The sequence below is a fragment of the Athene noctua genome, unplaced genomic scaffold (genome assembly GCF_965140245.1).
Source record: "Athene noctua unplaced genomic scaffold, bAthNoc1.hap1.1 HAP1_HAP1_scaffold_488, whole genome shotgun sequence".
Classification (NCBI taxonomy): Eukaryota; Metazoa; Chordata; class Aves; order Strigiformes; family Strigidae; genus Athene; species Athene noctua.
In genome coordinates, this window is record NW_027437942.1 from 1 (window position 1) to 64,722 (window position 64,722).

A 64,722-nucleotide genomic window follows, 5' to 3' on the forward strand; every position below is an offset into this window, starting at 1 on the left:
TCCACAGGGCTGCTCTCGTTCCACTCATTGCCCAGCCTGTACTTGTGCTTGGGATTCCCCCTACACTTGTGCAGAACCTTGCACTGGGCCTGACAGAAGTTCGTGAGGTTTGCACAGGCCCACCTGTCCAGCCTGTCCAGGTCCCTCTGCATGGCACATCCCTTCCCTCCAGCGAGTCGACTGCACCACCCAGCTTGGCATCATCAGCAGACTTGCTGATGGTGCACTCAGTCCCCCTGTCCATCTCTCCAGCAAACAGATTATTATATATTGCAATATTTTATGATATTGTAATACACTATAATATTGATTTCATTGTAGTGTTGTAATCTTTATTGTTTGTTTATACTATTGAATTAATTATTATAACATGCAAGTTAGAAAATAATTCAGTCAGGAGACGCACAAACCCACTGATGTCAGGAAGGTGTCCCTCTAGCTCAGCGATTCATCTTGGAACTGAATTGCCGTGCTGAGAGCACAGGAAGGCTCAGTGCTCCTAGGCTGTTTGCTGGCAGCTGGGAAAATCCGTTAGCTCCAGGCAGTGTCCTGCTAGCCTTGGGCTGTATGCGGGAAGGGACCTGAAATGCACTTTGTCTGTAGTAATTCAAGTTCTACCTGTGCAATGTACATTGTTATTTAATGAGCTCTGCCTTAGTGTTATTGTTGCTGATGATGAGAGGGAAGCATAGCTGTGTTTATACTGACTATCTCACTGATCTCTCCACTGTTTTAATTATAGTACAAGTAACAAACCCATGGCAAGTGATGGTGTGTGGTAAGTACTGGGCAGATCTTTCTTTGCAAGCAAGCAAGGGTTTGAGTTCTTTGGTATTTGTCTTGAGGAATTTCTTACCTTCTAGAGATTTTGTGTGATGATGGAGAAAATTAAAGTGATGCATGTTTAAACAGTGTACTAAAACCACGCATCTTAATGAGAGACTTCCCACGTAAACAATTTTTTAAAAAAACAATTAGATACAATTTTACATGGATGGAGCAAAAACACTTGATATGGAGTTATATTCGGGAAGAAGTAACTGCATGGAACAAAAGTTGTGTGTTTGTTTTCATCAGAGTGTCTTTTCAGTCTATTAAAAACTTGAGATACAGGTCGTGCTTTTAAGTAGGTAGTTTAAAGAGAAGTAATTTAAGCTGAATGCTGTGGTCACAACAATAACTTCCAATTCAGTATTTGAAGAAAAAACCCCAGTCCACTGCATATTTTCTTTACATTTTATTAGAGCAATGGTGAAATAAAGGGGAATAACGTATTTTCTGCCTCACAACATTTTATATACGAATGCATTTTAGTCACCAGAACATTGAAGATGAGAGCTGAAGCAAAAGCTGCAGGACAAGTCCATGAAGAAAATGAGGCTTTGGAAGTCTGCCGAAGCTGCAGACTTCGACAGAGTCATTACACCGCTACAAATCAGTCTGTTTTGTTTGACAAACTTATAACAAAGTAAGTGGGCTTTTTTTTCACCATCTTGCAAAAGTACTAAAATGAGCCTTATTAGCAAGCCTTTGTGCTATGGCATAATACTGGCTAGGGACTTTCTCCTTTGGACAGCAGAAAAAGGTGCTACTCGTGGCAGCCAGAGCTAGATGTGTTCAGTGGTTAGGCTGAGACATGTCCACGTGCCCCTATGTAAACATTCCGTGCTACCATAGTTACCAGGCTAGTAGGTTCCACCACGTTCCGTAACTTGGAACTTTCTGGATCTTTCTAAGACCTGGTAGTGTTCAGCTGCTGTGGACCAGGTAGGGTCTGCTCCTCCTCCTCCTCCTATGCCCCTATGTCCTGTAATTGTTAATATACGGATTTATATAAGGTGGGAGCCTTTTTACTTCACAGCCAATCTGTTTAACCGATTTTTGGGGGAATACGTGCTTGTGGCTGTTTTAGACTTCCAGACATGCAAGTGTGTGGGGGAGGCTGTCTTTGGAAGGTGCTTCATTTGTAAAGACTCTGGGCACAGTTTACGTTTAAATTACGTTTAATTTTACGTTTAAAATCCCAGTCTGTTTTGGGATTGCCAGGTGCAGAGACCTCTTCACAGTAGAGCATCTCTTATGTGTGGACTGGGTGGATTTGCATGTTGTCTTGTGAACCCAAATGATCACTTTATGTTGTGATTTTTGGTAGCTTTAACTTGCCCTCTGAATCAATTTTCTTAGCATCCAAAGTGCCTTCTTAAATTTTAATTAACTTTTCTTCCATGCTTAATGAATATTTTTATAATGCTTGGTTAAGTTAAGCTACTGAGCAAAGTTTTATACAGCAAGGGAAGTAGTCCTAGTGTTTCTGCTTGTCTGTCAATGTCTTAATTCTCTTTGTGAAGCCCAGATGGACATTGTTTTCTGAAAGGTTTGTCAAGTGTAACAGCAGCAGCATGTTTTTTCCAGCATATATCGTCACGGAAAATCAACTTGAACCTTAAACTACGGTTAAGAGAAGAATAAGTAACCTGTTGTCTGAGGAAGGCTGTGAACTAAAAATGACAATGCTATCATGCAGAACAACTTAAGTGTTATTAAAAACTGCCATAATTTTTTTCTGATGCTATCACCTTCAAAGTTCTTTTTTTCCTACTAAGCCAGACTTTTTTTCAAACTGTTTAGCTAGAGAAAATAAACCTGAAAAGAGTATATGTTTGCAAGTCCTCAAAGCTTGTTCTTAAATCTCTCTATGCTCTTGCATGTCAACTTTTTATCTTAGTACTGCAGAAGCAGTCTTGAAAAAAATGGAGAAGATACGTAGACAGCAAGTGATGGAAGACTGTGAGATGTTCCGCAACACAAAAGTAAGATATTAATTTAATTTACTATTTTTGTATCAGCAGTGTATTTCACATAGGGAAACTAGTTGTAATTTTAATTTAGCTGAAATAACTTCTTCCAAAGAGTAGTGTAGTCTAAAACAACATTTGTTTTTGCTCTGTAATTATAGTATAATATCTTTCTCTTATAGTTATGCTACAGATATGCTCTAAGGGTGGAGGGAATATCTTCTTCAGAAGCCATGAGGTGGCAGTGAGATGCTGAAATCCATGTCTTCTACTACACTTTCTGAATTACCTTACGAATTTTGAATAGACACTGTTACAAACAGCTGTTTTAGGTCTTGGCTTTTCACTTCAAATCTTACTGAAAAATTAATTCATTGATGTTTGCTTCAGCTATGTTTGTTCTTGTGCCAGACTTGCCTGGGAGCTGAAGTACTCCTCTGTCCCTAGAGGAACTTCTGTTAAAATTATACACAGCAATCATATTTTCTATGTCTTATTTTTGCTCTGTTAAATTAAGTTCTTGCTGTCCTTTTGAATGACAGGCACTTCATTTCTTAAACATATTCATAGCCTACTTTTGTACTGTTTTATTTAGATCTGAAATCCTTTTTTTTTTTTTTTTTTTTCCTAATGAAACCATAATTGTCCCTAGTACTTTGTATATCATCTCTGAAATGCCTGTATGATTTTTTTTTGTCTGCTGGGAGATGCTTTTTCTTGTGTTCTGCCACACTCTTGGATTATTAATCTGTGACTGATTGATACACTTTGGTTTTGTATCTGGAGAAGTATTTAACTATCACGTGTCCTAAGTCCTATTTCAGAGCAGAAATTCTTGTCCTGAAATCGTGAGTGCCAGAATGATGTTCCTATTCTCTCTTCTTGTACTTAAATTTCATCTTTTGTGTATATGGAGTACCTCGATAGTGTTAATATAGAGGCTCCAAATATGCCCGTGTTAGGTTTTCTGCATATTTGTGACTGATCTTTCTTGTTTCTTTTAATTAGGGAAATCTTGATATTTACTCCCAAGGAGAGGAAGAAATCCGAACAGGTGGCAAAGAAATAGATGATAAGCCAAATGACATTGTAGGTTAGTTCTGTTTTAGATTTTCTTTACTGTGCTCTAGCCAAAAGCCTTGTCTTAAACAATTGAGATGAGCTGAACTACTGGGTGTTTGTTACCTCTTGAAACATTCTGTATTGTTGTTGACATTACGAGCCATAGTCATGGACTCTAGGGCTGTAGCGTAGTGTTCTCAGATCAGGTATTCAGAGAAAAAAAAAAAAAAAAAAAAAAGAAAAAAATCATTGCTTTTGCAAAATGCTTGCAAGATAAAAGGCAAGAGATGGCTGTGGACAGGTGGGAATACAAAGAACTGAACGGTGTTGCTCCGAATGAGAAAGAACGATCTTGCTACAGCACAAGCACGACAGTTTTCATGGTTTTGAACAGCACAGCGAGAGCATTTTGTGGAAGTCAGGTGGGCTGCCAGATGTGTATGGAAAGCTCCTCCCAAGTGTGAAGATCAGCAGGGGAGAAGATAGACGTGTTCCTTTTTGTGTTTATCAGTAGTCAGTGGAAGCTGCTGTCTGGGCAGTTAGTTAGGAGCTGTCATCCTGGTACTCATGGAAATACCATGAGGAATAAGGTTAAATTGTAAAAGGCCATCTTAACTTTATGTTTGAAGTGAGGAGGGGAAGACTTTAAGGTTTTAAGGAGAGTGATAGTTGTGATGAAGGCAGTCAGTGCAATGGCCCTTGCAGGAGTTTTCTGGGTGGAAAAGGAGGGGGTGAGACTGTACTTAAGAACAGAAGAGAATGTGGCAGTAGTTGAGCCCGTCAGTGTTAGATTTTGTGATAGATCTCTGCACACCCACAAGGGAGCTCAGAGGGACAGTGGCAGGAGGGAGAGTCCAAATAATACCCTGCTGGGCTACTGCCAGGGCCATCCCAGGGCCATCAGCCCATCCAAGTCCTATATGCACGAGCCCAGAGGAGCACAGGGGTGCACAGTGAGAGGCAGGGACCCAAATCAAGAAGGAGCAGCTCCCTTGTCTGGGCCCCTCTTGGGGCTGTCCCAGCAGAGCCATCAGCCCCAGTGTGCAGGTGTGAAACCCATCTGGATGAGTCGTTGGGAGCAGCTCTCCAAATGACATTTTGGCCTAAGGGATTACTGCCTAGAGGTGGGACATATTGTAGGATGCAGGGGAAGAGCAGTTTGCACAGGACTTATTATGGGATCTTTAGGGCAGGAACCAAAGGCAGAACAAGGGAGGGGTTGGGATAATTTCAGGAGGAACAAGAGTGGGAAAGTAGAGGGGCAAGAGGATAAAAAGGGCTGGTGACATGTCAACAGTTTGCTGGTCAGCACACTTGACTGATGGTGCCCTGCACCTGATCACCTCTCTGACCATCAGAACTTGAATAAGAGATGATTTGTGCAATAACCAGTGAGGGCAGTATCTTGTACATGTTACACAGACTGTGTGAGACCTGGCGATAGAACCTTACACTGGCAATAGAACCTTACAGAAAGGTTCAAGGTAAATGTCCAGGTGTCATTGAGCCCTGGGGTGATCTTGTTCCTAATCACGAACAGGCCTGAGAACAGTCCGTGGCCTGTCGTTAGGCCTATGATTAGATCTGACCTAGCCTGTGGCTCCCGATCAGACCTTCATGTAGAGCAGTGAGAGAACACTTGGAGCCATAGGAGTGGTCTGGTGAGAGGCTGACCTAAAGAAACCAAGGTAGGACAAGGCACGAACAAAAAGAAACATTAGGTATGCCAAGGCCGTTTGACTGGAGAGGGAGAAGGACAGGGGACTCATCATTTGGAGATTAGGAGTTAGGAGAATATCAACTCACGACTTTAGTAAGAGCAGCTTTAATAGAAGGCATGGGCATTCTAGAGGGAGGAACCGTATGGCTTGGTTCAGGTGTGTGGATCTCAGGCAGTTGGGCAGGAAAGACTTGTCCTTGTAGGTAGTATGTGGAATGGGAAGTAAGAGTGAGGCAATTAGTTTGGGATCAAAGTGCAAACTCTGGAATTTTAATTTAGGAAAAATCTAAAATGTAATTCTATAAGGAAAAGCATGCCAGGAAGGAGTGGGGCAAATATTTCAGTGCTGGTGTAAAGAAGATGAGTGGAGCAAGGGGAAGGACTAGAGAAGCAGAAAAACAGAGAAATTCATGCCTTTAAGAGGAGTATTGGAGTATCAGTGGCTGGGAATGGTAGTGATACCAAAACATTTTTTCAGTTTTCCATGTGCTGTCTATATATCTTGTGTATTACCTTGCATTCAGAAAGCAGTGCAACCTTTTGGGAAGAAAAAAAAAGGGTAGTTCTTTCCAAGGAATGAAATTCACTTACCTGTAGCGAGCGGGTAGGTAAACAGAGTGTGTCCATTCCTCACATGGTGTACAGCTATGAATGTGAGAGGTTGTTATGAATGTTAAGAACCTGCTAGATAATGATACTGCTTTTTTGCACTCTTACCATCTTTCATGAAAAAAACTTTGTTACTTTCCAGAAGCTAGTGGCATGAACTGTATGCCTTCAACATTGTTTTCTGATTGGGGAAATTCAAACCATTGTCCATTGCCCATTGTTGCTCATGTAATCTGTGGCAGAGGCAGCATTTGGAGCTAGATTACAACATGCTTACTCTTACCACTGTAGAGTATTAAAAACATTTCCTTGAAACACTTTCTCAAAAGAACAAGACTTTCTGAAATAGTGGTTTTCATAGGAGCTGCATCTTAGCTAATTGAGATGACAGAACTGTTGGTGTTAAGACTGATTAGAAGTCACCCAGCCATTGGTGCAAGGGCAAAACAATATCTGTTTTCATGCTCCTCTGTGTTTTCTGATTTCTGGCACGTGTTTTGCATAAACTGGCCTTAAGGTGTTGCAGGTTTTCAGATCTATTGTGTCCTTAACATTAACATAATAGTAGAACCTGTTAGGCATCTGTGTAGTGCATTTTTTAATCTAATTTGCAACAGTACTTAAAACCCATTTAATGTTCTGTCAATCAATGTACAGTAGTTTTATCGGAAGAAAGCGACGCGAAAGGTGATGGTGAAGACACTCAAAAGCGTTACAACTTTCGACAGAGGAAAACTGTTCAGCGCTATCAAGCTCCGATGGCAAGTACGTTATATGCATAGTTCCTCTTCAGACTAATTTCTTGCGTATGAGTGAGGTTTTGTGGAATGAAAATATATATACACACACTCCTATTTACATTTCTTACCTTCATTCTGCAAGTAAATTTTATTAAATACATGTATCCTGTGCACATGATCTTTCTTTGCCATTTGTCATACTTACTGTTGATTTTTGGTAAAAAAATTACCTACATATCCTTCGAAGAACAGTAATTAAACACACTTGATAATCTTCCCCTTGTGTTCTTCAGTTCTCCTTAAAAAGCAGGTATGTGTTTTTTCATTTATACTGTGCACTGATTTACAAAAAATGAAATCCCCTTCCCAAATCACTTGCAACTTCTTCTGAAATTAGAGATGGGTGAAACACATCATGTTTTCTGCCTCCTTCACTATCCTGCTTTCTCTTAAACTTGTCTGTAACATTGTTCTAAATTCTTTGCTTTCAACAGAACCGGAAGAGCGTAAGATGTATTTTTCAGGCCAGTCACAAGGGTCTTCCAGAAGAAATAAGAGGTTGGTGTATAGTTCTTCTATAGAATAGTGATAGTTCTTCTTTATCAATAGTGCCGTCAGTCACATTATTGAATGAAGCTTTCAAGGGTTTCTGTATTGGTGGTAATTACAAGTTAATAGTAGGATTATCGATGTGGTCTGAGGGTATAAAGACAACGAATGTTGGGGGGGAGGCTATACTTTTTATTAGCCATTAGATTTTTTAAAAAGGGATTTTTACTGCCTTTTTACTGATGCTACCTTATCACTGATAAGGTGATTATGGAGGTTGTGGCAGAGATTGTGGAACTGAGATTCTTTTATTGTGGAATTGAAGCCAGCATATCTGTCTGAAAATCATAGACTATTTAATCTTGAGGGATACAAATTATTTTCTTAAAATTGATGATAATAGAGGGAGAACCTGTATGGAAGTTTTAATTTTTTGTTGATCACTCAAATACTGATTCCTCTCTGGAATCAGTTAATTTTTCCGTAAGAAACTGTTCTTAAACAGGAAAAGTGCTAAATGAGTTTATAAATTGCAATAGTAATGACAAAGGGATTTTGGATCCTGTAACCGGTTAGAGCATGGAGAATGGGGTCTCTTGCTAGATAGGAAGCGCTTTGTTTTGCATCCTTGAAAGCAGACAGTTATGGAAGGAAGGGGTTTTGAAGACAAATTTTTAAATAAGTTAAAAAGGATTATGTTTCCCAGAGTGGATACATAATGCTAAGTGAGGTTCTGTTTGTGTGTGTGAGAAAGATTGGACAAAATGAGTAATCTGTTTATGAAATTTTGTGAACTGGTTAAACATTTTACCTTCCAAAGAAAAACTAAATTTTGCTGTCACAAGGAAAGTCATGTAATGTAACTTGAAATCAGATTCATTCATAAGAGTGAAACGATCTGGAAACTTAATAGATCTCAAAGTAAATTCTGCGATAGAATTCACTTAGATTTCAATATGACTTAGTGCGTACTTCAGTTTGGTTACTTGCTTGTTTCAATGTATGCAGACGGAGACAGGCAGTCCACGACAGTGATTCCTCATCCTCATCGTCATCTGAAGATGAAGAGCAGTTTGAGAGCCATAGGAAGAACACCCATAACAGAGATTTAAGAAGGTTAATGAAATTGGAGAATCTGGGAGGAGTTTGCATCTGCCTAACTGTGAAATGTTATCCTCTTCCTCTTGTGCACTTTCTAAACTGTCGCAATATCTAATCACATCTGTTGATAGTGACAACTGTAACTGGACTCTCTAAAACTGGATTTTTAGAATTGATTTTTAAGAAGCAATTTGATCTCTAGGTGGGAATGGTGGGAGGAACACTTATATCATGTTTTAATTACTGTGCTTTACAGAGGTTTATTCAGAAAGAAAACCACTGTAAAAAAAAAAAAAAAAGTTATAAATAGAGGAAATGACTGAGGTTTTCTTACATAACAAATGCTCTAGAAGAACTATTTTAATGACGGTTTAACAGATAAGTTTTCAGCCTGATGTCTTTCAGACCTGTGTGTCTTCTGGCACATATATCGTAAAGTCCTCAGCAAGTCCCAGCACTGGTGGACAGCCTTCATCATGTTAATCCACACTGAAATAAGTATCCCCTTGGGCTGTAACTTTTTGAATGTAAAATCTTTAAAAGATGTCAGTGTATTTTAGGGGGTTCTTCCATCACACGAGTCAAGGTCAGTTCATGGTCTCCACGTACAGCATAGCTGTTTCTTGCATTCATACTGGCGTGGATATTCGTAAGTGCTAAGAGTTGTTAAAATAATTAATGCTTTAATGTCTGGAGTGACCATTTTCCTTTATTTACTTATGGATATTAAATGTAAACCCATTTGAAGGAACATTTAACTATTTAGGAAGTTTCTGGTAATTCGTGAGGTTTTTGTGCATTCGCTTCCCATCATTGTAAAAGCAAAAATCTTCTAGCTGCATCGTAAGTTAGAAAGCGCCTTTCTCTTTCTCCTTAATTCAAAACAGGTGTCTTCCACTAAACTTTGGGAAAGATATGTTGAAGAGAATTCACAAGGATCGAATGAAGATTGGAACAGGTCTGTCTGATGGTGATCCAATGCAAACAGATGGTCTGGTAAGTATTTTTAGTTCATTGTGTCAGTGAATTGTTTACAGGGCTTATAAAAGCTTTCAATAACGTGCTGTCTACAGCTACCTTGGTTAACGGTTTTTCTCGAGCAATTTGAAACTGCCCAGAATGTTACATTTGTGCTGACATGTGATTTCTGATGGAACCTTATTGTGGGTGCAGCTTTCTTTAACATGCAAAAATGTGTTCTACTGAATTTATTTTTAGGTACGATTTGATGGTGTGGGTGGTCTTTCTGACCACATTGCAGCTTTAAAGGAGATGGTCATTTTTCCACTGCTTTACCCAGAAGTCTTTCAGGGATTGAAAATTCAACCGCCAAGGTAACAGACATTGCTTGAAACTATAATTCACTTGTTTTCCGTAGAATATTTGACTGAGGTATCAATATATTTACATGCTTCAAAATTTTCAGTGATGTTGATGAGGATTTTAGCAGTAGCAAAAAGTAATTTCTTGAAAATGGATAGAATCCAGAATACGTGTGGGCTCAAAGATTTAGTTTTTGGTGAGAATACACTTTAAAGGTGTCTTGCCTTTAAAAGGTGGCGTTATGTTGTTTTTGAGTGCTATGTACAAGTCAGCTTAATTAGTTTACAAGCAAGGAGGAGTTAATTATTGGTAGTCATGTGTGTTGCTTGGAAGTCGTCCACTTGTCTCTCCCACTGACTCTTTGGTTGTGTGGTTTTTTTTTTTTCAAGTGCTCAAGTAGCAATTTTACAATTGATAAGACTTGCAACTAGAACCTTGCAGTGTGTGTTTGTGTTCGGGCTAAAATAAGAATGTGTCCACTTCTTATACAGCTAAATTAGTTCTGCATTATGAGATGAAATTATTAGAGATCTAGTTGTTAGCTTTATATGCTCTTCGTCAGCAAAACTCGATCACGGACATTGAAATATGACTTTAAATTCTTTGCTTTCAGGAACTTAAAACTATTGCAAATAATCAAAATAAAATCTCTCAGTGTTTTGCTTCTTTCTTCATTGGAATTCTCTTGAAAGAGCAGTGTATTAGTTTTTTTAGATGAAGAGTATGTTTATCTGGAAATGCAGAATATCCTCCCAGCTTTAGAGTTCCTCCTCATTTATCATCAGCAATGGATGGTCTGGGAGTCCAAATCCAGTAACTTAAAGCTTTTTGAAGGAGAATGAAATGCTTTACTACCAAATCTTGATTCTTGTGAAAACAAGAATGAATATGCAGTGCATCACTAAAAACTGAACTGGTGATTCATGTTAGAGCCCCGTCTCATCCTTCACTGAAGTTTGTTCTTGTTTGGTTCCCCCGTGCTGTAACCACCCCTGTTGGTTTGTCATCAGTTTTGGAAGTGTCCTTGTGGATCTTTTCTCAGGGTTTTGTACATCTGTGTTATATTCTTTGTTCATTTTGTTTGCTGCCTTGTTGAATTGTGCAGGAACACAAAACTTCCATCCAATTTGTCTTTTCTCACACTTCAGCTGTTACTGCTGTTGTATAGATGAAATCTTTTATTTAGGAGAGAAGAGTTGTGCGTTTTAGGGATGGGGGTTGTAATGTTTTTTTTCTTAAATCTTTTTTTTTTTTTTTGTAATTGCAGAGGCTGCCTATTCTATGGTCCGCCAGGGACTGGCAAGACACTGGTGGCTCGTGCACTTGCTAATGAATGTAGCCAAGGTGGCAGGAGAATAGCCTTTTTCATGAAAAAAGGTGCTGACTGCCTGAGTAAATGGGTGGGTGAATCTGAACGAGAGCTTCGTATGTTATTTGATCAGGTAAGGTTGAAATGTGCTATGTGTTCTGAGCTGTAACTGTAATTTTCTGTGGTGAGTATTTTTAAGAACAGTTCACTCTTTTTTGTGTTTTGTCAGTTCCTTCCACTAAAATGGGATTGCCCGTGTTTCCTTTTTCAGTGGGTTTTTTTAGGGGCTTGAAATCTTGAGGTGTACTGTGAAAGATTAATAAACAAGAAAACCTCTCAAAGCAAACGCCCACCCTCTGCCACAAAATAAAACAAAAACGCACCACCAAACTTTCCCCCCCCCCAAAAAAAAAACCAGCCACAAAAAGGGTTTCAAGAGGCAAGAGATATGAATCATAGAACAGAATCATTCAGGTTGGAAAAGACCCTTGGGATCATCGAGTCCAACCATCAGCCCTGCTCCACGAAGTTCTCTCCTACACCATATCCCCCAACATCTCATCTAAACAACCCTTAAACATATCCAGGGATGGTGACTCCACCACCTCCCTGGGCAGCCTATTCCATTGTCTGACCACTCTTTCTGTGAAAATTTTTTTCCTAATGTCCAGTCTAAACTTCCCCCATTGGAGTTTAAAGCCGTTCCCCCTTGTTGTGTCACCTGTGAGAAGAGACCAGCACCAACCTCTCTACAATGTCCTTTCAGGGAGCTGTAGAGAGTGATGAGGTCTCCCCTCAGCCTTCTCTTCCTCAGACTGAACAGTCCCAGCTCCCTCAGTCTCTCCACACAGGATTTATTCTCCAGGCCCTTCACCACCCTCATTGCCCTCCTCTGCACTTGCTCCAGCACCTCGCTGTCTCTCTCGTATTGAGGTGCCCAAAACTGGACACAACACTCCAGGTGTGGCCTCACCAGTGCAGAGCACAGGGGGACTTTCACCTCCTTATGATATGGTGGCTTTAGATCAGAGGGAGAAAGATACAGGCTAAAAGCACGGTCATTCAAATTGATAATGGAAGCTTGCTTCCAGAACCTGTAATTGAATTAAGTCCCGGCTCTGTTCTCAGTGGTTGCCAAAGAGCTGTAAAAAGTACTGGTATGATTTGTTTCCTATCACCCAGTCTCAGGGGGGCTGACATAGGCTGCTGTCTTCTGTTACTCATGGCACTTACTCCATTTGCTCAATTAGTAGAGATCCCTGATGCTAGTCTGAAGATCTAGTTCTAGTGACCTTCCAACCATAACGTTTTTCATGCATTTTCTCTTTAAAATAGTGCTGGTTTACTTCTGTCAGCATTCCTGTGTTTTCATTCCAGGCCTACCGGATGCGACCTTCAATTATTTTCTTTGATGAGATAGATGGTCTTGCTCCTGTGAGGTCCAGTAAGCAAGACCAAGTTTACAGGTAGTACATTTTTTGTACCTACGTAGAAACTGCTCGATCTTTGTGAAAAGAAGATCACAACCTATTTAACTTTGTGACACATTCATTTATCCTGAAAACTAGTAATACAGTGCTACTAAATTTCCGTTGATTTTTAAACAATAGTTGGAAACAATTCACTAAGCTTGAGATCAGCACAAGGCTTGTGTTACCTTATCTATTTTTTGTATGTCTTCAAATGAGTCACTAATCTGTTAAAAATCAACTAAAAGCTTATCCTTTTGGGGTGATCGTTGGAGAAGGCCATGTAAAACATAACAGAATTTACTAAACCAGTGAATTAAAATTATATCTTCCTGTTAGCTCTCTTGTTTCAACACTTCTGGCACTCATGGATGGCTTAAACAGCAGAGGAGAGGTTGTGGTAATCGGAGCCACCAACAGACTGGATGCCGTAGATCCCGCTTTACGAAGACCGGGACGCTTTGATCGAGAGCTCCTCTTCACCTTGCCAAATAAAGAGGTAAGAACTTAAACTGTCTTAATGCTAATGTAGCAGAGTCCATCTTTATAACAAAACCATGTAACAATGCAGTATCACTGAGCAGTTAAAATCAAAACTGGTTTTGTACAACGTGGACGAAAGAGGGATATCTGGAGAGACTGTCTTGTACTGTGGAGGGCAGATCTGATACTTGAATATTTATGATTAAGTTCTGTAATTAGTTCTGGTTTCACTGTGACCAGCCAAGAAAATGGGATGCTTCTATCAAATGTTTAAGAAAGATTGAATGTATGAATTGGCTACAAATTACTGCTATCTCATCTTGGAAATGAAAGAAATGGTGTGCACACAAGAATTTCATTTTTGATAACAAAAACCTTAACCAGGGTGCAGGAGTGAATGAAAATTTCCTGTTGCCAAAGCAGTTCATGCTTGCTTACTTATTTAATTCACTTGGGCACTTTCACCCTGAATTGTTCTTGCTCTTGGTTTGTGAAGGGGTAGCAGCTCTTCTGTGTTGGATTGTTCCCAGGCTGGGTATCCTGGGAGAGGTACTTATTAACAGGGATTTGGACAAAGGGGTGAAGGACGCTGCACAGGTGGAGGGCTTGGGAAGCTTCTAGCTCAACGGTGATAGCTAAGCAATGAAAGTATTATAGCAACCAAATAATAATAATATCATTCTAATTCTATTATAATTATTTAATTACAATATTATAGCAACCAAAACATATTGAAAGGGTGACGACAGCGTGCAAAACTGGAAGGCTGGTTTTGTGTTTTCCCTCTGGCTGTCACTGACACTTCTTTTTCTTTTATTAGTGCTTTTTGGAAAAAGGATAAAACACTTACTGGATTGAAGGCTGGTGAAAGTGCACTAAACAGTGTATTTAAAACAAACATGTGTCTCCAGTTTTTACCTGCTCTCAGCAACAGGAGAGGGGGCACCATGAAACAGATCAAATATGCTACTCCCTACTGTGGAAATCTAGAAATCTGCCCTAATTAATCTATGTACCAGGAAATACTTAAATGAAAGTCTTGCTAATTGGAGATGAGGATAGGCAACATTTGACACTTTCTGGATCAGTGACAGTAGTTTGAGTCATAATTATTATTCTTTGTTACAATTGTAGCAATTTGAAATGTTGTGCTAGGACTGTTTTCCTTGAATGCATCTGCAGAAAAGCAAATTTGATGAACTAATGAGACTGTCACCATGAAGTTTTGCTGAATTTGAGAGAATTTTCTTTGGTCAAAAATCTCTGTTTGCAAATAATTTAGTTATTTTTTCACTAGAGGTTCTTCCTTAGGACCATTAGGTCTTCTACTTGTGGAAACTTACTTTTTATGGAAGCTATAAATGCATTAGATTTCACTGCAGACCCCCAGGAAGAGTTTAATGTAACAAGTTGAGAATGATTAAATATTGTGCTTGAAAAAGCAGAGAGCATATTAACTGAACTTTAAAATTCTTAGAAGTTTAGTAGAGAAGAGAATTATTTGTATTATTGTGAGGTTTTTTGGGGTTTTGTTCTGTGGTTTTGAGGGTTTTTTTAAGAAAAAACCTGGGACAAACTAAAAGGCAACCATTCTGTTTCCAGTCTAGAAAAGAGATTATAAAGATTCACACGCAAGGCTGGAACCCTAAGCCATCGGACAGGTTTCTTGAAGACCTAGCTGAAAAATGTGTTGGTAAGTTTGAAAACTAAGTGAGTTACTGTATGTGACTGAGCCCCAAGGAATCTGGGCTTGTGTCAGGCTCTACCCCAGCTCTTGTGCCTTGCCTGCAGAGTGAGGCGGTGAGGCAACTGGCACGTCTTGGGAGCAAATAACGACAATGTCAGATGCTTCTTTTCTTTTGATTTTATTTTGTCTGTCAGAATGTTGAACGGGGTTTGGGCATCTTCCTTGGGAGCAAAGTTTTGACTGTGATGCTGCTTCATAAGTGCAGGATATCAAGCTGCAAACCACATAACAAAATTTCTCCGCAGTGCAGTCACTCTAAATTCTCTCTTAACCAGTTAATGTTGGGCTGTATACAGAGTCTTTCAGGGTTGCACTTTAGAAACCTTGGCCTTTACTTCTGTGTCGCCTGAAACTGACCTAACGTGATTCTTGTTTTGTTTATTAGGATACTGTGGTGCTGATATTAAATCGTTATGTGCTGAAACTGCCCTCTGTGCTTTGCGTCGCTGCTATCCTCAGATATACAAAAGTGATGAGAAACTGCAGTTAGATACCAATTCTATTAAAATAACAGCAAAGGATTTTGTCGTGGCTATGAAGAAGATTGTTCCATCTTCACAGAGGGCTGTGACTTCACCTGGGCAACCGCTACCCCCTATTTCAAAACCACTGCTTGAAAACACCCTAGCAGAAATTTTACAAGCCTTACAGAAAGTATTTCCCCATGCAGAGACTGCACTAAAGGAGAACCAACAGCAAGGTACAGCAAGAACATCCACTTTAAAATTCTGCCAGGGCAAAAGTTCTGGTTTGTGCAGTCAACATAGGCAAACCTCTCAGCTGTAACGATAGTAGAATGTGATAATATGCATGTGCACAGTGCTGCATGAGAGCTGTGAATGACTTGTCGTTTGGAATAGAGCGCTGTGTGTTCTCTGCTAGAGCACCCTGTTTCTGACAGTAGCTAACACGGTATTTGTAATTTCTAGAGATGGATCTAAAGTTTAATGTATGGGGCACCTCTTTCAAAATAAATGTGTAAATGGGGAGACAAGGGTATTTTTACATGAATGCTTCTAATTCCTGTCTGAAGACTGTCAGGACCACAAGACAAGGGGTTTAAGCTAAATACTGGTTTAGGTGTCATGACTTTTAACCATAGTCTCTGAATTGAAATGTTTGTGGATCACACTGTACACTTGCACGTGAGATCAGAATGTTCTAGGAGTGGATACTTCGGGGCTTGGCTTGCATAGCATATGTCACCTCATGCTCCTGACTGTATCAGCCCTGATCAGGTTTAGTCTGTCAGTTGGTGTGAGCAAGTAAATGTATCGACTCACTCCACTCCTGATTAATGGAAATTTGTGAATAGTTAGTTGTTATGCTCATTCCTGGAGAATATTCCACCAATATTGCTCCCAGTAGGTCTGGGAGATGTATTTGCATTGGGGAAAAACAGAGGCAAAACTCCACCAGCCAAATCAAAGCAGAGAGGCTCGGGGATTGGTAATGGCATTCTCTCTCTGCTGCCCGCTTTACCTTATCTCCTCCTTCAGTGATCGGCAAGGAGCCGTATTTAGTAGGTTATTATATTCTGACTTACTAGTCCGAGACAAATTGAAGTCTGTGGCCATCGCATTCATGCACTAATTGCATGAATCGCATTAATTGCTCCACATCCAGTGGGGGAACCTCCTCCAGAAAGAAGTAGCCTTATTGGGTTTTTCACGTGTCTGGGAACTACAGAAGTTGTTCCTAATCGTCTTTATTCTAAGGAAAAAAACCTCCAAGTTTTCACCAACAGAGGGATAATAGCTTACGCAAATCACGGGATGTAGGACAGCTTTGTAGAGACTTGTGCAGTCTCAGATCTGTGGTAGAATGAACTCCAGAAAATAGCTTTCAGCATGTGCCCTCAAATACAAGTGGTTTCCAACACTGAGTTAGAAGCTTGATTAATGGATTAATGTGATATTGAGAGATGGACTATTGAGGAAAGTTAACAAACTTATCTTTCAGACAGTTTAAATAATATTTTAAGAGATGATGTGATTGACAGCGATGAGGAATTACCATCAATCTTTGAAGATGAGCCAACTCATAATATGCCTGATAGACAAAAGGAAAGCCTCCTCACTTTCAGCAGGTAAATGTTTATCCCCTTTATGTTTATGTTTTGAAGATGGCTGGGTCTGTAAAGAGTTTTGATGTGAAGGGTGGTAGATGAAGGAGTAAAGCGGGGGGGGGGGGGTGTGGGGTGTGTGTGATCAGTCTTTGCAAGACGTAAGGGTGAAGGTCCAGCTGGTTACTAATGTTATAACGGAGTACATGATCATAACCCATTAAACTGAACGGCCCGGCCCTCTTTTCCCAAGTCAGTGGTCTACAGACTATTAGAACATGATTTAACCCATGGTATTCCTTGAAAGACTCAAGACCAGAGAAATGTGCTGTCTGTCCTTCTAGCTAAAAAACTCCTATGGATTTGTGTAGCCATCTTTTGACCTTCTACCTTCCAGGAGCGTTAAACCAGTAGCAAATTATGTAGCAGAAACAAAATTGAGAAAGGGCTCGTTAAAACACTGTGAGAAAAACATAAATGATGTCTGCATTTTGTAACTTTCACCTACTAAATTAATGTTAATCTTTTGACATTTTACTGTGGAAGTCGTATAAGCCAACAGTTGAAAAAAGAGATTCCTGTCATCCCTGTAGTGTCAGTTATTTTTCTCACTTTCTGTCACTGTGCTGTCCAGAAAATCTTTGGACTTGCTGAGCTTGGTTAGGTCTCTAGGATCTTGGACTTCACCCAGTAAAAGTACAACAGTATTGGGGTGGAAAAATCAAATGCTTTTCACAAATGTGTTTTGTGGGAGTAAAGCAACATGACTGAGAAACGAATGCACAATTCAAAGTGAAACAATTAGAGTGGCTGAATAAAACAAATCTAAATCTTCTACGTCTTCAGTATACCGCTGTAATTTAACCGATCCAACTGTGCACTTGAGATAACAGCTAATGTGTTTCAGTGCCCATGTTATTTTTTTTTCTAAAAATATGGTTCTGCCCCTTCCTTCCCACAATCTCCAGTAACTATGGCCAAATTTCAGCTAAACTTGACAGGTGTAGAGATCTCACAGTTACTTAAACTGGTGCGTATGGGTGGTGAAGAGATCCAGACTAGTGTGTGCTGAGAGTTGTTTTCCCCCATATCAGGTTACTGATGAGTTGTCATGTGTGTATTGAGCTGGACAGTCCCCCTGTGGAATTGAAGAGCTGGTACTTAACTGAGCCCAACGAAGAGCAGACACGCTGGGGATTGGCAGGTTTTCTTAGGGGAAGTAGGGTACCTGTTTGTAATAAAATGGGCTGTGATGGTCTTCCTGATCACAGGCCAGCTTCTTATTTGCTTGAAAATGGAGAGTATTTACCAAAAGAAAAAAGTGCATAGGAAAAAAAAAAAATAACATCTGTATGCCTATTCATCACGTCCTTTTTAAACTTACTTTCTCCTTACTGTTCTAGAAATGCTCATTATCAGCCGACATCTTGCAGGCCACGGTTCTTAATAACTGGAGATTCAGGATATGGGCAAGCTTCTCATTTGGCACCTGCAGTAATACATGCCCTGGAAAAGTTTCCAGTTTATGCACTAGACCTAGCTGTTTTGTTTAGTAGCGTCACGTCTCCAGAAGAAACATGTGCACAGGTATCTGTTTCCTCTTTAATCTCCTAAAATACATGAACTGTATGTAAACCAGTAAAGTAAGCAAAATTCATTGTTAATGGAGTTGGCCTGGCTTGAATGTGCTGTTAGGTTTACTTTTGTCTGAAAATCCGCTTTTTTTTCTAGATCGGATGACACTAAGGATGTTGTACATGCCCATATTTTCCATTTCAAATTAAACAGTGAGGATGTTGTTAGCAGCTGGAGAAGATGGGAGGTGCTGCTAATAAACGTCTCATTATGGCTAGGAATCCTGCCAGACTCGGTGGGATCCAGAATGTTGTTTTCATTGCTGCTTAAGACTCTGTGCTCCCAGGAGATAGCTCTGCATCAGCCCGACTGTTTGTCGTGCACTTTCTGTAGCCACCTTTTATATTGGTAAAGCAATTGAGGTTTTAGGGAAAAGAAGTGTTTCTTTTTTATACACATACAGCTGCCCTGCTGCAGTATATGCAGTAGAAGCATTAAGATTCATGGAACACTTGCATTGGTACTATGGTGTGGGTTCTTAACTAGAAAAATTAAATGTAAGCAGATTTAGCACTGCTTTCCTTTTTACTTGTAGGCAGGAAATCCATTTCATTGTTTGACATCACTGTATTAAAATATTCTGACCTTTAATAGCAGCTTTTCAGAGCTGTACAAGTAAGGACAGACACATTACATGGCCAGATACTCTTTAGTCGTATAAGAGGAGCAATTCCTTTCTTGTTATGTGGTGGTTGCACCTGAAGTCCTATAACCTATAGTCGCTGCCCAGATATACCACATGCACTTCTCATCTTGTGACAGGCACTCCCAGAATACTGATAATCCCAAAGGGTGCATAGAGAAATTTGCTATGTGAAAGGACTGTTGCCATTCTCCTCATGCAGTAGGTGCATGTCTTCCTTTGTGGTTGAGGTACTACCTGTAGGAAATGGCTTGTGATCTTTCAAAGCATTGGGATCTGGTCTGATGGATCCTTTGGTAATGAGAGGCTGTGCGTGGCTGACCTATTCAGACAGGCTAAAGAAGGGTCACAAATCTTACAAAATGTACTTGAAATTATGAATTGTAACCAGGCCTCTTCTACAGTCTCAGGCCTCATCTTCTCACATAGGTCTTTGGTTGTTCTGACTCTGCTCCAGGCTGACTTGAATATGTGCCCACTCTGAATTGAAAATGGTGTCGCTGCAGTCATGTAGTGATTTACCCAGACTAGTACATCTTGCTGAAGGGTTATCTTGTTCTCCTGCTAGTCTTGGGCACACCACCACACCAGCTGAGTTGTGAAACACTTTAGGAGTTATCTTACGCCTAGGAAGTTTTGAAATCGGTCAGAAATTCAGATCTGTTTCTATCTGCGTAGCAATGTCTATATTTGAGTCAAAGTGAAACTTTTACCTTCTTGTTAAGAAGTTCTTCTTCTGCTGGTTTGTTTTGATGTTTTGGCTTCGTAAGATAGCTTGACTCTTAGTTTGACGTACTCGTTACCCTATTCTACATGGTTTAGTTTTCTCATCCAAGCTTTTCTTTTACCAGCTGATGCGAGAAGCTCAGAGAACAGCACCAAGTATCATTTACATCTCACATATCCATTGGTGGTGGGAGGCTGTTGGACCTACATTGAAAGCTACTTTTATAACACTACTGCGGAACATTCCAGCATTTGCTCCAGTTTTGCTGCTTGCAACATCTGATGTGTGTCATGCAGATCTCCCGAACGAGGTACTTCTGTTGATATTTGTCTTATTTTTTTTTTATTCACTTTCTTGTTAATTGATCAGTCCTTTAAGAACCAGAGTACTGTGCCCTGTTAAGCAAATTTACACTGTTAGTACTCAGGCACCCTAACCAGGTCTCTTAAAATTTGCTTAAATAAAACAATGCTGAAGGCATTTGTGTAAAGTGTTTTCTGAGTAAAGAGATTGACTTTGACCCAACTTTTCCACCTTCTCGCACATTCATGCTTATTAGACAGATGTATAAATTTACTTCAGATCATAATTCCAGTGACTTCTAGATAGTTAGGTATGTTCTTAGTCAAGAATATACAGTGTTTGCCATGTAAATGGGAAAAAGATATTTTTACTGAAAACCCTTTACTGAAAATGAAAGATCTTTTTACTGAAAAAATAGAGTGGTCACACCATTAATGACAGAATGTCATTTCAAATTTAAATACCTCCATAAAAATTTCAATCTCCATGTAAGTGAACGCTTTACAAATTAGAAAGCTACGTTCCAACTTCTCTAACTTGGTAGCAGATTTTCACCTGTATTCCTTAACACAATTCAGTAGGAGTACATGCGTGGCTTTCTAGACATCTGAGAGTGTGCATTAAAGAAAGGTGTTCCAAATGTGAATATGCTGCTCTGATTACCTTGTCTCAGTTACTGGGGGGGGGGGGGGGAGGTGTGTTTGCTTAGCTAGATGGTTTTATCATCAGGGGCTTTGAAACAGTTTAACTTTCTACAGAAGTTTTTAAGCTGTTAATAAATTCCTTCTAAATTAAGTATTGAAATTCCTTCCATACCTTTTGGTAGTAGAGATTGAAAAATGGGAGTAAAACTTGGAAGTATGCAACTTCAGACACCTCACTGAAATTAATTTTCAAAAAACCCAAACCAAAAAGCCCTCACTCATCTGCTGAACCCTGCCCGTTCCTTCTGTAGTTGCCATAAAGATTCAAACTAAAGGGCAGCAAGGCAGGTAAATGCAAAATCATCAGTCTTGGAGGTGGTGAATGTCACCACTTTATCAGTGTGTCATATGGTCCCTTTGCTGGGCTTGAGCTCTAGGGGAGTTTCTTAGAGAAGATACGTAATCTGCCGTGCTAACCTATGAAAATCTAGCCTTTTAAGGCCAAGAAGATAACTTTTTCACAGTTTGTCTTGTCTAGATGATTATTCGGTCTAATTTAGAAAGGTACTCATCTTTTTGGAAGAGAATATAAACTTGTGTAGCCTTCTATCTGTAATATCTTTTCTCCTCATGTTTTAGATAAAAGACTTGTTTATTAATGATTATGAAGTTTTCCAACTCCACTTGCCTAATAAGGACAAAAGAAGAAAGTTTTTTGAGGACTTAATTATAAATCAAGCTGCTAAACTTCCTGCATCAAAGGGCAACGCAGGTGAGGATATACTTCTCTAGCTGTAAGTTAATAGGTACACAGTATTTGCTGTGGTGGTAATTTTCTATCAATAATTTTCCATATGCTTATGTTTGAGTACCATAAATTGAGTAGAAGTTTCTGATTGATTTAAGCTTGTCAGCCACTGGAAGAACTGCCTGAAGAACTGCCTGTAGCACTGCCGCCTAAGCCTCAAGAGCTGACAGAGAAAGAAATAAGACAGCCGGAGGAGCAGAAGGAGGAGATGTTGCATCACCTTAGGGTTTTCTTACGGAATGTGACTCTCAGACTTGCCGCTGATGGATGTTTCAGAGCATTTACAAAGCCTGTTAACCCAGGGGAGGTAAATGACTGTTGTCCTTTAATACCATTTTATCCGTGTGTATTCATCATTTCTCTCTGTCTATTTCTCAGTGTTTGTGTTCTCTTTATAGGAAGGTTTATCTTTGTTTTTCGGACCATACTGTTCTGGTCTGTCAAGAAGCAGGAAGTGAATTTTGCTTTTGCTGACTCCTTGAGGCTCTCGAGTGTCTGTTACTTGACTATTCACTGGACGCCCTGGGTTCCTTCTAAAATGCCATTAGAATTTTAGAATATTTTAGTCAGAAGGGACCTGTGGCAGTCATCTAGTCCAACTACCAGTTAGACCAAACATCAACACAGTTTGCTCATTAAAAGGCTTTGACGTGTAGGCGTGTTACAGCACTGAAAAGCAGAGAGATCTCTTTCTTTATTCGAAACAGTATCTATAGGACTGTTTCAATAAAGTCTAAAGCTCTTTCACTGACTGTTGGTAGTTTCTTTGAGAACAAGAGTAGAAGCAGTAGTTTTAAAATAAATGTTAAGATTCTATTCTCCGTTTCATCTGGGGCTCCTCAGTATGAGATCAACCGTAAGGGCTGTATGGTTTCTTCTTCCTCCCATACACTTCTGAGTCTCTTTCTCATTGAATTTATTGAATAAGTCTAAGCCAGGGACATATACTTCCATGTCAGCTGTAGTTTTAATAGAGCTTTGAGTTTCAGCAAAGTCCTGCTCCCCTAAGCATCCACTGACTTGTTTTTCCCTTTACTTCTAGTTTCCGAGATGTGAATAATCTAAGCAAACATAGATGTCCTCACCTAAACTAGTCATTAGGCTCCTTTTATGGTCTGAGAAAAGAAATCAGCACCTCTGGGTCCAGTTAACTCATTCTAAACTAGATGTCTAGGACAGATGCTTCCATGGTGTAATTCCTGCAGCCTTTTCCTTGCCTCCAACAACAAAGAGAATCTTAGGTGGCTTCACTGAGAAAGGTTTCTTGGCTGGGATTTTCTGAAGCAAAGTGAAATGAATCCCACTCTGGGTGTCTGTTTTCTTCCCTGCCCCACACAGGCTTCTGACCTCCCTGCTGCTTTCTTTCCCTCTTCTGGTCTGTTTCTTCAAAGCCAGTTGAAGTAGCCCTTCTATTTTCAAGAAAAGAACTTGTTAATTTCTGTGTTTTCGGATGGATCGTAAATATTTGGGGTTTTTACAAAGTACTTTATTTGACTTTATTAAAATAATTAATTTTGGTAGACAATGTGTTAAATCTCTGAGCATGTTTATTTCATTTGTAGGCATCTGATTATGCCAGAGTTATTAAGCAGCCCATGGACCTGTCGACCATTCTTTCTAAGATTGACTTGCACCAGTACCTGACTGCAGAAGATTTTCTAAAAGACATTGATCTAATCTGCAGCAATGCTTTAGAGTACAACACAGCTGAAGATCGTGGAGGTGAGGATGTGTTTTTATCCTGGATTTGGAAAAATTTTAAATTTATAAATTGATAGATGTCATCTGTGGGATTAGATCATTTTAAACACCCACAGAGAGCGTTTCTTGCCAGGTTGCTAGTGTTGTAGCGTTGAACTACGTGGGTGTGAAATGGCGATAGAAGTGTTGATCAGTAACTAGTGCTTTTGCTTTAATAATTAACTCTTATGTTGGTTTATATATCTATATATAAATATATATATAAATATATATTTTTTATATATATATATAAATATATATATATATGTGAGGATATATATATATATATATGTGGAGATATATATATGTGGAAAATATGCACTGAGATAACCTTTCATAACCTACCTATGACAAGAACAAATCTTTCTAAGTAGTCAAAATAAAGGATTTCATTGGCTGGTAGAAAATACTCAGTTCTGCCTGTAAAATTTCAGGTTGCCTCATTAGGCACAGAGCTTGTACTTTGAGAGATACTGCATACGCCATAGTGAGGGCAGAACTGGACAAAGATTTTGAACAATGCTGTGAGGCGATTGAAGAATCTCGTAAGGAAAGAGGTATGTTTTTTGACGCTAAGGACTTTAATACTTGTCTTAGTATTTGTGACCAACAATGCAAGACACAATTCTTTGGTCTCTTCTTTCCTGCAAGGCTGTAGCTCTTCAACATATACTCCATCTTACTGCTGTGCAATGCCAAAGCCGAACTCTGTTCCTGGGTATAAGGAAACAGAACCAAAGTGTAATGAAAAAATGAAGATGCCAGCAGCACCGATAAATTCCAGTACACCCTGCTCTAAAGGCAAGTGGCATTTTATTCACACTTTCTTGGAGACGGTGTTAAAGTCAACAGTGCCTTCTCTGTTCTTATCACATAACAGGTTACTGTGATGCCTGGTTCTTCATGCCAGAGTCATCATATTTTTTAACTTGCTTCAAAATATGAGATAAATCCAGAGATCATTCATTCAGTATGGTTATGAAGGTCAAGTACAGTGGTTAGTTTACATCGTAAGATACTGGCCTTGATGGCCCAACTGACATGTAATGGCTCCTAAATTGCTACCTCTTGAAGCCAAAAATGTTGTACCTGGCAGTTGCTGAACAATCAACTAGTTCTTAGTTATATAATAACAGCATTTTTCCCTTTCCTGCCCAGAAATGCTAAACTCTATGCTCCCTCTTCCTGTGATTTCCAATTGAAGGGGGAAAGGGGAAAAAAAATAGGGGAACAATCATGATAGATATGTAAAGGAAAGATCATGATTTCCTCACTCTTCCTGTGAAAAGGACATGAAAGAACAAAGGGACTTGGGTGTCTCCGTTAAAGCACATGACATAGTGTGAAGTTTCCTGGGTCTCACTGGCATGACTGAGAATTTTGCCATTGACTTCACCCATATGCTTTGAGCGGTACTCCCTGAATACAAAGAATGGTGGCTTTTTCTGGAAGGCGAGAATGCGAATTATGTTTTAAACAAGGTTAACTGAATCAGAAAGCGTATGAGGCATAAGTGTTTACGGACAATGTTTTCTCCAGTAAATATTCCCTTAGAATTGTCTCTTTAACTCTGCCCAACACACATTTAGCTTTTGAAGTTTACAGCTTTAAAACGGATTTGAAGAAGGGCTTGTCTCCAAACGCTTTTCTGTTTATCTAGATTAATTCACGGAGTAAGACAGTAAGCAACTTCACCTAATAACCTTGCTTTGCAGTAATACTTCCTATCAAAAGTAAGAATTTTCTGCTCAAAAAATCTTGAAGCTGATGGTTTTGTGAATGGAAAAATCTAATAGCAAATTGACCTCATTAATTTGCAACTCTTTCTCTAGACACATGTAGGGAGACAGACACTGGTACTTGAGCTTCTTTGATCATTTTCCCTGTAAGTCAAGTAAGATGAGGATGCTGGATTTGGAAGGACGAACTGCTTGGGTAATGTTTTGGATTACTTTTTCTGGTATCCCTTTGTAGGTGTATCAAAAAGAAAATACAAAAAGAACAAAGGCTCTTTGGGTATCAGGGCAAAGAGGAGGAATTTTCAGTTCAATAAAGAAAATAAAGTTCCGGAAGAGCAAAATGAGGTAGAGAGCAGTGAAGAGTCTCCAGAAAAACATGTTTCTAATATGGATCACGCTGAAGTTGAGCCCACACGGGATTACTCTGTGGAAGAAAATGAAAATGTACTTCGAGAACGACAGAAAAATGGGAATGAAAATAAATCTGGGGCAGAAGATGAGACATTTTTCCTTTTCACAATGCCTGCTTTTGAAAAGAAGAGTGTCGTGCTTCCTGAACCTTCAGACCTAGGAATGAACAGTGAAGTGATGGCTTGCCAAGTAGCAGAATGTTTGGAAGAAGGAAATTCAAATGGTAAGTGAAAGGTCAAACAGGTCATGTAGCTCCTTTTTATTCCTAAGAGGGTTACACTACTTAGTAGGATTTGGTCATCTTTAATGCCATTCTGTTATTGCTGCTGTATCTCCCTAGAACCAGCACTCAATGTTTCTTGCATAATGATGCCGCTCCTTTAGTTATGCTAGCCAAACTCATGGGTTTTTGCAGCTGCTGTTTTTTTGATTCTGAGGTGTGTTTTTCAAATGGCACCAAGCTGTGCTTCAAGCAGTGTGGAGCCAGAGTCACATGTGGAATAGAAGACATATGTCCTAAAGTTTGCAATGTAAGATGTGTTTCCTAGCCTGAATTACTTTGCAAGTTTTACCATGCAGTGCTGTAATGGCAATGTGACGATATTTTTTCCCCTGCTGCCTTCCGTAGTGCTTTTTTTTTTGTGTCTGAGTTGCTGATTTTTATGGATCAGTGACTTTTGCCAGAAAGAAAGTGAAAGTCAAGCATTTATCAGTGAAAAAATGGTAACAGTTTTGTCTCTGTCATTCCAGAAAGAACTGTGTTCCAGGTACAGGATACTTCACTGATACTGTATTCCAGATAAACAGAAATTCTGACTTAAGAAATTTGTGTCATTCCAGATTTCTGGGTATGCTCTGTAATTCATGAAAGATATTCTCCGGTCGAAGAGCAGCAGGTGATACATGTCAAGCCATCCACGGGGACTGCCACACAGCCAACGATTGTCGATTACCAGTTCACAGTAAGTCTAATTTCTGTTTTGTTAATACTGAAGCGGGACGTTTTGTTGCTATGAGTACAGTTGCCAATTAAATGCCAATTAAACAATGGCAATTAAAACAATATATGGGGAGGATATATAGCTTGTGAAGTAATTGAACTGGTAATGGGCTATGACTGTTGTGTTTCCACACCTGGTGTAGACTGTTGTTCTTGCTTTTGGTGAACTAAATTTTAGGAAACTGGGTTCTCTCCTCATTTTTTTAATTTAAGAGGACTTGCTGAATTTTAAAATAGCCCACTGACAACCTGCTGGTACTGTTGGTTAGTGATGTCCTAACAGTTTCTGTGATGGATTTGGGGGTTTTGGTTTGGTTTCTTGCAGGTTTTTATTTATTAGGAACCTGAAAAGGACCTCTATTTCTACAAGTGATGACTTTAAACCTGAAGTTACCAGGCTGGCATAAAGCTCATCATGGCTAAAATACGAATACCTGCTTTTCTGAAATTCTTTCAAAATCCAGTGTTAGAATTTTGCATTCATAGTTACAGTGTGATAAGGATTTTCCAGTCTCTTGTAGGAGAGAAGTTGCTATCCTAGGCTACAACTGGGGAAAGACTTAAAGATGGGCCCAGCTGCAGGGAGTAAAAGAGGTTCCTTAACATGAATTGGAGAGGGTAGAAGAAGGACCTGATCTTCAGGGAATATTGCAGTGAGGAAAATTAAGAAAATGGCTAGGTTGCAGTCCTGGAAGTTGGCCAATGCAGAGGAGGGCTGCTGTTTACCTGCCATGATGAGAAAGGGAATATTACATGGATATTTCCCCTGTTTGGGAAATTGTGGCCAGACAGGAATCCCCTTTGGTGAAGGGGCTCGTCAGCACAGTTCTGTCATATTTTTAAGCTGTGACTTAATTTGTAGAGGTGAAACTAACTTTTTAAAGCTGGCTTCCTACAGAAGCAGATTTCAGGGAGGGGGTTTTGTTCATGTCTTCCTGTGTATGCAGAGGAGCCACATAGGTTTTTCATAGAGTCAGGGTGCTAATAATGTGCTCCAGGGTTATTGTCCACTTGGCAGGTGGTAAGTACGATAGAGCCTTTGTATATGTTTCAGCTGCAAGGAGTGACACAGTCATGAAATGCATCTGATGTGAGGCAGCCAGACTTTGGCGATGGGCAGTTGTGAGGCAGTAATACTTTCATTTGGTATGGCTGCTCTGTTAAGCTAATCTTCACAGCCTCACACACCACCCAGATACTAAACAACTACAGCAGGGGAAGAAGGTGCTGCCACTCCCTTGTTCCTGTTGCTTTCCCAGAGATTATCACATTCACATCTTTACCAGAAACAACTATGTGAGAGATGGGTCATCTGCTACAGGCAGAGATACTCTACTAGTTTATCCACTCGTCAGTTTAAAGGCGGGAGCTAACGGATCTGACTTTGCTTTCTGATGTGCTTCAGACACCTGAGCAATGTGTTCTGCCAGCAGCTGTAGGCACAGTACACGTTCAGGTAATGGTGAGCCCCTAAGGATGCTTCTGTTTCCAGCTGGCACAGCTGTATCTAGAAGATCCATTGTGTGGTGCCCTGCATTGCAGAAACAGTTTCTCTCATGAAATGCAATGGTGGCTTTGCTGTGGCAGCTGCCCTACAACAAAGTGGATTGTGTCATTCCCTGCTGTTCTGGAAGCAGTTGATTCACAGTTATGATTGTTGATGTGATTCATCAGTAATAAAGTATTGTCTGAAATTTAATCCTTCCTTTTTTCTGAAGTGTGAAAAAAACCAACCTCATTTTCTCCAGTTAAATCTTGTGAGGTATTTTATCTGTTCTCTGAAGCATCACTCATTTTATTTAACAATATAAGGAAGTAGGATGTCACTTGTGTTGTGCTGTTACTGTTTAGCTTCTAAAAACATAAAGAGCCTATGCAGAGGTTCTTGCACTATTCTCAACTTGCTGTTTCCATTTTTTTCTTCAGCAACTGTTGCATTTTGTCACTGTGGCAACTGAGAACTTCAGTATATTTCAGCTGGAAAAACTCTATGCTGTTCTTAGTCACTGCATTTACCAACATCGGAAAGATTACGACAAAACCAAATTAGCGAAGGTACGTTTTTCTTGTCTTATAGCACTTTCCATCACTGTTATGCATGTGTGTGTTACGCATGTACATGTACTCTAGACATCACGCTTACTTAGCATGACTCTTTGCTGCCTAGTTACCTGTGTGACAAGACTTTTTCATTTGTCTGGAAGACATTTATCCGTATTGCAAAACCATTGTTGTATTTGGCATAATTGTTGGCAGCTTCAGCAGGAAAAGGCTTGAAGTCAAGGGGTACACCCACACAGCCCTCTCAAAAGCAGTTAACCTCAGTCTGTCAGTAGTGCTTCTCCAGAACCTTTTTAGGGGCGGGTGGCTGTGAAATGAGGGCGCTTTTCTCAACCTGTTGCTTCCTCTTTCTCCCCTTATAGGCAGAGGTGGTGATACTTCATATAGCAGTCATTCCGTTCTTGAAAAGAAATTTAAGTATGAGACATAACAAGACTTTGAGACTCTCCTGTAGTCTCATCTTAACCTTTTTTTAACTAGTGTGACTCAAGCATCTTTAATTTGACATAAGGGGTGTTTTCTGCCTATGCTGGTTTAATGCCGAGTCAAATTCTCTGATCTCTTCCTGTAAGAGAGGCTCTCTGAGTTGTCAGAACTCAGCAGAAACCGTCCAGAGGCACCCATGGTCCCAGTCTGGCATTTCCAGTATCAAATCCATTTAGATAGGTTGGATATTCAGTCTTCAGATTCAAGATCATTGAATCCAGTTGTCTCCGAGATGCTTGTGCCTTAGAGAGATAAAATTCTTCATGCCTCTCAGTCTGCCTTAAAGAAGAGGAAGCCTCTTCTCTTTGGCCCTGGTCATCTCAATCCCTTCTTCCCACCTGGTAAAGAGTTAGAACAGACACTCCATTCTGATTGTGCAACAGTGAGGATTACTTGGATCCAGGGAGCCCATTCCTGAAATATGTGCCCGTCTTTCATCCCATAGAATGACGTAGTTTAGCATGAGAAGGGATTTATTTACGTTATCTCAGGGCTTGTGAGCTTTTGTGACTTAACTTTTAATGCTTAAATTAAAAGTGACTGGGTTTCTTTGTTTTCTGCTTCTACCTTTAGCTTTAACATATATAACAATATCTCGTATTCAGAGTGACTGTGCAAATCAGTCAGGAACGAGCTCTGCTGTATGTAGAGATGGACTCTGAGGAATTACTTGTTAGAGTGCAGAAAGTAACATTTCCAGCTTTTAGCTGTGGCTTTTCAGGAACTGCCTGCTCTTTCTAACTGTTGAAAGCACTGTTGATGCAGATCCATAGAGTCTCCTTAGCCTCCTCTCTGTTTTGGATGCATAAGGGTGTGTTTGAAGCTACTAGTGGGTATAGAAAGACATTGTGGTGGTGATACCCTGTGTATTTGCTAAGTATTACTAAGATTTTCATGTATGTACAGATTCTTTTTATGAAGACATAAACAGAGTTCTTAAGCATATATTCATGCTGACTGCTACTGTCTTTTTTTCTTAATAGGAAATGAAGAAAGAAATTGCAGCCTTCAGTTATGCTCAGTGATAAAATTGATTTCAGCATACTTTGTGATGTTTTCATTCCATGTTGTTATATGTGTGTAATTCAACAAAGGTTACTTCTGCGTATTTATACATATATTATATAGATCTTAAAATACTTTCTTAATAAATTTTAAGTGCTTTGATAGTTTTGTCCTATATATAGAAATGTACATATATGTGGCATACTGCTGTGATTGCCTTTGGAATGCTGCAGATCTGAATATCTCCCAGATAATTTCAGTACCTTTCTTTAAAAGAAAACTGTTGAAAAGGTGATATGCTTTTATCACTGTTTTCCACATTGTGGGAATACATTTTTCTGAAATAATCTGTGGGGTTGTATAGTCCATGGCTTATTACATAAAGGTTTAAACCACGTCTCATTTTGGTATATGAAAAGTAAATCCTTTAGAAACCTCTTCACACATTTCAGAGGGAGGGTTTTTTTAATTACCTGATAGCACCTTAAGTGGTTTTCATAGAGCAACAACCTGAAGAATGTGGGAGAAACACTCCTTCCACAAATGTAAGAACTTCTGCTGTGGCCTATTTTTGCCAGTCAGAATAGCCTAACTTGAAACAAAGCAAGATTTACCCCTCTAACTTGCTAAGGTAAAGTTTATTCTTGCTTGTAATGACAATCTCGATACTGGGGAGTAGCATTTTAATAGAAATTGCTAGTTGCAGATGAGGTGATCTTGTAGTTGAATTAATTTGTAACTATTTTTCTAGTAACCTGGAGAGAATTGTATCTCCTTATTACATAGAAGTGAATATATTGTTCGTGATAAATATATTTAGAATAAAAGCAAAGCAATAGCCCATTTTGAAGATTTATGACTCTTCAAACCAGCACATTTCTCAGTTAATTGGACAGAGTTATTTTTTTAAAATTAATATTAAGATAGGCAAAGCTTAATTTTATGAGAATAAAATTTTGTATCAGTTGCAATAAAATAGGTGGCACTAGACTTTGCTCTTGTGTTAATGTCATCTCACATACAGAATGTCTGGTGATAGTGAATGCCTAACTGCAGTCCCTCTGTGTGTGTTTGGTTTCTTATGTTTTAGCTTTCTTTTTTTTTGTTTCTTTCTAGTGTGTTTGTCCAAACCTACACAGAATTTTTTCATCTATCTGTGTTGTTTGGATGAGTATTGATAAAAAATGAATCCCCTTGTTGGGTTTTTTTTGTCTGCTCTACCTACTTTCATCGCAAAGTAATTTTTATCATTCAAAACCTTACCCTTAAAAACCACTGTGAGTCTGAAGACTTCAAAATAAGGACTGTATGTGAGCAGCTTACCCCCATCTTGCTGTATTGGTTATACAGCAAAGGCAAGTCCAGGAGGAAGAAAATCGACACTGAAAACTTGCATTTCAGTGTAATGTGTTCCATTGGAAATGTAATACAGGAGTTAACGTCATTTTTCCTTCTCTTGGTCTCCACCTTGGCTGCTGTCACCGATTCTCGATGGGACTGTGGGGGTGGTTCGCCGACCGTGTTCCCCAAGATTACGCTTGGAAAAACTGAACGGGAGTGACTGGAAATGAGGAACCAGGAACATTACTGGGATTGGAACTTTTGCTCTTCCAAGCTTTGATCAGACTCCTTCCTGTTGCCAGTCTCAACAGGATACTGTACCTATGCAGTTTTAAAAAAAAATTATAATGGTGTAAATCTTGATCTTCCATGACCAATGGTTAACTCTTTAACAGTTCCCATAAGCCACCTCTTTCTCTTTCTCAGGGAAACAATCACATTTTACTGTCCGAACTAAAAAGGCAAAGAGTGATGAAAGAGTACGTATAAACACAACATTTTTGAGAAGCAGGCAGGGGGAGTTTAATAAATATTGACTAAAATATCTAGGTATGTACTAAAGGAAAAGGTCCCCTTTCTCCAAGTTCTGTAACAAGACAGAAAAAAAAAAAAAATAACGGGTGTGTGGTTTTTTCCTCAGAGTCGTTCCCTCTGCACTCCTCGCCCCTGGATTGGGTCTGTGGAGCCTGCGGCAGTGTTCTCCCTCAGCGACAGCTCGGGGCGCCTGAGGGATGCTCGGGGCTGGCGGTGGCAAAGCCGCTCTCCCGGGGCTGCGGCCGACGCGGTCCTCAGCGCCCGCCTGGGTGTGTGGCGGGAGGGTGCTGTGATAGGTGGTAAGCTGACTGTTCATCAAATTCAACAAACTGTAATATGAACTATTGCATATTGTGTAATACTAACAACAAATGCTTCATTGAACTAACCTGATAGTGTAAAAAAAAAAAAAGTGACAGGAAGGAGGGGGGGGGACAACAAGAGAAGAAGCATCTGTATGTCAGAAGATGTGGAGAATTGCAGGCGCATAATTGAATAAAACAGGAGGATGTTCATGACCATGAATCTCATTATGCAAAGAGATTACTGGGCCTAGATTGATAAGAACACTACAGACTCAAGAGGATCATCACATTCCAAGCTACACCGTGAGGAGGACCCACAGCCTTCCTCCCAGAAGACCACCCCCCACGATTTGAAGACCCCTGACCGTAGTTTTAACAACTTCTGTGCAAGCCTAAAGGACTGATAAGCTAATTACCATATGAAGCGGGAGTAGGCGGGTTCAAGTAATGAATATGTATAGGTGTATAATGACTATGTAATACTTTGTAGTATAAGATTGAAACAGAGTGCCCTGGAGGGTGCGGTCCGTTGTTGGAGCAGGAGACTCCCCGGCCGCCCAGCGCTGTTTCGCTTGTTGCCGCTTGCTAAATAAATAAATTGGGAACTCTGACTCAGCCAGTTTTAAGAACTCAGTTCATAACGGGTGCCAGCGCGGAGCCGAAGTTTGCCGGCGGAGGAGCAGGCCGCGAGGGCGCCGCTGCCGCCCGGCCACTGCCGGCCCGTCGCCCCCGTTCTTCCCTGCCGCAGCCGCTGCGCGCCGGCACCTCGTCGGGAAGAAGGGCGAGGGGACGCCGGCGGCCCCCGGGCTGCGGCGCCGGGGCAGGTCCCCCACGGCCGGCCGCTCCTCGGCGGAGCCGGGCCGCCCTCCAGCGGGTGTCTGCCGCCTGACGGGCGGGGCGGCGGCGGGGCGGCTCCGGCCCCGGCCCCGCTCCCTGCTGGGGAAGCCGGGGCACCGGCCGCGGCTGCCCGACCGCCCCGCGCACCCGCCCCGGGGCGGCGAGGCGCCGGGAGGATGTGAGCGGGCGCCGCGGGAGGCGGCGAGGCGAGGGCCCGGGCGGGCGGCGGCGCTGGGAGTTCCCGGCTCACCCGCCGCCCCCCGCCCTAGGAGCGGGGCGGTCGTCGGTGAAGCGCAAGATGGCGGCGCGGCCGCGAGCGGAGGTGGCGGGCGGGCAGGCCGGCGGGCGGGGCGGGCCGAGGGGCGAGGCGGAGCGGCGCCGTCAGGCAGGGGCTCGCGTCTCCCGCCGGCGCGGGCGGAGGGGCGGCTCTTGTCGCTAGGAGGTGGGAGGGCGACCCCCCCGCCCGGGGAGGCGTGCTCCCCGCACGGCCCCGCGTCCCCGGGGAGCGGGCCGGGTGCTCTCCCGGCGGCGGCAGGGCAGCGACGGCGGGTCCTGCCCGGCGGGGGGGCCGGGCCGGGCCCGGCGGGGGCTGCCGCCCCGCTGCCGCCCGCGGGGTGGGCGCGGTGGGTCGGCCGCGTCCCGCCCGCCTCCCTATTGTCTGGGGCTGCGGGCGAGTGGCTGGCGCTGTCCCTGCGGCCGGGAGGCGGTGGCGGCGGGGGGTGTCGCCGGCCGGGTGCGGCGGGCTCCGGGCTGCCTGCGGGGGGAGAGCCGGGGCGTAACTTCGCAGCGGACTGCTCCGTCCCTCCCCCGGCCCGGCCCGCAAGGGGATTAAACCCCTTCGAGCCCGACGACCGACCGTCTCTCACCCCTGCGCTTCCCTTTGCTCGCCGCAGGGCGGAGGAAGATTCGGCGGACTCGCCCGCCAGAAAGGAGAGGCCAGCAGTTCAATCCCGGGGCGCCCGCAGGAGCTGGCGAGTTCCCGCCCGGTTTCCCGGGCTGCGTGCCCCTGCCGGCTCTCGGGCTGACGGACTGACCGACAGACAGACTGACGGCAGCCGACGAGCCGTGAAGTGCTGGCTCCGGAGTTGTCTTGCATCCCGTGGCGTTGCGGAGTGGGTGTGAGCGTGGAGGAACAGTGCGGTGTCTGTGCAGGCCAGGTTGGGAAAGATGTCTGGCTTGTTCTTCTGGGGGTGTCTGGGTCTTGGGGCGCCTTCTGACGCTCGGCTCTCCCCTAGATCAGGATGAGCAGCACGGGAGATCAACACCGACTTCAATAAACCGTGTATGGCGGCAGTTCTGGATCTCTGACAGGGCTCAGAGTATCTGCAGTAGTGACCGTTATCGGGTAGGTATTTGTGCTTGATTTCCAAGCTGCTTGGACTTGTTGGTAGGTCAAAGTTTACTTTGCCCCGTGTCACGTGAAATAGTGAAGGCTGAGATGTCTCTTGGTCTGCAAGCTGGAATAGGTGCCGCTTCTACACTGGATAAGTAGGGAGAGTGTACTCGGCGTGTCGAAGTGCATATAAACATTGTATAAATAAAAAGTGCATTTTGTTATGAAACTTGTTACGTGAAAACAAATACTCCGTTAAAGATAGGAGTGAAAAAAAGAATGTTAAAAGCTGTGCTCTTGGCTTTGACCAGCAGTCTAGTTTTTGTTTGGCTTTGCTTAGAAGGATTTCACACAGAAAAAATAAAGCTTGCGAGTACTTACAGAAACCCTGTTTAAAGCAACCTGCGTGACGCAAGCTCGGGGGCTGCCCTGAATTGGGACCTCTTTGAGTGAGCACGCATCATTTAGAAAACCCTTTTGTTACTGTCTTTAGGTGTTGCCAGCAAGGCAGTCTATTTCACTTGTATTGTTAAATGAATTCCCTTGAGCCGGTTAGAGGCAAATGCTGGTTTTTATAACTGAAATGATTGGCTTTTAACTTCAGGCTAGTGGTTCTTGTGTCTTTGCTAGACTGAAAATCCCTCTGTCACCACATTTGGGTAATGTGTCTGTATACTCTGATTGTCCCCAGACTTGCCTTTGTAAAACATAGCAGTTTGAGGTAGAGCTTTTCTTTGTGAGGCTCTCTCTCTTTCTACTCTCTTCATGTTTCTTATGACTCTCTTCTGGATTATTTCCTCTCTTACAACAGCCTTGATGACCATGTGCGTGGTTTAGCTGGATTCAGTGGCCTGGTGCCTAGCCTTAATTACTGTCACTCATGGCTGTTGGTCGTTATCTGCACAGACAGTATTTATCACTGCATACCAACATATCACTGGAGACTGTTAGAGCTGTGTATCGAACAGTTCTGCCTTCTGTAGATTTCTGAGTACTGAAGAATTTCTGTCGAATAATGGACTTTGTGTTATCATTAGGTTTCCTTTTGTTCCTGATGTACTGAAAAGACTGTTTCTTGTGTCTTTTGCTTCACTGAGCAGTCTATTGCACTTCACTTAAGCTTATTGCTATGCCTGAGCATGTCCGTGGGTTTTTGCCCCATTTGTTTACAGGTAGTCTAAGGGAAAGGATTAAATTTTGGTTAGCTTCTTCATCTAGTTATGATTGACACTGCTGACCCTTTTGTGTAGATGTGCCTTTAGAAGAGTCTTATTTCAAAAGCAGTCATCTATCTTTGAAGTCAGATTCTTTCCTCTAGTCTGAGTTCAGGATTTTTTCCACCTTTATGGAACTGGAACTTTTAAAGCAGCAAGTACATATAAACCGGGGTTTTATTCTGTTTGCACTTAATAAATATCACCAGGGCACAATGACTTGTAGCTAAGCTGTGGCTAATCATTATTTTGGTGATCGGTTTCTCTTTACGTGGCAAGCAGAGGTCTAGTCAAGAGTTCCATGGTGTCAAATTCAGTATTTTTATGTTTTCTAATTTTTAGAAATCCTGAACCTGTTGCAAAATTTACAGAATTAGCTTTTCAGTGTCTGATTATTAAATTAGAGTCCTGTGTGGTAACAGTTTTGGGGTCATGGCATGAGGGAAGGTTCTGAATGGACATGCTGTTCTCTTCTGGGTATTAACGGTCAATATTCCCTCTCCTTGTGCTTTAGATGTGGTGTCATTGATCCATGAGTGTCCAGGATGGTTCACCTCTGAGTTGTCAGTGACTTGTTTACAAGTGACGCAGTTTTCAGTATAGTACCATTTCCCCTTTTTCTTCTGTTTACTTTGTATTTCCTAAATAGGCAGCAATGTTGATCTTAGTGTTCTGCTCCTGTATCTCCCTACTGTGTGTCAGTAGCCTCACCTTTGTGAATACATACCTGTAAGAATACAATTTTCTGATGTTATTTTTTTAAGTTTCTGATATTGCCAAATTAGGCATTAAAGCAGCTTCTTTTCTCAGGCTATCAAAGGGATGTGATTACTTAAGTTTTCAGCATTATTAGTATCATCATTATTAGTTTCAATTAATTGTCTTTATTCTGATTCATCTTCTCTCCTTTTTTAAAATTTTTTTTGTGGCTAGTTCAGTACCTTTCCAAACATTCAACCCCCTTCGCTGCATAGACAGTTGTTTCTTTTTCTGTGGAGGTGGGAGCCACCACAAATGATACATTTCCTTATCCCGTACCAGCCAGATGGCATTTCACAATTCTGTGCCTTGCATCACTTTAACTGATGGTTCATTTCCAGTTCTATTGCCTTTCTGTCAAGGAACTAGAAGGAACTTTGGAAGGTCCACTCAAGTCTTTTTCATATCTTCAGAGTTCAATGAACTGTAACGTATTTCATAAAACAGTGTCTCTACTACCAGTGGATCCTTTCTAATCAGCTTCAGAAATCGGCCAAAACTGAGCAAAAGTCTGCTGCTGTTGCCTGTGGGAAGATGTGTACCAGGCTTTTATCCTGAAGAGCTTTGAGATCATAGTAGATGTTAAACTGCAATAGAATGCCGTGAAAAGTGTATAATCTAAAGGGGCAAGAACTGGAATGTAGAGTAGAGCATGCATTTATATTGTTAAAAATCTAAAAAGGGCAGTATCACACTAAAGCACAGAAACTAGGAAAATTGCCGATGACTAAAAGAGGAATGAATGCGGCTAGATGGAAGAATGTGTAGGAAAACTGGTGAAGCACTTTCAATATGCTGCTTTCTGCACTCCGTAAATTATGTCAAATATAGCAAAGAACTTAATGTTGCAAAAATCCTTTAGCAGCTTGACCTCTGCTTATGCCTAGCAAGTACAAAGGAGCTCAGTACCTTCTACTTCCAAAGAACCGCCTTCAGCTTGTGTTTGGAGCCATTTAAGAAAGTGAGTTTGGTATTTTAGGTTCACTCCGTGCAACTTGGCCTCCCTGGTGACATTCTGCAATCTGCTACTCACCCTCCTTACCCATTGGTCTCACTAGGAGTTGAAGTGCTGCCAGGGGACCCACAATTTGAAATCATTGCTCAAGCAAGCTTCGAAGGCTGACCGTTTTGTTTAAACTGTGGGCAAACAGAACTGTATCATGAGGCATACATAACACCTGTCCTTGCTCTTTGGCAAGGCCAGCATCGTTCAGTGAGCTCCAAATTCACCCCACCAGACAGAAGGACAGAAATGAGCTTTTGAACTTTCTAATGGTTATGATAAAAGTTCCACACATCCAGCACTCTGAATCTTCAAAGTGTCTTATGAACCATGTCTGTGTGCCCAGGTGGCCAAGAAGGCCAGTAGCATCCTGGCTTGTATCAGAAATAGTATGGCCAGCAGGACTAGGGAAGGGATCATCTCCCTGTACTTGGCACTGGTGAGGCTGCATCTCGACTACTGTGTTCAGTGCTGGGCCCCTCGCTACAAGAAGGACATTGAGGTTCTAGAGCATGTCAGAAGGGCAACGAAGCTGGTGAAGGGTCTAGAGCGCAAGTCCTGTGAGGAGCAGCTGAGGGAATTGGGTATGTGTAGCCTGGAGGAGGCTCAGGGGAGACCGTATTGCTCTCTACGTCAAAGAAGGTTGTAGCAAGGTGGGTGTTGGCCTTTTCTCCCAGGTAACAAGCGATAAGACGAGAGGAAACGGCCTCAGGTTGCACCAGGGGAGGTTTAGATAGGATATTAGGAAAAATTTCATTGAAAGGTTTGTCAAGCACCGGGACAGGCTGCCCAGGGAAGTAGTGGTGTCACCATCCCGGGAGACGTTTAAAAGACATATAGATGTGATGCTTAGGGACATGGTTTAGCAGTGGGCTTGGCAGCGTCAGGTTAATGGTTGGATTCTAAAATCTTTAAGGTCTTTTCCAGCCTAAATGAATCTATGAATTGGATAGGAAATAGCTTTCAATGTCAATTAGGCAATTGTGTAGGTTTCAAGGGCTGATTCCTTGTTTATAGGTGAGGAGTGCATTTATTTTAGCATTGTTTTACCTTACAAAGCTGCTAAGAACTCTATAGATGGGAATGCATGTTTGTATAGTCGCAGGCAGTCTTGGTAGAGGTCTCTAAGCTTGGCTTTCCTAAAAATTGAGATATATTAGCCTAAACAAAACATGGTACTAACATGATGGCCTTGCTCCCTGTGTTATAATGGAAGGGCATGCTTCCTGTGTCAAAGTGCTGTTGATTTTAAGCCTCTCCTATTGGCTCTGTGCATTGGTGTAAGGCTCTGTTTTGCTAATTCAGTCAAAATGAGATCTAGGAATATTGTATCCCCTAAGAAGAGGGGACACAATGGAGAAGGAGTCAGGAAAGAAAAATTATTACTACCTGAGCTGTAGAAGACTGGTAGTTAAACCTTAGTTACAGCTGTGTGCTTCTTGAAAATGCCCAGACTCCTGTTTAATCTTTAGAATACTTTCAAAGTAGAATACTGCCTTTTTATCCACAGGTCAGCTGCCTTCAGCAACATCAGCTGGAGCTGAGGGTGCTCTGCCAATCAGAGCTGTATCAGGAGTAACTACTGATTAGACAATAACTACAATTAGGCAGTAACTACAGGCACCTGGCAGCAGTTGCCACCTAACTAGGTGGAGCAAGTGGTAAAACTCAGGGGTTTCTGTTTCTCAGTAGGATTCTCAGCAATGTGAAACACATTTATAGCTTTGGTGGAATTTTTGGAGCATTCAGGACTGCACAGTGTCCAGCCTTGTTTGCAGTGTTGAGTACTTATGGCTCTCTGTCCTCCAGACTTCTCAGTGGGGGTCTGAACTGACAAAAGGTTCATCATACCTGGAGCGTCACATCAATTCAAGTTTTTTGTGCGTGGATCAGTTTGAGCAATTGGTGCCTGTACAAGATCTCTGCCGGTACTGTAGCTATCCGTTAAAACACGATGCAAACCCACACAACTTTACTCCTTGTATCTTATGAGTGGTTTTCAAATTTGGCTTCTTAATACGTTTTCCTTAAATTTATTGCAGTTTGTGGGTAAGTAAAGAACTATTTTTTATATTTCATTAAAATAAATAATTAAAGGTAGAATTTTTGGGGGGTGAAATGATTGCAGCTTTGGGTGTTTTATCTTACAGTCCACAAACATTAACTTTAAATACTAATTTAAATCCTAATAATTCTTGACAAGTAGCATTTTTTTTTTTTTTTTCCTCTAGTTTGTGGGTTCCTGCAGGGGAAAATAAGGCTTTGTTAATATCAGCTGTTTGTTTCTTTTGGGGAAAGGCAGGAAGTTGTGAGAAAAAAGAGTAATATTGAAGTAAAGTAAGTTTACTCTTTCCATATATAGTAGAGCAATAGTCACATGTGCACATCTTTAGAAATACATATATTAATCCTTGTCTATAATGTTCAGAGAGGGAGAGGTTTTATGTTTCTAAATACACGGAAATTTTACTTCAGAATCCTTTGCTTTGAAAGCTTTCCAGTATATTAATATCTGTGTGGATGATGACGGTGCATAAACCACACTCTGTGGTCACGTGTGCTTACTGACAAAGAGTGAGGAATGTTTTCACTGCAGTTCAGGCCAGATGCATATGGGCACGAGCTGGTTCTAAGGGCAGATTTGCGGATATATGCTCCTTTATTTGAGTGAATATCCTCTTTTGGGATGTAATCCTCATGAAGTTACTATCTGTGAATTAGCGAACAGGAGCCCTCTTCCTTACCAGGTAATGTTTAATTCCGGATGCTGCAGAGAGCTGGGGCTGAAGGTGTGAGCTTTCCGGGGGGTTGGAATTGAAGACTGCTCTGCACCGGAGCAGCTTCTCCGCACTACCTTATGCGGGAAGATTCAGCCTTTTCCACCCGAAACAACGAAATGAAAAGCTCAGTCAGCCATTTCATCTTGAGATACCCCGCCCTCCAAAACAAATACTAAAAAGATGATGTAGGTTTTGGCCCATGCATATCCCAGTAATTTCCACTGATTAAGTTGATGCTTGTAATTGGATCTAGACAGGCCATATTTTGCAAAAATATCTTTTTTCATCTCAGTAGAGGAAGTTACAAGATTTATATAGTCCCTTTGATATTTTATTTAACCAGTAACTGGTTGGGAAGGAAAGAGTGTGTTTAGTTTACCATTGTCCTAGATTTAGTTTTAATATCTAATGTTTAAATGAAGGGGGGGTTGATCTTTATTCTTAATGATTCATGCTGCCTCGAAGCACAGTGGTTTCTAGTTGTGTGCTGCCTTTCTCACTGGGGGATGCAAACAAAAGAACAGTAATTTCAGACTCCTCCTTCAGTTTCCAAGAGAACCTTAGCAGCTCAGGGATAGCTTTGAATTTTAAAAAGCATTTTTGTTCCAAATTATGTAGTGATTGCACACAAAATAGCAGTGCTGTAATATGCAATTTAGAACAAAAGCATGATGGTGCTCATTTGCTTTTAATACTGCTTTTTCCAGCGGAAAAACAAAAAGTGGATTCAGTTCCCATAAACCAGTCTTGCAAAATCCTCTCAAACATTTATTAGTCTAGACACAAAATATTCTCAACCGGCCTCAGATTGACAATGGCCAGGAAAAAAAAAAAAAAAAAAGGCGAGCTAATATTGTACTTGGCTGTCAAAAAAGGGAAAGGGGAGGAAAAAAAAGCTTGCCCCAGTGAACTAGTTACTAGTGAACCAGTAACATTTTGCTGGGGCCGCCTACAACAAGAGATGCATCTTATTCCCACGAGGTTTCCAGGCCTGCCTATTCTCTTATGCTAAACTTAGACACTCTCATAAACATTCTCCTTGAGTACCACACCCCACTCGTCATATCCTGGGCTCTTCTAATTTGGTTGATTCAAGAATGACACTAAACATGTTCATCTTGCCTCTCCTAACCAATCTTTGTATTCTCCCATCTCCCCCCCCCAGTTATCATTTGCCTAATGCATTAATTCAAAAACAATCCTAATATATGGGAACTGGCATAACTGATAGAATTAAAATTATTTAAAATAGGTGATTTAATCACAATTTAGATCTGTGTGTAGAGATCCTTGATTTGAAGTATTTCTTCTGATCTTGATTTGCATTTGAGCTTTTGCTAACTTTCATAAATGATGAATGATTCTCATTGTTTGATACTGTGGTGGTTTGAAAAACTTTGTTTTGTGAAGGGAGAAATTGTATCAGTGAGTGTTTATTTCATCTGTCCTTTACCTCAATGTACATTCAGAGTATTAATTTTTACTTTTTGGCAATTTCTTAGAAAACAGTGAATTATGCATATCTTGTTCTTCAGATAATGGTTAGTGCCTGTAATTCCCAATTTATGTCCTGTGGTTGGAAATGAAAATTTAGTTAAGAATTCCCCTAAACAGCATAACATGTCTGTATTATTAATTAAGCTACTGTAAATATGTAGAATATCAAAGAATACATTTATTCAAACATGGCTATTTTTTAATGAGACAAAATATGAAACTTTTTCATACTTCTTAGCTGAAATGTATTGTTTCTGTGATGTTGTATCCATGTCTGTTAAGGTTTGAGCTCTGGCAGAGCTCATGCTCAAATGTGAATTGGAGATTTTACACAGAAAACAACCTGTACTGCTTTTTCAATTTTGAGGCAGGACACTTCTGTCATTCAGAAAATAATTTGTGTCTTCACTCAGTGCAGATGTCTTCAAAGTGAGTGTCTGTCTGTAAGGTTAGTCCTTGACTGCCACTAATTCAGTGTTTTCACTAAGAATTTCCAGTGAAGATGATATGCTTCTAAAAAAAATAAATTATATGAACTACAACTGTCCATTTTAATACTGATTTTTTCCTCAGTGCTTTTATCCCATTAATAAAGACTTACCTCTTTACAGTTAGAACAGGACTTCAGGCAGTCATTGGTGCTCTTAATGAGGATGACTGGTTTAATGCTGGTAAATTAGGTAGGCGTTACTCATTGCAGTGAACGTGTTCAGTGTGTTCTTGACACATTAGCGTAAATTAACAAATTACTTCTAACTAAAACTGATTTTGATTTTCCTACTCTAAATAATAGGAGGTATAAACATAATATTGATTCTTTTCTTCCTTCACCCCCAACTCTGATGCTATCTTGTTTGGTGATGTGTAATATTTTTTTTAGGCTTTTCTGTTGCTTCTTAAATGTGTTTTTTATTAACACCTACAGTATTTAGAAATAAAATTCTACTGCCTATTCTCATTTAAGTCAGAGAGAGTATGATTTTGACCCTAGGATATTTATGCAGCTTTGAACGACCACTATATTTTAAAACAGAACTAATCCAATTTTTTGATGGTGTTTAAATCAAATGGAAATAAAAAAAAAAAAAAAAGGCAAGCAGCCCCACAGCTATTCATTTTAAACACAGTGTTTTAGTTAGCTACATACTTTCCACTTAAATCCTGTTGTGCTAATTTTCCACCATTATACTAGCATGTGAGAGACAAAAAGCGAAACTGTGTAATCTGTTTTCGGTGATTGTCGCTGTCACTTCCCTGCCAGGACCGAACATGGGAGGCTTGTGTTTCTCCTGCAGGAGTTGCTCACATGACAGTCAGCTCCAGCAGAACAGGGCAAAAGGGGCAGCCCCTGGCTTGCCTCAGCCAGTGGCTCCCAAACTGGGGGTTGTCTCCTCAGCAGGGCTCTGAGCAGTTAGGAGAGGGGTCCCACGTGTCGTAGAAAGTAAGTCATGGAGGTGAGATTCACAGTCAGAGTTTGGGGCTTCATCCTGGATAACGATGGAGCGGGGAACCAGTCTGGTGAAAGACTTGATTCCTGCTGAGTTACTTTGCTGCTGCGTCGAAGGCCTTCGTTTGGGTGAGCTGGGAGCAGTGGGGGACAGCATTACTGCTGGGCTCCTAATCCAGCGGTGCTTGTGAAGCAGAACATGTGAAACACAGTCACTGCAAACCTCCTGCTCCCTCTGCCCTGGGCTGAGGTACTTGTTCTGGTCTACTGACTCTTTAAGACCCTTCATTACTCCGTGGTGACTTGAGTACGCAGTTACCTCTCTGACTTCTACGGGTGACCGTACTTCGAGATGCAGCTTTTTATTCCATGTGTTATACTTGGAAGGCTCTATAGCCCCCTGTCTTTTACTCTTTTTGTCACTGAGCTGATTGGCAGTAAACACTGTTTATCCACTCCGTGAATGCGTGATGGCGGGGGGGGATCCATCTTTGTCGCGCACAGAATAAGACATTATCTCCCACAGAAATCAGTGGGAGCATCTACGGAGTACAGTACAGAACTCAGCAGGGGGGGTGGAGTCAGGTCACTGTTGCAAATTAAAATGCTTTGCTTTTCACAAAGGTTAGCTTGGTACACAGTGGTATTTTACTAGATAGATGAGACCTGCAGAGAGTGTTTATGTAGGCAGCTTGAGCTACCCTCCTTCCTTTTAGTTATAAGCTGAAACATCCAAAAATGGTGAGGAGAAAAATTAAGAGTAGAAGGGGCTTCTGGAGATCATCTAGTTCAGCGTCCTGCTCAAAGCAGAGTTAACTGTGAAGATAGAGTTGTTTGGGGTCTTACCAAGTTTTGAAAATTTCCAAGGATGGAAATTCCTTAAAAGTTCCCAGCAGATCTCTAAACCTCTCCAGACAACAGTTACATAAATTACAGGTCTGTATCCTGGTGTATGCAAGTCTGTGCGTACATGTGGAGCATGTAGCAGTGCCTATTAGGGTCACCTGGTGAGTCCATTGTAAGTCCTTGTTTTCGGTTTCTTATGACCATTGAAATGAGAATTTCTCACACATAGTTTCTATTTGGAGACTGCTTTTGTTCTCTGTTCGTTGAGTTTTGGGGGAACATTCAACTGGTTTAAGAGCAAAATTAACATCAAGGAGCGAAGCAAGGAAAGGCAATCTCAGTGTAAAAGCAGTATTACCATTCTTTTTCTGAACAGTTCTGTGCCTCAGGGACAGAGGAACTTGACAGAGGAACTTGAAATTTGGCAAGGATATAGCCCTGAGGTCTGAGAAATGCATTCCACTGTTTAAAAAAAAAAAAAAAGGCAGAATTGTGAATCATAATGTATCACTGCCTTTTGTATCCAAGGTAGAATTTTCGGGATCTTTTGTTACCTGCTTTTGATCATGCCTTTATGCCTGTCATGCACGCTTGCGAATGCCACTGGTCTAGCAGCAAGGTGTAAAAGTGTTGGGAGTTGCTAATCCCTGAGACCTAGTCCCACTTGTTTAAGGGTAGAGTGCTCCCAACACTGTTAATTACTGTTGAGAAGATACCGTTTTGCCATGATGACAGGCAAATATTAGTGAAAGTAGATAGCAGCCGATTTGAAATCTGGTTTCCAATGTGAGAAGGGCACATGTGGTTAGTTGCAATCAGTGGAGGAGGGGGAGAGGAGAGGGAGACAGTTTGTGCCGAGCTGCGTCACCTTCAGAAGTGTGGGGGTTCCTGTGTAGCATGAGGGATGATTAGAGAATGAGTAGGGCTGTCTAGCAAAGGAGACCATCTGCAGGACGGCTGCTTTGGTCTGTGAAGAAGCTGAAAGGTGTCTGGGGACACAAACTCTGGGAAGTAAAAGGAAGATCTTGTATTTCCAGCACTAGACTAGGGCCTGGGAAAACGAAGGTCTCTAGAAATTTTTTGTCTGGGAAAAAAGTGAAAGCAGATTCAAGTTGAAAGGAACATTTTGTGAAATCATGTCTGTGCCAGATAATTTCATTTTAAAGAAGAAAATCCCAGGAGAAATAAACCTTTTGTTTTGATGTTTTAAGGATTAACTTTTTTGATAAACAATTCCTAAAATGAATAATTTCCTTAGTGTTCAATTTTTTTTAAAAGCCAATATGAAAGATTTTCTGGGTTGAATTAAATGTTTGTTCAACCCAAAACACATTTGAAAATCTTTTCATGTCAGTAATTTGATTTCTTTCTCCTTTCCTTTTTCTGTGTAACAGCACAGCAAGCAAAACAAAACAGAGCTGTAACTATGCAAAAAAAAGTATCCCTAACTCTGCTGCCATTTTGTTGAGTATGATAAGCAGTCTGATACTCACTTTCAAGAATAATCGAGCAGACATGTCTGATGTTAAAAGCACTGAGTGCTCACAATTTGAATTGAACACTTCAGTGGTTAAAAAAAGAAAAAACAAAACCTGCTTGTATGAGGTTTAGCTACCAAGGTGACTGCATCATGTGAAAAATAAATGTTTATGTGACTGAGGAGCAGAGACACATACCATATATGTTAAAGGTACTTTGTCAGTGCACCCATGATTGTTAAGTACTTGCCATGTTTGATCAGTAGCTTCTATGTGATCAAATGTAAAAACTGGTGATGGCTTTGTGTGTCAAAAGCAGTGGCACAAGTTACTGTCCTCCCTGTAGAGATACCTGGGGGAAATTTTGTAATAGAGAAAGACAATCTAGGTTATTTAGTGGTCACTTCTGGCCTGATCTTCTAAGTTAGTTTGGTGGAACCTGCTCATCACCCATTAAAACCAGTGGGGATAGGGAGAATCCAAGAAAACCTACTCGCAGGTCCCGTGACAGGCTCCCTTCAGCCTCTGTTGGGCTTCGTGTTCTCTTCCCAGTGCTCCACATGGGTCTGGCTTTGGCATACCCTGAAACTGTGTGTGGGCAAGCAGTACAGTCGTTTTTGGAAGATGCCTCCCTTATTACAAATTGTAATGTGACAAGGACCCTAAGCATGCCCTTATCTTTGTAGCACACATGAAGTCCTGCTGAAATAATTTTGACAAGTTTTGTGCCTGTGTTGAATTAGAACCGGAACTAATTTAAAAACAGGGATGAGATGTGAATATTGCAGAGTTTAGGTAGAGAATTTGCCTTTATTTTGGAGTCATAAGCAGTAATGCCCCCCTGATCTTTGCAGATAATGAACAGCTGAAGAAAATGGCACTATAAAATTAAGTCCTTCACACACCTCGCTGAGAGGCAGTACGGATCATAGCAGATCAGCCTACACTGGGCTGTGTGCGGAATAGTTTTTGACATGGATATATCTACTCTGAATAAATGGTAATAGTTAGAAGGAGGCTAAACAAAGGATCAACGATTGCATGTTGTCATGGATTAATCAGATGCTATAAGAAAAAGACAAAATGTTTTCTGCGTTGAGAGAGATCGTAGGCAATTTGTAATCTAGGTGATTTTAAAAGTTAGAAACAGTTTCTATTGCTTCATCTTCTCCTGAGCCACTCTGTGCATGTTCTTAAAATGACATTTGGGTTTGGATTTTTTGTTGGCACACTTTTCCTGCACACAGGATGGAAGTGTCATACAGCAAGCAGGGAGAAATGCCTTTTCATAAAGCATACAACCTGAACACACAGTGAACACTTTCTGTAATCTCATTTGTTTTCTTGATGCATTGGTTACTCCTGTTTGGGGAGGGAAGGAAGAGGTAGGTAAAAAATTTGTGCTAGAAACAGATTCTTTTATGTGTGTCTTCTGCTGTCAACCCCTCATCTTTTCCTTCTCAAACTATAATCAAAAGGGGCAGAAGGTTTCTGCCTGCGTTTAGAATATTTATATAAATCTTTATCCAAATCTGCTATAGAGACTACTTTAAATGTTGAATTCCACTGTGGAGAATAAATCTATTTTGATCTTGAGAGAACAAGAATGCAACTAATTGAGAGTTTTGCTTCAGATTCTTTCACTGAAAAATTATGCTTCTAACATAAAGCAAACACCTGGGATATTTCATTACAAACCAAATTACACAATGTCAATATTAACAGCGAGGGATAAAAATACAGTCCAGATGAAAATAGAAAATCTTAAACAATGTTTTGGCTTGTCCCTTATATATTTTAGGGTCAAATACATGACTAAATAATCTGAACCATTCGTGATGATCTTCAGGAATTCATAGAGGATGGGGAAAGGTCTCAGAGGACCTGAGACAGACAAACATAGTACCTAGTCTTAAATGAGGGAGAGGCATGAGAAGAGGAGGAGAACATGTAGGGAATCACAGATCAGTTAACAGGATCTTCATTCCCAGGACAATACAGGAAGAATTTACTAAAAATCACTGTGTAAGAATGTAGAGAATTGGGAAAATGTTCTTAAAAAAGGTGGATTTGTCAAAACCGGACTATGTCAAGCCAATCTGGTTTCATTTTTTGCTGGAGTAATCAGCCTACTGGAACAAAATGTTGCAGACCTTACTGAAGCCAAGATAGATGGCAAGGTCCCACATGGCATTCTTGTGAGCAGTACAGGAGAGGTGTTCTAGAGGAAGTACAAGGCTGATGCATAATTGATTTGATAAACTACTTGAGTGCAAGTTTTCATAATCCCCTGGTAAACTGAGAGAACATGTCAAGCAGAGTGGTACAGATGGAATAATCCTGTTAGCGCCAAGGAGAAGAGAACGGAGGTTTCTGTAAAGTCTGTGGAGGAAAGAAGTCTAGGAAGGGTTGCAAGCATCTTGCTTTGTTGAGATTTCAGTGAATGCTGTCGTAGCTCTTCATTAAGCTCTGAATTAAACTGGGTTTTGAAATCACAACATCCTTAAAAAAAAAAAAAATCTTACATAGCATAGTCAGAAGAGCGTAGATGCAGCTTTCTTTTTCTGAGATGTGCTTGTGTTAAAGAAACTTATTTCTCCATTGGTAAACAGTGGAGGGGTAGGATAATCTGCCTGTGCACGATGAGCACAACTGAACCACAGCAGGTACGTGGTACAGAGATTTAGCTAAACGGCTGCAAATGCTGCAATTGCATATGGATCTGTAGGCTTGGAGACGCTGTGAATGCTATTGGGTAAATGAGGAGACTGGAGAAAAACGCTTACTGATTTATTGGACAGGTTTCCCATTTTATTTATCTCCGTCCTTATCTTGAACACGCTTCAACACTGCATGTCAGGTGAAATGTTGCTTTCACTTGGGCTCTGTGCCATCCCAGAACAGGACCTTTAGCAAGCTCTTATGTTCACTCATGCCGCCCTGCATGTAGATCCTACGTGCTGTGCTAGGGATGAGGCACTGTGGAGTACCGCAGTCGCTTTTTCAGACTGCAACTCGCAGTCAGCAAAGCTAGCTGTTAAGTAGCTTTTGAAAACGGGCATTTCTGGCATTTTAAAAATTTTACTCAAGATTGCAGAAAGATTAGGTAATACCACCCAGCTCTTCCCCAAGAGCATTGCTCAACATTGAGTCTTGGTAGTTGTCTGTCTTTTGTCAAGAGCCCTCTAGCCCCATAAAAAAAGCAGTATGGTTAGTAATGCTCTACCTCTTGTCCCTCAGGACACTGAGACAAATGGATCCATTTAGCTTTGCTTCATGATTCCTTCACTGCAAAGATAAATGAGATGGTGTGAAATGCATTATATAGGCATTAAAATAAATATCTTTTACACTTCTGTGTAGTTTTACAGACTGTCAGCATTAACTTGTAGAAGAAGGGTATCTTTCCGTTTCAGTACTATTAAATAATTGCCATCCCAGAATGATGATTACCCACAATTTATTGAGCACTGTCGGTGTCCTTAATACCATGTAACCGTATCCTTGGCATAAAAAGCCTATCGTGTCAGGCTGTGCACTTTGAATGTAAGCACAGAAGGAGTGCAGAGGGTGACTGTCAAAAACATTTGGGGAGGATTTTTATGAAAAAGTGAGGTGAGGCATACAGTTTCAAAAAAGCAGCTTATGGAACAGCACTGGGCAGCAGCTATGGATGAACAGTTTTGTCTTTTGCCTAAAGAAAAAATGGGAAGCTGAGAATTACTTATCTTCTTTCCTACCCACAAGTCCTGCTCTGCCATAATCAAAACGAAAGAATCTTCTTACCGTACAGTGAAAATAGTGTTTCTTTTCCCCTTCCCATTTCTTGTAACTGCATTTCTTCCTTTTACACTGTTCTTTTTCCTTTAAGACTTTGTCATGAACAAAGCTGGCCTTCTGTAACAGCTACTGAGTATTCCCCTTGAAGTTGAGCATGCCCCCACTTTGGGAAGTAGATGATGTTCCACTGTCTAAAAGTTAATGGTACCTATGGGATTTCTGTTATGAGAAATCAGTGTCTGATTTTATTTCAAGAAGAAAACTACTACAGAATTAAAACCCTCTGCAGAAGTTTGTGCATCATTTCCAACAGACTAGATCTGCTCCCTGTGGGATAAAATTCTCTCAAGTCTATGCTATTTAAGGTTACATTTATTCTCTGAATTTCTGTAGGCCTGAGATTTATTTGGTGGTACTTTAGATTTCTTAGAAATGGACAAGGAATTCTAAACATCATTTTATTTGGCTTCTGCTTGCTATATCAGTCTTCAATGCTTTTTTTTCTCCGGTACAGTTCACACAATCAGTCATGTCCCTGTTAATGCATAGAGGCGTGAAAACAGATTTCAGTTAATTGCCATGTGCTAGCAATCAACTTTTATTGGTTTGGGATTGGTCTTCAACTGGAGAATGACATTTGGGGAGCTAGGAAGAAAGGATAGTCATCTTTTGTCTGTCAAAGTGCCTTAAAAAAGGCATTGTTCTGCCTGTTTTCAGTCTTGGGATAAAGACATACTCATGTTTGCATATAGAATGCAATAGAAAAACACTCTTAGGCCTGCCTTTTCTGGGACCCTTCACAACCTCAGACATGAGGGACATGACAGAGTCAGTAGTAGAGATGTCATACTAGGGTTGAGTTTTTGATAGAAAGGACTTGAGCTCATGGGGCAGTCGAGAAATGTTGCCAGAGCTTAGGCAAAGCAGTTCAAAGGCAAGTTATATAGGACAACTGACCTCAACATTATGCCAAGAAAAAGGGTTCTGAAGACAGGGAAACAGTCAGAAGGTTCCCTGTCTTACACCATCCTGTGTTTTATGCCTTTCAGTGCATTGACACGCACGAAAACAGATTTCAGCCTACAGTAAGTGGATTGGATTTTGCCTTTCTTAACTTAGTTTGAGTAACTCTTTTTGGAATGGGTCTGCTGTTTTCAGGGGATGAACAGTGGCAGATTGAACCACAAAGGACTGAATTACCTTAAGCCAAAATACGTAGCAGAATAGAAATTACTCTTTAACTAATTCCACTGTCTCTTCTTTGCTACAGGTGGTGGATGTGGACTTTAAAGCAGTCTCTCTCAACATTTCATCCTCAACTATTTCTAACCTGATTGCACTACAAAAGGAAATCTGCTAACGGGATAAATGTTGAGACTTTACAAGAACTGACTTGAAGTACCGAAAGCCATTACTATTAATCAAGAAGAGCTTGAAGTTAGGTCTGTACCTGACCAGTCAGTATCATTCTCACATAACAGGCATGGCAAGTAAAAGAAAATCAACAACACTGTGCATGGTCTTAGCCAACGAGCAGGATCCGGATCTAGAAATGGTATCAGAGTTGGAGGAAGGACCACCTGTACTTGCGCCAGCAGATAACCCTACAGCAGAGAGCGTAACAAGTGATGAGGATGTTCATGAGTATGTGGATTCAGACAATCAGAAAAATACAAATAAAGTAGAATAAAGTAGAAGGTGGTTACGAGTGTAAATACTGTACTTTTCAAACTCCCGATCTCAATATGTTTATTTTTCACGTAGATTCAGAACATCCCAACTTAGTATTAAATTCATCCTATGTTTGTGTAGAATGCAATTTTCTTACCAAAAGATATGATGCTCTCTCAGAACATAATTTGAAGTACCACCCTGGAGAAGAGAATTTTAAGTTGACCATGGTGAAACATAGTAATCAGACAATCTTTGAACAAACAGTGAACAATCTCACTTTTGGCGGGAGTTTTGTTAGAGAAGAAAATGTTGAACAGGCTGACTCTTCTGAGGTCCCCTCATCAGGGATCTCAATCAGCAAAACTCCTATTATGAAAATGATGAAAAACAAAACTGAGAATAAACGTATTGCTGTTTTCCACAATGTAGTTGATGACATTGCTGGTGAAGAAAAGGGAACTGAAAAGGAGCCAAACTCTGAAGAAGTAGTAGAAAACCCACCACCAGCAGTTTCTGAGTCAAAAGCGAGCCATTCAGGTGTTTGCAGTGCAGCAGATGTGGCTAGTGCCGTAGTGACTCCAGCACCAGTGCTTCAGCCTGGGGTGGCACAGGTTATAACAGCCTTTACAGCTCCACAGAACTCAAACCTGATTCCAAAAGTCCTAATACCTGTAAATAGCATTCCAGCCTATAATACTGCTTTGGATAACAGTCCTCTTTTGCTTAACACCTACAACAAATTCCCATATCCAGCCTTGTCAGAAATCACTGTTCCACAGAACTCAAACCTGATTCCAAAAGTCCTAATACCTGTAAATAGCATTCCAGCCTATAATACTGCTTTGGATAACAGTCCTCTTTTGCTTAACACCTACAACAAATTCCCATATCCAGCCTTGTCAGAAATCACTGTTCTTTCCACTCAAGCTAAGTCACACAGAGGAACAGATTAGAATATGGTTTTCTGCGCAGCGTCTGAAACACGGTGTGAGCTGGACTCCAGAGGAAGTGGAGGAAGCAAGGAGGAAACAATTTAATGGCACGGTGCATACCGTGCCACAGACAATTACTGTTATTCCAGCACACATTTCTGCCGCTAGCAATGGTTTGCCTTCAATTTTACAGACATGCCAAATAGTTGGTCAGCCAGGACTTGTTCTCACGCAAGTTACAGGTGCAAATACGTTACCAGTAACAGCCCCAATAGCTTTGACTGTAGCAGGAGTCCCAAACCAAACACAGTTACAGAAGAGTCAGATTCACACTGCTCAGCCTGTTGCAGAAACCAAACAAGGAGCTGCTGTTCCAGCCCCTCAGCCTATCAAAAATGAATGCGCGCTGATGAATCCTGACTCCTTTGGAATCTGAGCGAAAAAAACTAAGGAACAGCTGGCAGAATTGAAAGTCAGCTACCTTAAAAATCAGTTTCCTCAAGATTCAGAAATTGTAAGACTTATGAAAATAACGGCCCTGACTAAAGGAGAGATCAGAAAGTGGTTCAGCGATACATGCTACAATCAGAGAAACTCAAAGAATAATCATGGGATTCATCTCAACAGTGATTCGTGTGCCACCATTGTTATTGATTCAAGCGATGAAATGAATGAGTCCCCAACGGGAGTCACTCCACAGAACAAGTCATCATGGAGCGCTTTTCCTGATTTCAACCAGCAGAAATTCAAAGAGAAGACTGCTGAACAGCTGCAGGTCCTCCAAGCAGGTTTTCTTAATAAGCCAGTCCTTACTGATGAAGAGATGAATAGGTTAATAGCCAAACTGACCAGGAGAGAGTTTGATGCCTGGTTTACAGAAAGAAGGAAATTGAATGTCTTGAAAGAAGAGGGAGCTGACTTGAACGAGAGCAATGCTGGCAGCTCAAAAGAAGAGACTGGAGAAACATCTGTGGGAGATGGAGCAGCAGGAGCCAAATCAGTGTATTCCACTTCAAGCAAAATAGGCAAAAAATCACCAGAGCAGTTGCACTTGCTTAAAAGTTCTTTTGTCCGTACTCAGTGGCCATCTCTACAAGAATACAACAAACTAGCAGAAGAAACTGGGCTCCCAAGATCAGAAATTGTGAGCTGGTTTGGAGATACTCGCTATGCTTGGAAAAATGGAGGATTGAAATGGTATTATTATTACTAGAGTGCCAATGCAAACAGTCTGATTGGCCGAGGCTTTGCGAGAAAGAGAGGAAAAGGAAGACTGAAGGGGAGGGGGAGGCCTCGGGGGAGACCTCAGGGAAGCACGAGGTTAAATTGCTGGGACAGAGGTGTGTCTGTCATAAAATTCAAAACTGGAACAGCAATCCTAAAGGACTACTATATGAAGCACAGATTCCTTAATGAGCAAGACCTCGATGAACTGGTAGCCAAATCTCACATGGGATATGAGCAGGTCAGAGAATGGTTTGCAGAAAGGCAAAGAGGATTAGAACTTGGAATAGAGCTGTTTGATAAGAACAAGGAGGAAGATGAAATGCTGGAAGATCAGGAAGATGAGGAAGAAACAGATGATAGTGATACTTGGGAACGCCCCTGACATGTTAAGCGTAAACTTTCAAAATCAGATTGACATGCCATTTGGGATTTGGGGGCCAAAACCCAACTAATTAGGTTGGATGTTATGGTGAAGAGCCAAATGATTTTTCATGGCCTTCAATTTAGCAAGCACCTGCTCAGCATTTTCCTTCTACATAAAAGAACATAGGCAAGTGTGGTGGTGCAATTCTTACCCCTCCCTGCCCTCCTTGCTGGGCTGCTTGGTGCCAGGTGTGATTCCATCCACATTCCCCCAAGCTATCCACCAATCTATGGAGATAAGGACTGATAACCTTGAGGAGCCTGGCTCCTGCCCCTCCCAATTGCTTGGAAAAGGTTATAATGGCCCATCATCTCCTGATGGCCTGACACACCTATGCCTGGGATGTGATCAGATGGAACAATAACAGGGTTGCATGTTATTCAAATTCTTGTGCAACTGCCGGAAGGCACCAGATAGTATTTGACAAAAGTCAGTTATCTTGGTTCCTATAAACTGCGACCACCAGAGAGACCCTTTGAGCTCTCCTGGATCGCAGCAGCCTGTGACCAGCATCTCCCCTGAGCTGGGACGCCTCTCAGGTACCAAAACCCTTAAGGTGTCGTCTGCTCCAGGTGGAAGGCCAGGGCGAAGTCCCCCCGCTCGAGTCTCAATTATCGCCCGTTGAGGAATGCCAAGGCATTGTGAGTATTTGCTCTAAACTCGAGAGGGAAATTTTCTTTGAGCTAGCTTCTATTTCACCTGTTTGTTGGTGGGGATGTGTGTGTGTGGGTACGTACCCTTACCCTTGTTCCTGTGTGCTTGTCCCTTTTGTGTTCATTTCACCAAATCCAAACCCCTTTGTTTCTGTATGTATATGTCTGGTTTGTGTATGTGCATGTACATATGTGTATAAACTAAGGTACCGTTAAGTAAGTTAGAGTGAATATTGTCATTTTAGAACCCGAATAAGTCGCTTTTCTTTCTGAGCTATTTTGTATTGACAAATAGTTGTTAGTTATTAATAAATCTAGATTATTTTTCTAAATCATTACCGTGTCAATACTTTCATCCGCGACAGCAAGATGCTACCTGTGCAGGCAACAACTATTTGCTTCCTTGCTACAAAGCGATGGACATCCTTAGGCCTAGCCTAGGACATGGGGTTATAAGTCAGATTCAGTTCAGCTCCTCCTCTTCCGCATTATCAACTGGAAGATTCATGTTCATCATTCATGTGACTGCTTCTCAATATTTAATTGCTTTATGTTGTTTAATTCAAAAAAAACCATAGACGTGTTTTTCGTTGATGTAGGAGAACATTGCCCGCTCATGAAGGATGAAAATGCAAAAACCTAAGATGTCTTTTTGCAAACACCACTTCACCTGAAAGGTTTCAAGGCCTGGGTTTATTCCTTAAGGAAAGAGTTCAAAACAAAAGAGAAGGGGAAAAGTGTGACAAAGGAATCAATGAACCTAGGGGTGAGGATTGCTTGGTTTAAGAATGCGAGGTGATTATGGCACCTTTTGTGTACCTTCAAAGTGTTTTGGGTTTACAGAACTTGTGCTGAAATGTTCTTTGTTGATAATTATTTAGACTGAATGAGTCTAATGCTAGAAGATGCTTTTTGTTACATTCAATCAGTGTATCCTACATCAATTTAATTTAAATGCCTGACAGACTTCGTGCAGTTGATAGTAACATTTGTTTTTAGCTTGTGCACTCTTTGTTGGAAATGGTAAGAAAAGTACGTATATTTCTAGCTGAAAAGAATAATTTCTTGAAAACTTACACTGAATTTTAAGGTAAACGTGAGGTGGAAGCTGCCTAAAAGCTGTTCAGAGTTGCTTGGAGTTCTCTAAGAATACACAGATACAGAGATGAAAAGCGTCTTTGGCTGCTAGTAAGAAAGTTTTTCAAGTTGTGGCTATGACATGATGTTTATTTCTCAAAAAAAAAAAAAAAAAAGAGGTTATATGGCTTTTAGATTCTTAGAAATTATAAACACGCTTGTGTTTAGTTGTTCTGAATAAGAATAAGAATAAGTGATAGCCCAGTTGAATGATTTGTGCGCAAGTTTAACCTAAATTCATCCTGACAGATTGAGCTCACCTCACCACTATGCTGATTGTTCTTGAGGCTACTGGGGAAACACACTTATTTTTAGAGGTAGTTTGATCTATGTGAAGTGAATGTCAGAAGTAGTTTAATCTGATACAGAACATCTACGTCTTGAACAAGTGTCTTTAAAACAGAGGGAGGGGGAAAAGAAGGCCATTTAGTCTCAACACATAGAACTCTGAGTTTGAATTAGCAACTTAAAAACAATGGGCCAAATTCACAGAAGTTAGTTTAGGCAGATGTCTGGCATCCTAGAAAACTGGCACTCTGAGGACAAGTAGTTTGTGTTCTTGCTACGATCAGTCTGTATTTTTTAGGGATGTTACTTTATACTTAGATGTCAAAAGGTGATGATGATTAATTGGTGCTGCTGTTATTGCCAGCATTGTCTGCTTTTATATTGACACTAACAGAAAGGATACTAGCAACCTCCTTTTGTACATCTGTCAGCATCTCCTCTGTAGGCTTCTGCATCTGATGACCAATGAGAGACAGATTAGTGTAGAGAAAATACATCCTAATGTTTCCACATTTCCAAGAACCTAATCTGGAATTACTCTTTCTTCCTCACTGTGATAACTGTCAAAAGACCAAGAAAGTCCTTTTAGTCATGATATTCTGAAACAGAGGAGCCCATGTTAGATCTGGGTTTTGTGCCTGGTAGTGGGTGAAACCCAGATCGAAGCAAGAAACGTCTGATGAAAAAAATATTAACTCGCCTTTCTCCCTGGACACTTGTAGCTGTCTTTCTGCTCGCAGGTTGAACAGGCTGCCTGAATTACAGGAGGATGTTGTCTGTGAAAGCCATTTCCTGCGGTGAGCTCTTCTGACTATTTGAGATTGCTGGAAAGAAAAAGGCAGTGGCTTTTGGTGTGTGTCATGAATTTGATGATGAAACTATTGCCTGGCTTCCAAGATTCAAATTGGTGAGGCACAAAGTAGCCAGTGGTGCTGGAGAGGACTAGCCAAGAATCCCTTGGTTTAACTTTGGAATGGGGGAGGAGCAAAACCATGTTGTCAGCATATTTCATTGAACTCTGTATGGATGTGAGATGCTGTAAGAGAGATCAGGGTCTGGCCTTTTCAGCATTGACTGCTCCGTGTGGTTGGGAGATACTCTTGTTTGGCTGGTAATGGTATGGATGAGGCTGTTGTAGATACCAGCAGATAGAATAAAGACTTATATTAGCTTCAAGCTCTGCTGGGAATAGGGGGTCAAAAATCTGGAGTTGCCTTAATCCTTAAGCTTGACCCAGAATTAATTTTCTTTTAAAAAACCCAAAACTAAAACCCGCCCAAGCAACCTGTCCATAATATCTCCACTTTTTGTTAGCAGAGACCGCATTTATATTATCATTAAATCCAGCCTTCTTTAAAAGATGAGAAAAAAATAAAGATCCAAGTTAATGATCTGATTAAACTGGGAAATTTTCCATTTTGGCAGTGTTCTGTTAAATAACACTCGTCTACAATGGTAGGCCTTAGCACATCTGGTCTGAAAAACACAGGAAGAGGAAATACATTGTTTATCAGACTAAATATAGTTGGATTGAATTTCTTCTTTCAGTAAAATGGTCAGAGATGGCGGCTAATGTATACTGGGCCAGATTTTCAGTTGCTGTAAATATTACAGTTCCACGTATTCCAGTAGTTATAATAGTATTTACAGCCCATTGAGGATCATCATCTCTGCAGAGTATAAAATTTAAATTAAGCCATGTGCTGTGGATCAGCTAATGAGAGATGCGGAGTGTCCACATTTCCTTTGGGCTACGTGCACACTGTAAGCCTTTCAGTTGTGCCAAGGATGAGAAAAATCTGGGTGAGTTCAGCCTAAAGAAAGCAATTGAATGCATTCATTATTGCTCCTAATCTGTCTGTTATTTCTCTTTGAACAAACAGAGTCCATCAGTTACCAGTTTATTTCATGTTTGCAGCACGTGTATTTGCACTGTGTACTGGGAGAGAGGGAAGCTCCTTCCGGAGGCCTCCTGTGTCAGGAGAGGAGCATTGGAAAGAGCTATCAGCATGCTGGTCTCTGTCTGTGAATTGTGGTTGTGGCTGGTGGGAACTCAAAGCTACTGGTAACAGTAGTTTAGCTCAGATTCATCTCGGCCAACCTTAGGCTGCTGTGCTCCTTGCATAGGTGCCCGAGGCACACTATATGGTCACTTGAGAGGAAAGAAATTGCCTGGTGGGTGGAGAGGATATGGCACCTTCTCATTCTACCGGTTACATACAGGAAACTTCCTCAACCTAAGCACATCAGCAAGTGTCTTTATGATGAACCTGAGCATTGCAGTGCTCAGCAGCAGCACGCCCCTGCAGCCTGGCTCCCTCCTGTAGCTTATGCACACCTGCAGGATGTTTTGGAAGCCACTTGGACTGAGCTGTGTTGACAGTGGGGAGCGAAGGGGCAAGAAAGTATGTCTACCCTGGGGTGAGTGTCCAATGTGGGGTTTTATGGATTTCCCTGCTTGGTGAAGAACTGTGTGTAGATGAGCCTGTGGTATGTTCTCTCTATTTGTGTGGAGCTTCACCTCTTAGGTTTGAGCCAGTTATGAACCAGCTTCCAGTGATTGTCATTGAGAGTGAGATGAAGAAACTGACCTTGCTCAGACCTTGCCTCTCGTTTGTTCTCAGTCTTCGTTGGGAGCACTGTTTCAGAATTCAGCTGTGAGCACCAGTTCCTTTAGAGCTAAGGTTGAGCTTTCCTCTCCGTCTGCTGTTTCTGCCAGGAGTACCTGATCTGATAACACCAGTTACTTGCTGTATCTAGAATTCAGCTAAAGGGAGAATAAAGATAATCCTGTGCCAGAATGGAGTGAAAGAAAGGGTTAAAAGAAAGCAAGTGGTGTCACAACTGGGTGAGGCATCCACCATCGTTGTATCATGCTGCTTCATGCCATGTTCTGCTCTTGCTTCTGAGTACAGTGAAGGAGCACAGTTCCATCTTAAACAGTGCTGTCTTCCCAGTATCAACCTCTCACTGACCCCATGGTTAGTGCTTGTTGTAAAAAGAAAGAGCTAGTCCTCCCTGGAGGTTTGAATGAACTAACAGAGTGCTGGCTTGTAAGAAGTGGAAAGAAGGGAAGATGTAGAAGCTTGAAGGCTTTTGCTTGCCCTGCACAATTCAGTTACCTAGAAGTTGATAAGCAAAGCAAATTTTACTCTTGTTCTGACAGAACAAGTAAAGTATTGCAATCACTCATTTTTAGAAATCTCTGTCTTGTTTTCAAAGCAAAGGAGAGGAAAGATATCTAGTACCTCATGATTAGAATTTAGTGGATTGTCTCTAATACAGTATAGTAAATGAGGCCATTCCCTTTTCAACCTTGTCCAGTACCTTTTTTTTTTTGGTTTTTTTTTTTGTTTTCATGCCATTATATGCAATATGGTCTGGCAGTAACTTTGATTATAGGGAAGGAAACTTGCAATGATGTCCTCACATGACATGAAATAATTTTTCTAATGCAAGATTTGCTGACTTTGGGCAAAAGCCTATTTTCCTCCTGCTCGCCAAGGAACTGTTGAGGCAGGCAAGTGCACTCCCTTCTCTACAGAGCAGAGAAAGCATTTCTGGAGCCCATACAAAGTGATTCATGGCTTTATGCAGTCCCCGTAGGCCAGAAAGCCTAAAGGTGCTGACACTTTTCCTCCTCCGTTTTCCTCTGAAATGAGAGCACAGCAGTAACTGACAACTAGTCTGTGGCTGCTGAGTAACCAAGCTGTAGCTTAAGGTGGGGAGCGTTTTCCCTTTTGCACTTAACAGAGTACTATGTATCCAGGCTGGATTTCAGCATTTGCTTCTGTAATTACAGCAGTATCGATTTGCATCCTCCACCTGAATGTATCTGTCTATATTCATATCTCCCAAGGAGAGAAGATAATCTTTAAGCTTCTGTAATATTAAATATCCTTGCTCTAACCTGAATGCACAAAAATAGAGTGCAATAACATATAGCTACTTTCTTTGATTTAATTTATTTTTTCTTGGAAAATAATTTTGCCTACATTCAGTGGTAATGAAAAGATGGTGGCTGTGATTAGAGAGCAGTGAAACTGTTGAGAGTTGTTCATGATGCTGATGTAAACTAGATATGGGAAGGGCTAGTAGAGGGCTTGGTTCCCTGCACTGAACAGTGCTGGATTACACCTATACTCTCCACCAAACTTGTAATGTAGATTTAGCAAGTAGCATGACACAAACTTACTAGGTCAAGTTACTTGAGGTTTGGTGATGTGTTAAAATTCTGTAGGAAAAGATTTTAAAATGAAAGATGTAGCAAGGTGAAAAATCCCCTCAATAGCTACTTATACACACTCAATAGCTCAAACTTTTGTATTGTTTTCCCACCTTTAAAAGGGGAGATTTTGAAGCACAGGCAGGTAACATCCAGTATTTTCAAGTTTAATGATTGGAGCTCTTGGGAGTTTTTCTCCTTCTGTGGTGAAGAGCATCTTCACTTTTTCAGTGGATAGTCATTGCAAATCTGACTTACATGACATTGTAAAATGTAGAGTGATAACTGAGGATCCTGTAGCACTTTTCATGAATTAAGGTGGGATTCTTCTGCATTTGAGCAAGACACTGCAGCTAGTCAGTATACCTAACAAATGCAAGCCCGTTGATCCTACATGCTTGGAGTTGGTCAGATGAACTGCACCCTGAACTTCATTGACTCTTAACATGTGGCTTGCAGGCAGACACGGACACTACAGACATCTGAAATTAGGTGAGGTGGATCTTCACCTGGGAGTGTGCTGGCTGGATTGCAGCACTTGTCTTTGTGTTGTAGTTAGCAATGGTACTTACCTCTGCTTCTGACTTGATGCTTGTTGGGAAGTGTGAGGCCTTTTTTTTTTTTTTTTTTTTTTTTTCCTAGAGCAGGTAGCACTACAGTGGTGAATAAAGTAACTGATCTTTGGCTATAATACTGTGGCCTAAAAATGATTTGGGGTTTCTCAAGTATTTTAGAGATAAGATTACTATATGAACATATGAACTATATGGATCGTGCATAACTTAGAATGTGTTAAGACACATAATATTTGTGTCCCAGATGATGAAAGTATTTCCTTATGCTTGTCCAATACTAGATACCTATCATGAAACTTTCCCTAAAGAACGTGCTAGAACGGCAGAAGATTCAAATCTTCATCTGTGATATGATAAACTGCAAGAGCTCTGTTATGATGTCAAAATATTCCCCCTGCCTCCAGTTCCAACTTACAAAGGTGTTTCCTATTTTGCATAGTTGGCTATCTGCATGTTTGCTTACAGTCTGTACAGAAATGCACTAAAGCTGAGTTGCCCTACCTGGGAAGGCTTTATATTGTATAGAAAATGTGGCACTAGGTACGGCTCTTCATGTGCACAGGAGAGTTAACAGGTGTCGATCTCGTTTACAGAAATGATGGCGCTTTGCAATTTTCTATAATATATTGCAATATACTTAAATGTCCTGTTTGACATGTGAAATGAAATTAAGGTAATGCATTGTTATATATTTGAAGTATGAGGAAGACAATTCACTCACGACCAGCAAGGTTTTTAGAGGGTGTCCAGTGTGTCGCCCTCTGTGATCTGTCTGTTGTATGTGATGTTAAAGGAAGCAACAATACTGTCACTGTTTAGAATGAAGAGTTTCTTTTGAATGATGCAATAGTCTACAGTGTCTTTCCTTTGTAGTTGCCCAGTGTGGTGAAGGGGAAGCAATTCTTGAAAAAGTTCAAGATAACTGGTTGACTGTGAATGGGCCTAATCTTTTGTGAAACCAAGAAAATTTTTGGACACACACAGGACTTGAATACCAAAAGGATTGGAACTTAGTGTTGTGCCAAAGTTAAACTACTGTAGTTGGCAGAAGTTCCGCACTGTAAATTGAAGACTGATTAAAAGCTTGTAAAAAAAAAAAAAAAAAAAAAAAAAAAAAAATCACATTTTAATACAGTACATTTTTATTCTGATACGTAATGGAAACATTCTGTTTTAGACCTTTTTTGAAGAGGCTTCAGTGACCACTAGATTTTGTCCTCTTATGTTTTGTTTGGCCTAATACTATATGTTCTAGTAAAATGGGCTTTATTGCCTGTGTTCTTTGATATGTGATTAAGCTTATAGCTTTGAGTGGCCGAACATTTTACAGAGTAAAAGTCCTTAGAAACAGTATAACATAACTGATATTTCCGTGTCTTATTTATCAGGCTCTGCACAAACTTAGAAAGTTGTGCTGGACTTGTACAACTCATATACGGGAACGCAGCGTACTTCTGGATATTACAAACCTAAGCCTTTGTGGCAGTATGGATCTTGTCTTTGGATTTATTTTTGTTAATTTCTTGAGGCAAAGAGACAAATAAATGCTGCTGTAAAATATTTGTAATATTTGCCATTATTGCTTTCTGTAGCAATTACTGCTTTTGCTTCAACAGATAAAGAAAATAAATCGGAGATAGAAAATTCCTGGTAAGAGAAAGGATCATGTGGGAACTTCTGAAAATAAACTTTGTACCAAAAATTTGAAAAAAGAAATAATGGAATAAATGTCTCTTTACTGAGTGCGTGTGGTTTTAAGAGGTGATGTGGAAACCAGGAACCATGTCTATATGAAAATGTCAGAAACCAGCTCTTCTCAAATGTCTTTTTTTCCTGTTTCACAAAACTGAATTTCACTGATTCCTCAGACGCATTGAATTTGGAGAACTGGCTTGGCTGAACAGCCAGCGTGAGGTCAGCTTCACGTGCAAGTCAGTACAGCTGCTTGTTGCTGAACTGTTCTGCTGTGTCAGCAGGCCAGGGACTTTCACGTGATTTTTCTCATTAAGGCAGATGCTCTTTATTGCATTTAAAAGAGTAGAGGCGAGTAGGAACCACTTCCCTGCTGAAGTCCCTGTCAGTTGGACATCATGCTTCATGGCTGCTTTTGACATTAACATGTGCCTTTTCCTCAGAGAAGAAGGGTCTGAGAGGAGCACTTTCTGCACCTCTCTGGTGAGCCTGACTTGCTGTCACCCACAGAAGCTCCCCACCAGTGGCAGTGCCGCCGTCTTGCATCAGCATGGCGCATCACACCTGTCTACTCAACTGCTGGGCTCCAGCTGGAGGGCTCAAGACCCAGTCTTCCCTTCAGGACCCGGCATTGTGCCTGCAGACCTATCCCTGCCTGAGAAAAAGGTATTTAAGGAGGTACAATCACTCCTGTGCTGTAGTTTGTCAGTCCTGAAAAATTACATCCCTAGCTGAAGCAGCGACCTGTGTGCAGGCCTGGAGATGAGTGCTAGTACCCAGCAGAGCTTGGTGTTTGGCCAAATGGTTTTACTCGATCTGGGGAAAAAAAGAAAAAAAAAAAAGGGGGGGGGGGCGGGGGGAGGGAGAAAGAATGCTTATTCAAGACTCCGTCAGCTAATGAGGGAGTTATGAAAAGCCCTGGATTATGCACACAGTCACCTTTTTTAAAACAGTTACCTTTTTTGTTTACAGTGTTGTCAGCAATTCCAAAATGCTGCAATTCAGTCGATATTTTCACAAGAGACCAGCTGGCTTTGTGCGTTGTTTCCCCTCTCCCAGCCCCCTCTTCCCAGCCCCTTCCATTTTCCATTTGTTTTCATAACAATACTGTCAGCTACTATTTTTAGAAATTTAAAATACCAAGCTACTTTGGGCTCTGCCTTATTTTTCTCTTTATGCCAAAAAGTCCCCTCTAGAATGATGTTAAACTGCTCCCTGTGGTCTTGGTGTTGCTTTGAAATGCTGATGGTGGTGGTCTTCAGTCTGTTGCATGGTGGTTTCTAACATCTTTGTTTTTTAAATGACTTGCTGCACTTCATATACTGCAAAATGAAACCTTTGAATATTGTGTTTCTACTGCTGTAATGTTGAATTATTAGCATTGTGACTAATTCCTCTCCCATGTGTGTTTCTTTACAGGCTCAGTGCTGAGCTGGTGCTCATTACCTTAAAATACTTATTTGGTAGAAGGAAGAAAAGGTAGAAAAGGAACGCAAGTGTGTGTCACACCTAGTTGATTTGTGTCTTTGGGTGAAAATAAAGGTCAGTGTTGGCAGTAATTCTCCTCTTCGTGATTTTCAGTTTTCCTAAATGAAAGCCAAATATAAAAAAATGTAATTGCAGTGAAGCCTGTCTTAAGTGACTAACGTGGAAGAGGGTCCACAAAATAGACTCTAATAATGACGTGTTCTGAACTGAAGGACATGGTACAAATAATATTGCAATAGTAACTGCTCTCAGTCTTGCAGTTTCTTTCCAGCAGCTGGCCAGAGCCCCCAGGTGAAGTCCAGCTGCAAGGATGTCTGTGCAAGCATGGCACCCAGCACCCACAGAGTGCAGAAGCAGAGGCCCACGGAAGCCCTGTGATGGAAGTGGCTCATTTGTCTTAGTGACAGCATGAAGTTAAAAACTGCATCACAGATGTATGTTTTGTGGTGTTCTTGGCTCTAAATTCAATTTCACTTGCAATGATTTGTGGAAGGGAGCAATTGTGGGCAAAGTCCATTTTTTATTTCTACATTTTGTTTGCATTTGCTCATTGAGTAGTTCTTTCCCTGTGCTTTGCCTCACGCTTTCTGTGGGACTGATACTTGTACAAGGCAAATATGAAGCCATAGAAGCTAAATTTAATAGCTGTTTCCACTGGTCCTTTCCAACAGTGCAAAAGCTGCATGGGAAATGAGGCACCGGAGAATCAACAAACAGTTTGGTTGTTTCCCTTGTGGAGGCAGCCTCCCCTGCCAGTCTCCATATGGAAAAGGAAAGCAGGAATGGAAAAGCCCACGAGTTGTGCAGGTCGCTCAAGGGCAGTCCTGAAGCCCTGCATATATTTCTTCAATGTAGCAATTTTTTTTTCTAACTCTAGATTTGTTTCTCATTGTTCCTGCAAGACAGCAGTATTGCAGTAAGTCAGCTCAGTGTAATGCATGTTATTACAGCAGAGGTCTACAGCAGCCAAGGCTGCTTAAGTGGTGTCCTACAGGAGTTGCCACCTGCGTTACTTAGCCCTGCCCAGTCCTGAAAACCACAGTAGTAAAGTTTTAACCTAGAGAGGTAACAAATCCACT

At 41.1% G+C, this 64,722-nt stretch overlaps 1 protein-coding gene and 1 pseudogene across 1 annotated transcript; both read left to right on the top strand.

The window, feature by feature from the left end:
* The first annotated feature begins 4,144 nt into the window (after positions 1–4,144).
* LOC141955723 (ATPase family AAA domain-containing protein 2-like) lies at positions 4,145–30,194 on the top strand. Its single transcript, XM_074895321.1, has 23 exons — positions 4,145–4,295; positions 6,844–6,951; positions 7,421–7,484; positions 8,484–8,591; positions 9,464–9,572; positions 9,795–9,910; positions 11,167–11,341; positions 12,586–12,674; positions 13,017–13,176; positions 14,763–14,853; positions 15,293–15,607; positions 16,870–16,996; positions 18,376–18,559; positions 20,102–20,287; positions 21,564–21,696; positions 21,831–22,039; positions 23,295–23,454; positions 23,907–24,029; positions 24,124–24,273; positions 25,447–25,845; positions 26,463–26,584; positions 28,549–28,677; positions 30,153–30,194. The coding sequence occupies exons 1-23, from the start codon at positions 4,145–4,147 to the stop codon at positions 30,192–30,194; spliced, it is 3,450 nt and encodes a 1,149-aa protein (XP_074751422.1).
* A 20,617-nt stretch (positions 30,195–50,811) lies between these two features.
* Positions 50,812–53,576, top strand: LOC141955724 (zinc fingers and homeoboxes protein 1-like; annotated as a pseudogene).
* The last annotated feature ends 11,146 nt before the right edge of the window (positions 53,577–64,722 follow it).

Bases quoted from the DNA above. Each gene is read 5' to 3' on its own strand.
- LOC141955723 (XM_074895321.1), top strand. From the start codon at position 4,145: ATGGCTGTGGACAGGTGGGAATACAAAGAACTGAACGGTGTTGCTCCG. The intron at 21,697-21,830 runs GTGAGGATATAC...GATTGATTTAAG, and splicing joins TGCATCAAAGGGCAACGCAG to CTTGTCAGCCACTGGAAGAA. The intron at 25,846-26,462 runs GTAAGTGAAAGG...GTGTCATTCCAG, and splicing joins GGAAGAAGGAAATTCAAATG to ATTTCTGGGTATGCTCTGTA.